This window comes from Microtus oregoni, unplaced genomic scaffold (assembly GCF_018167655.1).
Source record: "Microtus oregoni isolate MIOR12 unplaced genomic scaffold, Mior012 000027F_ref0000203, whole genome shotgun sequence".
Classification (NCBI taxonomy): Eukaryota; Metazoa; Chordata; class Mammalia; order Rodentia; family Cricetidae; genus Microtus; species Microtus oregoni.
This window is the reverse complement of record NW_024543086.1, coordinates 26,309,331-26,380,207: the sequence shown is the minus strand read 5'-3', so window position 1 is coordinate 26,380,207 and position 70,877 is coordinate 26,309,331. Positions and strand designations below refer to the sequence as shown.

At 45.0% G+C, this 70,877-nt stretch overlaps 1 protein-coding gene and 1 pseudogene across 2 annotated transcripts; one reads left to right on the top strand and one right to left on the bottom strand.

Moving 5' to 3' along the window:
• Window positions 1-14,767: 14,767 nt before the first annotated feature.
• Window positions 14,768-70,603, top strand: Usp7 (ubiquitin specific peptidase 7). Of its 2 annotated transcripts, XM_041675998.1 has the most exons (31): window positions 14,768-15,491; window positions 38,824-38,928; window positions 43,593-43,791; window positions 45,490-45,628; window positions 46,651-46,739; window positions 47,794-47,902; window positions 49,048-49,178; window positions 49,694-49,748; window positions 50,676-50,756; window positions 50,850-50,940; window positions 54,431-54,513; window positions 56,280-56,389; window positions 58,298-58,454; window positions 59,166-59,310; window positions 59,648-59,778; window positions 59,980-60,114; window positions 60,549-60,650; window positions 60,844-60,949; window positions 61,663-61,755; window positions 61,840-61,907; window positions 62,573-62,673; window positions 63,744-63,897; window positions 64,456-64,523; window positions 64,941-65,049; window positions 65,129-65,206; window positions 65,881-65,981; window positions 67,159-67,258; window positions 68,484-68,603; window positions 68,726-68,797; window positions 68,918-69,008; window positions 69,341-70,603. In XM_041675998.1, exons 1-31 carry the CDS (start codon window positions 15,416-15,418, stop codon window positions 69,445-69,447), a joined length of 3,306 nt encoding a protein of 1,101 aa, XP_041531932.1. In that variant the 5' UTR covers window positions 14,768-15,415; the 3' UTR covers window positions 69,448-70,603. The 2 variants fall into 2 exon arrangements, with proteins under 2 accessions (XP_041531932.1, XP_041531933.1); XM_041675999.1 differs by lacking the exons at window positions 14,768-15,491; window positions 38,824-38,928 and adding an exon at window positions 39,657-39,817.
• LOC121463669 lies at window positions 51,451-51,928 on the bottom strand (annotated as a pseudogene).
• Window positions 70,604-70,877: the final 274 nt, after the last annotated feature.

The following is a 70,877-nucleotide window of genomic DNA, read 5'->3' as shown; positions in this document are numbered from 1 at the left end:
AGCCACCTTGCACAAATAAGTGTATCTTGAATACAGGAGGATTTCCTGTGCTCTACTTTGGAAAAGGTGGGGACCGGGAAATCAATTTAGTCTAGCCTTTCTTTGGACCTTGCTTAGAGGAAGTCTTGAAGTTATGCAAATGAGTAGGGATTCCAGATCCAGCTTTTAAATCCACTGGGTGGGATTGATGGGTGGGGAATTGGGGACCAGGCGTAGCTCTGAGGCTGCTTTCTTCTCTTTGCTAGCACACACTGGCTGAGCAAGTCCAGGAACCAACCTGATGGGGACCTCCACTCCACAATCAAGATCATCGTGCAGAAGGAAGTCTGCTCGGGGAAGGGGCAGGATCCTTCATCCCCAACAAATAGTCAGCCCCCCGTTTCTCCTCAGGTGCCTGGGGTATATTCCCCCACATATCCCCAGCACCAGCTTAATAACCAGGTTTCTACTGGCCACCTGTCCCTGGAAAGAAGGCAGCAAACAACAAGGTAGGAAATTTTGTGTGTGTGTGGTGGGGGGGTGTCCCCTGATTTTTCCTACGTGGGTCTCGACGTTCTAGGTGTAAGCAGTTCACTTGCCTCAGTCTCCCAGATTTCTGAGACGACAGTGTCAGGATTAATGTATGTTCTTATAGAGACAGAGTTTCACTATGTAGCCCTAACTGTCATGGAACCTGACTGGCCTATAACTCACAGAGATCTGCTCTCTGTGTCTCCTGAGTGCTGGATTAAGAGGTGTGGTCTTTCTTTTTTGTTTGTTTGCTTTTTTTTTCTTTTTCTTTTTCTTTTTTTTTTTCTTGAGACAGGGTCTCTATAGCTTTGGAGCCTGTCCTGGAACTAGCTCTTGTAGACCAGGCTGGCCTCGAACTCACAGAGATCTGCCTGCCTCTGCCTCTTTGTTTTTCAAGACAGGGTTTCTCTGTAGATTTGGAGCATGTCATGAAACTAGCTATTGTAGACAAGGCTGGCCTCAGACTCATAGAAGTCTGCCTGCCTCTGTCTCCCGAGTGCTGAGATAAAAGGCACATGCTACCCCTGCCTGACTAAATGCTTCCTTTTTCTTCTTTCCTTCCTTCTTTCTTTTGTTCATTTTTTTGTTTTTTGTTTTTTTTTTCAATACAGGGTTTCTCTATATCCCTGGTTGTCTTGGACTTGGACTCACTCTGTAGACCAGGCTGGCCTTGAACTCATAGAGATTCACTTGTCCTGCTTCCCAAGTGCTTTTTATTGCTGGTTCCTAAAGCTTGCAAGTGTTACCGCTGGCTACTTTACGGAATTGTTTCTGAATTGTTTTTCTCTCCTGAGGGCTAACAAGCATGTCATCTGCAAATGACCATTTGAGCTGAAATTGTGTTGTCTTTGTATTGTTCGCTGAGCTGGACAGTGTTGGTTTGCCGTTAGTCGTTTCAGCTACTGAGAGTGGGGTCGGAATTTTGAGCAATCGTGGGCCGAGGGTAAGGTGGGTAGGCAGCAGTGCAGGGTGCCCTGTGGTCAATTCTAGTAAGAGGACATCAAGGCCTCAAGGTTGATGAATCCAAGTCAGAGGGGTTGTGTCTAATCTTGACATTTTCCCTAATCACTTAGAAGTCTTGTTGTCTTTGTTGTTCTTTGGAGATAGGATTTCCACTGTTACATGGTCTGAGCTGGCTAATCCTGACTGGCTTGGAACTCTGTGTGACTGAAACTGGCCTCAAGCCTCACTAGTTTACTCTGTAATCTTTGGTACAGATCTATTTATTCTGAGTACCGTTGAAGTAGCCGTTGTTTTTAGTAATGACCTCATAAATGGGCCCCAAATAAATGTCTTTTATATCCAAAGATGGGACCAAATAAAATGATTTAAATTAACATTAAAAACTGGACTCTGGCTGGGAGGTGGTGGCACACGCCTCTAATCCCAGTACTTGGGAGGCAGAGGCAGGCGGATCTCTGTGAGTTCTAGACTAGCCTGGTCTACAGAAGGAGTTTCAGGAATGGCTCCATAGTTACTGAGAAACCCTGCCTTAAAAAAAAAAAAAAAAAAAAAAAAAAAATGAAATCTGGACCAGGTATCAGTGGCAAAGTGAGTTTCAGGACAGCCAGGGCTACGCAGAGAAACCCTGTACTGAAAAACTTGAAACAAACAAGCCAAAAAATGAAAACAGAGCTGGTCCTGTAGCCAGGCCTGGTGTTATATTCGTCAGTAACTCTGATCCTGTAGCTAGGCTTGATGTTCTACCGGCCTCACACTTGAGTTGAGTTTGAACTGAAGTTCAAGGTTACTCAGTAAGTTCAGGCCAGGCTAGGCTCTGTGAAATCCAGTTTCAGAAAAGCGGGTGGGATAGCACACACCTTTAATCTCCGAGTTGTGCAAGGCCACACTCAGTCTCAAAGCAAAACAAGCAATAAACCCAACAACACACTTGCAACTGCCTCTGCAAGAGTTCCAAGATTTCTCGGTGCTTTTCCTCCTCAGCTTCATTTCAGCCCTCGAGCTATTAACTGACTTTAATCAAAATAGGCTGTACTGGTGGGCTACAGGTTTAGGCTTATTTGGTTTCCCACCTAAAAACCCTCGGGTTGAGATGCTTTTTTTGTTTGTTTGTTTCTTTTGTTTTTTGAGACAGTTTCTCTGTGTAGCTCTGGAGCCTGTCCTGGCACTAATTCTGTAGACCGGGCTGGTCTCAAACACACAGAGATATCTGCCTGCTTCTGTCTCCCAAGTGCTGGGATTAAAGGTGTGCACTACCACCTCCCCACAGGTTGAGGCGCCTTTACTGGTTTTGTTTTTATCCTTTGTTAACTATTGTGGCCTCAGAATGGTCTGTGGGGTTGGAGTACAGTATTGGAAAGAGGGCTGGACTAAGACTTAGGAGAAGTTACAAATGAATCTGCTGTCTCCCTTCAGGCAATGTTGTGTCTCTGCTGTGGGTACAGATGGGACAGTTCTGGCTGAGGAGCCATTCTTAGGAATCAACACTTGAGTCTGCGGAGTCCTCGAGCTTGCACATGTCAGGCTGAGGTACATTATTCAAATCTACTCCTTTATTTAGAAGTAAGGTCTCCACACTGAAGATCAGATTGGCCTGGAACGTACTATGTCACTCAGGCAGGTCTCTAACTCACAGTAATCCTCCTGCCTAGGCCTTCCTCAAACTGGGATTACAGGTATAAACTACAGTAACTGGCCAGACCTTTAATTTACATTTTAATCTGACAATACTCATGGCTGGGGCCTGAGAATTGCTGTGTTCTTGAAGGCAGCCTGAGCTACATATATAACCTCTAAGCCATCTCTCCAGTCCTCCTCCTTTTTTTTTTTTTAACTTGATTGCATAGTTCATAAGAATGAATTTTCTAGGTGACAACTTGGAAATCTCTGCAAGTCTAAAGGAAGCTGTAGAGAGCGTATCAGCCGTCCCACTTCTCTGTACTTTATCTGTTTTGTATCTCTCTCAGCTTGAGGCAAATGTTGACTATAGCTGGAGGCTGGCCTTCCCTTTAGAGTGGTTCTCCTGCCTCAGGCCCCTGAAAGCTGCGATTATGGGTGGAGCTGCAGGACACTTTCTCTGCTTTTCCTTTCCACCTTCCTCCAGGTCAGTCAGCAGCTGCAAGATCCTGCTTTCTGCCTCCAAGGCAAAACCTCTGTCCAACCAAAGAGCGTTTAAATGTCCTGGTGTAATGTCCTGGCGTCAACATCCACTAGGCTTGGAGAATCTCTTCCCTGAGGGTTTGTTTAGCATGAGAAAGGTTCTGTGTTCCAACCCCAGCTTCGCAAAGCAATTGCAGAGCAAAATACTAGGACAACCTAGAGTGTCTGGAGAAAGCCTAGGTTCCTTCCCCAGCATTTGAACTCAAAAAACCCCAAAAGCTAAATTTCCTTTGCTTTTTTGTTGCTCCAAAAATATTCAAGTTTTTTTTTCCGTGTTTTTGTTTGTTTGTTTGTCCCAAACATACACACATTTTAACTGTCAGGCCTAAAGGTTCCAAGCTGCCTGATGGACCTGGGTTTGATCCCTGGGACACCTACCCCCTCCCCAGTGAAAGGAGACAGACTTCTGCATATTTGTCCTCTGACCTCCACAGTGTATGCATGCCTAAGTCAATGTAATAGAGCGAAGATTTACATTAAGAAGACTTTTGAGGGGCTGGAGAGATGGCTCAGCGGTTAAGAGCATTGCCTGCTCTTTCAAAGGTCCTGAGTTCAATTCCCAGCAACCACATGGTGGCGCACATCCATCTAAAATGAGATCTGGTGCCTTCTTCTGGCCTGCAGGCAGACACACAGACAGAATATTGTAAACACAATAAATAATAAAATATAAAAAAAGACATTTGATTTTTAGTCAGAGACATAGACTGCATGTGATGCCAGCGTGTCCAGTGCATCTCCTCTTCTTGTAAGTGTTCTTTTTTACTCATCATAGAAAATTTAACAAGGGCCTAGAGCTTGGTGGGCAGGAAATCTACCTCTGACACATCTCCAGGTCCCTGTTGTTTTAAAAGATAATTGCAAACTGTGTGGTGGTGGTGGTGCAAGCCTTTAATCCCAGCAGAGGAGGATGGTCTCTGTGAGTTCAAGGCCAGCCTGGCTACTGAGCTAGTCAGGACAGCTAGGATTGTGACACAGAAACCTTTTGTATGTGTGTGTGTAGGGGGGTCTATTTGCTTTTATCTTATATATATATGGCTGTTTTCCTTGCATGCACTTCTGAACCACTTCCATGCAGTGCCCTTGGGGTTGGGGTACTACAGACAGTAGTCAGCCACCATGTGGTGCACTGGGAATTGAACCTGAGTCTTCTGGAAGAGCAGCTGGTGCTTCTCATCACCCATCTATCTCTCCAGCCCCATACTTGATTTATAACACTCTCCTCCTGCCATAGTTTTTCCTGGTGCTCGGTAATGGGTATGTCACCCACCTGTTTTGAAAGGGATATCTACTTTACAAGGTGTATAACTTAATGGTTGAATACTTGTCTAGGTCCTGGGTTCTAACCCTATCATGGCAAAAAAGCAAACCTCCCTAAAAATCAGCTATTTTCAGGCTAGAGGATTGAAGTTCCTAGCATCCACATCAGGTGGCTCACAACCCCCAGTAAAACCTGCTCCAAGAGATCAGACACTCTTTTGGCAGCCGTGTAAACAATTGACCACTGAACACATAACTTACGTGACAACTCACGGCTGACTGTAGCTGGAGTTCCAGGGTATCCAACGCTTGTCTTCTGGCCTGCGTGGGCATTGTAAGCATGTGGTGGGTATATACACACACATGTAGGCAAACACTTAATACACTTCATATTTAAATTTAAAAATCTTTTGGGGCCAGGGTTTCTCTGTAGCCATCTCTCTATGTATGTAGTCCTGGCAGTCCTGGAACTATACAGACCAGGATGGCCTTGAACAAGGTGCGTACCACCAGAAAGTTTTAGTGCTCTTCTTGTTTGGTGAGTCTTTCAAGTTAAATATAGAAGGATGAAATTTGTTAAACTACCAGGGAAGCTAGATGGCCCTAGTTTTGCTACTTTTCATAAAAGTAAAAGCCAACACCTATGATTCTGTCCGCCCAACCATAACAACCTTATAGCTTCCCAGAATAGGGACGTGATGGGGAGGGAGGAGGTAGAAGGTGAGGCTGGTCACACTCATTCTTACTACCCATTATTACTGGCATCCTTGTTCAAATTCAGTTCAGTGGGATATTGTCCTGAACCGTTTGTTTTGTGAGCTGCTTTTTTTTATTATTGATATTTATTGAGCTCTGCATTTTTCTCTGCTCCCCTCATCCCCCCCCCCTTCAATCCTCCCCCAAGATCCCCATGCTCCCAATTTACTCAGGAGATCTTGTCTTTTTCTACTTTCTACTTCCCATGTAGATTAGATCTATGTAAGTCTCTCTTAGTGTCTGCATTGTTGTCTAAATTCTCTGGGATTGTGGTTTGTAGGCTGGCTTTTTTTTTTTTTTCACTTTAGTTTAAATGTGAGCTGCTTTTTAAAAAAAAAAATGCAAAACTCTAAGGTTGAGGATGGCTTGTTTTTCATGGAACTCTTGTCCCTGGCATGGATAAGGCTTTGGCTTCCATCTGTAGCACTATGGAACATTTCAGAAAGAGTTAAATGGAAAAGGAAATGCATGACGACCTTGCCTCTCCACACACCTGGCTCGTCACCTGTCATTGGGTGTTGTGCATCCCCAAACAGCCTGAATGAATGTTAGTCACAGGTTTTCACTCATTTTTCCGCCTCTATGGGGTTGGCAGTCACAAGGGATCTGCCTGCCTCTGCCTCCTGAATGATGGGATGAAAGGTTCGTGCCACCTGGCTTTCCGATGTGGGCTTCATTTAGAGTCTGGTGCTGATGAACCCAGGAACTCGTGGGATAAACCTACATTCTACCGCTGCACTATATTCCCAGGCTGTCGTCCTATAGCCCGGGCTGTCGTCCTATAGGTTCTTCTTGTCTCCAGCTCCCAAGAGCTTGCCATTTTCCTTTGCTTCTAGGGCCTAGCTGGCATTAAGTCTACACAGAGGATTGAGTGAAAGCTTGAGCTGAGGAGCAAGGCTGCCTCTGACACCTGAACTTGGAAGTCTTTCAACTTTCACCATTTCAGATACAAACTGTCCTCCCTCCCCACTTCCCTGACCAGAACCTTGAGTCTGGGTCACCACCATTTAGGAAGCAGAGGCCAGCTTCCTACATAGTGATTTCCAGGCAAGGCAGGGCTTGGCAAGACCTAGGGGGGTGGGGATGGGGAACTTCCCTCCTCTACTTTTTCAGCAAACTCTGTGGAGTCCACATCAAAAGGCTTGACCTTGGCTATACCACTCCTGAAACAACCCTCATCCTTAATCTTGTGGGATTAGGTCTTGCCTCCTGTGGGTGCTGGAGAATTTAGTTATTTGGGGTTGGTAAAAGAAACAAGCCCTGGATAGTGATGGCACACGCCTTTGATGCCTCAGGCAAGTGGATCTCTGTGAGTTCGAGGTCAGGCTTGTACACAGAGTTCCAGGACAGCAAGGACTACACAAAGAAACCTTGTCTAGAAAAACAAAAACAAAAGGAGGGCTGGAGAGATGGCTCAGAGGTTAAGAGCATTGCCTGCTCTTCCAAAGGTCCTGAGTTCAATTCCCAGCAACCACATGGTGGCTCAGAACCATCTGTAATGGGGTCTGGTGCCCTCTTCTGGCCTTCAAGCATAGACACAGACAGAATATTGTATACATAATAAATAAATAAATAAATAAATAAATAAATAAAAAAAAAAAAAAAGAAAAACAAAAGGAAACCTTTTCTAGAAAAACAAAAACAGAGTAGAAAAGAAACAAGTCCTGTCAGTCCCAATTCTACTATGACACCTCTTATCAACATGGCTTCCAGGCAGGTGAATGTTTTGGTTCTGGAGAAGAAACCCCAACCCGGTGTTTATGCCGAGTCTGGAACCAGCCCAGGAAGAGCAAAATGTGTTTTGCCCACATCTTAATGATAGGGTCGCCCCTCCCTGCACTTAGTGGCTCTAATGACAAGTCAGCTTCTCTCGGTTCCTATCTCCCCGGCGTTCTGCCTCTTTACGCCACAGTTATCGAGCCAGGGTAAAGGTTATAAATTTTTTAAAAATTAACAGTGATCAAGGATGGTGCCCTAGTCCACACTTCAGAGCTTTCCCAGATCTTTGGAGACACCTTAGCATTAACGCTCCAAGGAAGACCATAGTTCTTTTACACAGCCCGTAGTGCTCAAATGGGCTCCGCACGTAATGCACTTAGAATTCTAGCTAACCAGCAGACCACCGGGCCAGAAGTGTGCTCCAGAGTCATTGAGTCTGGGCTTGGACTTTTAGGTCTCCAGTGGTATTGGTAGTTCCTTCTTTGGAACTCGCTCTGTAGACCAAGCTGGTCTCAAACTCACAGAGATCTGTCTACCTCTCCCTCATGAGTGCTGGGATTAAAGGCGTGCGCCACCACTACCCAGCCTTTTTTCCTTTTCATTGTTTTTTCTTCATTCTTTTTTTCTTTTTCAGACAGGGTCTCACTGTGAGGCTCAGGCTGGCCTTTGCCACCAAGTGAGGGCATCACAGACATGAGCTACCATGCCAGAACCACCTTCCAGGTTCTGTGCCACACCATACCAGAGCTGGGAAGTGAACTCATGACTTTGGCATGTGGCACAAGCAGTCCACTACCCTAAGTATATTCCCCGCTCATGTCAGGAGCTCTGAACGCACAGAGCTATATCCCTGCTCTTAGCACTGCTTTTCTAGAAGCTGGGGTGGCCTGGAAATAGAGCTGCACCTGCTGCCAACATCTGAGGGGAATGAGCGGCCCTGACAGGAAGAAGCAAGGAAGTGTTGTGGTATGAGAGGCCTGCCTGGGCTGCAGGCACCTGGGTTCTCACCCTCACCCTCGAATCTCTGGGAGCCCCTAGCTTCCAGCCAACGGTAAACATTAGCTGTAAGGAAATAATTGAGATCTTCATTGAGCCTTCTACTGTGTGCTGAGGCTAAGAACAGCTGTGATCAAGTTTCTTTCCACAAGGTACTCATGTGTATATGGGGTAGGAGTGAGATTGGAAATAGTTGTTAGTGTATGGATGTTTGCTTGCATGTTTATCTGTTTGCCACACGCATGTGCAGTCTCTGGGGAGGACAGAATAGGGAGCCATGTGGTTGTTGGGAATCAAATCTGGGTCACCTGAAGAGCAGCCAGTGCTCTATTTATTTCTTTATATTGCTTATTGAGACAGGGTTTCTTTATATAGTCTTAGCTGTCCCAAGTTCTGTAGACCAGGCTAGCCTTGAACTCACAGAGATCCTCTTGCCTCTGCCACCTAATGCTGGCTTGGCCACCTCACGTGATTTTTAAAAATTACTTTTTTCTTATAGTTTTTGGTATCATGTATGTGTATGTGCACATGTGTGCTACAGGGTGGGCATAGAGGCCAAAGGACAACTTGGGGGGGGGTCTGGTCTACCTTTCTACCATGTAGATAGGTCACCGAGTTCAAACTCAGATCATGAGACCGGGTAGCAGGTGCCATTACACCCTGAACCATTGCTCCAGCCCCAAACAATTCTATTGTATAATAAGTTATTATAAATTCAGCCTCTTAAAGGACCCACTATGCTCTAGTTCTGAAATCAGATTGTTAGGTAGGCTCCAGTGCTTTCTCCCTTTACAGGGTTTCACGAAACCGAAGCCCAGGACTGGATGCTCATGTGGAGGGCCTTCTCACTCGGGATTTTTGCAGGATTCAGGCCTGAAGGCTCTGTTTTCTCTTTCTTCTGCAGGGGGTGGGGATTCAAGATGCCGCTCAGTTCAACTGAGTTACACACCCAGTCCTAGGGATCTGCTTAAAGGCCAATACAATTAGGACAGACCTAACTAGATTAACCTTTTGTGTGTGTAGTTTATTTTTGGCAATGGTCTCACTGTAGAACTGCCCTTGAACTCATAGCAATCCACCTGCCTCTGGAGTGAAATTAAAGCATGTGTGTGTGTGATGCTTATTCTGGTTTAACCTGCCTTTTATTTCTTAAAAGTTATTATTCAGTATTTTTTGAGAATTTCACACACGCATAGAATGTGTTCTGTCTACCTCCCCATACCTTCTTATCACCTATGAACTTTCCCTCCCCAATTGCATACTTATTTATTTTAAACACAGTCCATTTAATGCTATCTGTATGTCTATATGTTCATGAGGTATGGGGCTATCTTGGCGCATAGGCAGCCTTTCTGGCTCACAGCTTTGAAGAAAACTGGCCCACACTCTCTCCCCAGATAGCAATCAAGTGCCAATAGCTACTCAGAGCTAGGCTAGAACTTCATGAGGCCCTTCCTTCCCATGTTGGACTTTTTTGGGGGGGACTAGATGGTGTGCATGCCGTTCCAGCTGCTGTGAGTTCCTGTGCGGGGTGAGCCCTGTCATATCACACAGATACTATATTACACAGGCACCTGCTGCTCTGGCTCTTCCCGTCTGTCTCCTCTTTAGCCTTGAGGGAAGGGTGCGCTATAGATGTGTCCTTTAGAACTGAACATTCAGGTTCTTGTTCTCTGCATGCTGACCAGTTGCAGATTTTTGTTATCAATCACCATCTACTGCTAAAATAAGCTTCTCCAGGCAGCATGCTAATCAATGAGTATAAAGATAAAATCCAGTTGGGGGCAGTTTTACTGTGTCCTTTAGCAGATTAAAGGTACTGCGTTCCCCTAGGCAGCAGCCACAGCTTAGGCAGGCTTGAGTTCTGTACTGTGACGCTTTACCACTGACCAGACCAGTCACTGACGCCCACCACCTTCTCACTCTTGCACCAGGGTGCGCTCTAGCAGACCATTGATGACACCCACCACCTTCCCTCACTCTTTCGCCGGGGTGCGTTCCAGCAGACCAGTCATTCTGTAGCTCACAGGGTTGTATACAGCTGGGTAAGACTGACTAACCCTCCTTGAAGTCAATTTATTAACTGTAATGACAGTAACCCAAATCCTTCTGCTATGTAATTTATAATTGCACTGCTGGGCTTGAACCCAGGGCCTCACCCAAGTCAAGCAAGTGCTCTACTATCGAGTTGCACCCTAGTCCTGCTATATAGGTTAAACCCAGAACTAACAGTCCCGCCCCCACCCCCAGTTCTATTGTATAATACCACACGGGGCCAAGGAGTATAATAGTACAATAGCAAACAGTGTAACTGTATGAAAGGTAACGCAGGGAGTGAGCAGATGGTCGGTGAGGGGTAAGAGAAGTTCTATGAAAATCTTCAGTAGCCCTTGGACCTGTGTCTACCGGCCATTGTGGCCTCCAGACCTATAGCTTTCAAGCTTACACACCCCTGGCATGTCTTCAGTCCAGATTCTCTTTTTACTTTTGTGTTTGTGCATGTGTAGTAGGGAGGCTTGGGGTGATTGGCAGGCCAATGGAGGTCAGAGGCCGACCTGTGGAGGTCAGAGGCCGACCTGTGGGAGTTGGTTGTCTCCTGAGTGGGTTGTAGGAATGGGACCTGGGTCAACAATGAGTGCCTTTCGTTTTTCGAGACAAGGTTTCTCTGTGCAACAGCCCTAGCTGTCCTGGAACTAGCTCTTGTAGACCAGGTTGACCTCAAACTCACTGAGATCCACCTGCCTCTGCCTCCCAAGTGCTGGGATTAAAAGCATGTGCCACCACTGCTGGCTTTTTATCCAGATTCTTGCTGAACTAATTGTTACTTCTAACTAGATGCCAGTTGGGTACCTCAGCATGGATCATCTCAGAGCGACAGTGTGTGATGATCCTGGTCATGAGCTCTGTACACTCAATGGTGCATTTGGGGTGCTTTCTTCACCCAAATGATCATATTCCCAGAAGGGCGCACAGGGCTTCTTGAAAGTGACATCTTTCTGATACTTGGTGGCCGCTCCACCATCATATTCCCAGAAGGGCGCACAGGGCTTCTTAAAAGTGACATCTTTCTGAAAGTGACATCTTTCTGAAAGTGACATCTTTCTGATACTTGGTGGCATTTCGGATAAGCATGCTCTTGATGGCTTGGGCAGTTTCCTGTGTGTTCATGAAATGGATAGAAGGATTTGATCCTCTTGATTTGTTTGATGTATGTTTTCTGGGTTAAGAGAGAGATGAACCATCTTCACAGTTCTCTAGGAATGTTACCATGTGGAGGAAGTATAGTAGGCTTGTTGATGTAATAATTCATGTGCCATACAGTTTCCCCGTTTCAAGTGCATAGCCTATGACCCAGCGCCGGGAAGGAGGAAAGGGAGCTCCAGAGCAAGCTGCCTAGTTGGGCTGGCTCCCTAGACTAACTGAACTGCTAAGCTCTGGGTTAAATGAAGAGAGTGGAACGTAAATGAGGAAGACTTCTGAAGTCAATCCAAGGCCACCATCTGCATGTACGTGTGCATTTGAACTTGCACATACATGCCCACACATGTGAACGGACACACACACAAACACACACAGTCACACTATCCATGAGAGAAAGAAAACACTGACTTATATAGAGGCCAACAAGACAAAAGGCTCTTAAAGGGTTAAATCATAGTCTTGAAGCAAATTTAAAAAAGGCTAAAATGTATATAGGTAAGGCTGGAGAGATGGCTCAGTGGTTAAGAGCACTTGCTGCTCTTATAGGGGACCTGAGTTCAGTGCCTTGCACCCACACTGGCTGGCTTCCAATGGCTCCACAGGCATTGATGCCCTCTCCTAACCTTCCCAGTGTGGCACACAGCATGCACAGGCACACACATGTACACATAGTAAGTACAAAGTATACAGTGAAATGGTTTCTGGTATAGACAGGTTTCTGGTATATGACAATGATTTAATTTGAGAGTGTTTTCATTTCACTGACCTTACACCATTCATCCTCTAATCCCCAATCTCTGGCCAACAAATAATCTGTTTGTTTTCTCTTTTCCTTGGGAGCGATTTGCCTTTGATCTGTCTCCTTGGCTCATGCATGAGTCATCCCTTTTATTGGTAGCATGTATTGGTATTTCATTCTTTTGCACTGCTGCACAGTATTTCACCATGTGTATTTATATACAGGTTAACTATCTTTAGTAAGAGAATCCTATGTCTAAAACGTTACAGAATCTAGAATTTTCTGAACACCAACATGATGCCAGAAGTGGAACTTAATTGTGCCCGCATGTTCGATGGCACATACTGTGAGTCAGAGAACAACTTTCTCGAGTCACTTATTTAGCTCCTGCCACCTGGGGCTTAAGGATCTGATTGGTCAGGCAATAGCCTTTATTCTCTGTGCCTTCTTCTTTTTTTTTTTTTTTTTTTTTTTTGGTTTTTCGAAACAAGATTTCTCTGTGGCTTTGGAGCCTGTCCTGGAACTAGCTCTTGTAGACCAGGCTGGCCTCGAACTCACAGAGATCCGCCTGCCTCTGCCTCCCGAGTGCTGGGATTAAAGGCGTGCGCCATCATCGCCCGGCTTCTCTGTGCCTTCTAAGAAGTGGGAAATTTTATACCTGATCTCATGTGGGGTTGCAGTCAAAATACAAAACACTGTATAAGATTATCTTCAAGCTGTGACTTTTATAAGGTGCATCAGAAATATAAATATATGAATTTTGTCTTGGCTTGGGTTCCATCTCAAAGATAGCTTACGTACAGTCAAAAATTCCCCAAACTGCCGGGCGGTGGTGGCGCATGCCTTTAATCCCAGCACTTGGGAGGCAGAGGCAGGCAGATCTCTGTGAGTTCGAGACCAGCCTGGTCTATAAGAGCAAGTTCCAGGACAGGCTCCAAAACCACAGAGAAACCCTGTCTCGAAAAACCAAAAAAAAAAAAAAATCTCCAAACTGAAATGAGAAACACTTCTGGTCCCAAGCACATTATTAGCTAAGGAGTATTCAACAGAACCACATCTTTTATTAACGACCTTGTTTTCTTTCTTTTTTTTCTTTTTTCAATTTACATCTTTGAGTGTGTGCTTTTGCAGGCACATCCACCTGTGTCATGGCAAGAGAGTAGAATTTAGAGGACAACATTCAGTTCTGTGAGTGCTGGGAATGGAATTCAGGTCATAGGACTTGGTGACAAGCACCTATGCTCACTCAGCCATTTTGCTGGCTTCTGCTTAGGTTTTGAATTCAGCAGAAGGGATCAGGGTTAGCCTGTGTCCTTGGGCAGGGTAGCAAGTTCTTGCACTTTTTTCCTGGATGGACTGGGCATTTTCTTGCAAGTCACAAACTTCCAGAAAAGTTTCTTTTCTCTCTCCCTCTCTCTCTCTCTCTCTCTCTCTCTCTCTCAATCTCTCTCTCTCTCTCTCTCTCTCTCTCTCTCTCCAGTGCAAGTTGATCAATAGTATTTGTGATAATTTGGAGTGATTAGTTCCCTCCACTTCTAACTCAGGGAGACCAGGGAAAGGGCTGATTCCTGGTGAGTCAGGTGCTACTTATGTGATCTTGCCATCGGAAGCCTTAATGGGAAACCTTCAAGCCTGTAAAATGTTTTTGTTTCAGACAGAGTCTTTATGTAGTCCTGACTGGCTTGGAACTGCCTTTGCCTCCAACTCACAGAGATTTTCCTGCCACTGCTTCTCAAGATCTGGAATTAAAGGCATACACCACCACACCTGGCAATCTTTTTCTTTTTAAAATCTATTTTTTTAAAAAGCCACCATACCTGAAGTCAGTTGGGAGTTCAGCCTTAAATCAAATTGTCTCTTCTTCAGATCTCTAGTACTTAAAAGGTCGTTTCGTAACATTTGACTCCTGAAGCCTTAGGGGTAGAAGCAGGATGATTAGGAGTTCAAGACCATTTTCAGGTACTAAATAGCAAGTTCCAGGCCAGCCGAGTACCCGAAACTCGGTTTCAAAACGACAAAAGGAGAGAGAAGTCTTTCTGAGTGGACGATCATGGCCAACCTGGGAGGCTAACAAGGAAATAAATGAACGATGGAGTAGGTGAGATCCGAAGAACTAGACTTCAACTTATTGGATTTGGGGTGCAAAAAAGTTAAGTTTTCCCACGTACTCGCCCGGGGAGAAACGAGGGACCGGCTAAGGGCGATAAAAAGGCGAAGAGCCTTAGGTTCTGGGTCGGGCCCGGTTCCCACGGGGACGCTACCATCGGGCCGTAGTCGGGAGACCCGGGGCGCCCGGATCCAGCGGGGCGGACCGGCCGCACGGCGCGCGTAGCGGCAGCGCAGCGGAGGGCGGGCGCTCCTCGGCGGCGGCGGGCGGGCCGCTCCCTGCTCCGCCTCCCGCTCCGCCTCCCGCTCCGCCCGCCGCCCGCCCTCGTCTCGCTCGCCCCGCTCTCGCCCCCCATGCGGATGTGACATTTCACGCCGCCGCCATTTTGAGAGCGAGCCGAGCCGAGCCGAGTCGCCGGGCGCCGCATCCGCTGCCGGAGCTCCGACGACGACGCCGAGGAGGCGGAGGCCACAGCGCCCCGAGCGCGGCCGGCCCGTCGCCCGCCCGCGCAGCCTCAGCAGCCGCCGCCGCAGCCGGCACCCGGGCCCGCAGGCTCGCCGCGGCCCGCCGGGCCTCCAGTCTTCCGCGCCCGGCCCGAGGCGGGGCTGACTCCGCGGCCCCCGCCCGGCCGCCCTCCGCCCCCGGCCGGCCCGCGGCCCCGCAGCCCCGGCCCCGGCGGCGGGAGGCGGGCCCTGCGGCGGCGGCGGCGGCGGCAGCGGCGGCCGCAGCGAGCGAGGAGGCCGCCCGGCCCGGCCCGCCGGCCGCACGCCCTCCTCGGCGCCGAGATTGGGCGAATCGCGAGCAAGTACGTGCGCGTCTCCCTGCCGCCGCCGCCGCCGCCGCCCGCCGCGGGCCGCCCCGGGGCCGCCGCCGACGACGCGCGGGAGGAGGAGGAGGAGGCCGCCCCGCCGCCGCCGCCGCCGCCGCCGCCTCGGCTCGCAGCCGCCCGCCTGCCGGGCCCGCAGCCCGGGCCTCCGGCCGCAGGCGAGGCCCAGGCCGCGGCCGACATGAACCACCAACAGCAGCAGCAGCAGAAAGCGGGCGAGCAGCAGCTGAGTGAGCCCGAGGACATGGAGATGGAAGGTGAGGTCCGCGGCTGGGCTGGCGCTTTCATCGTGGCCCTGGTGGCCGCGGGAGCCACGCGAGGGCCTCGCCATCTTTAACCAGGCCGGGCTCCCGCTCGGCCGGAGCCGGGCGGGCGCTCCTTGCCCGGCCGGGCTGCACAGTCATGCGGCCCGGCAGGGGGTGGCCCGGACCCCGAGTTAAGCGCATTGTGCAGCGCCCGGCCCGCTGGGCACAAAGCGCTAGGGTCGTAAATTAGGTCTGAGGTGTGCTGGCTCCGGGCACCCAGGTCGGGAGGCGGGCCCCGGGGACCGTCCCCTTTCCGGGGTGTGTGGCTCTGGCCTGGCTGGTTGGGCCAGCTCCCCGGCCTCTGAGCTCTGGGGTGGTGGTGGGGGCGGCGGATGCGCCAGGTTCACCTGCACCTGCTTCGGAGCGCGGCCCCGAAGAGCCTCCAAATAACCTGAACTGCGCTGCCCTGCGTTTCGCTTAATTGCGGAGACACCTGCAAGGCGCGCAGCTGGCCTCAGCCTTTGGACTCACTCGGAGTGCGCACTGAGGGCCGCCTAGTTTATAAGTTACCTCTGCTTGTGGAGGAGTTTGGGTACCTGGCTGTAGGTGGTGCCATGCACATCCTGCTAAGTGTGTGCTGGCAATTGTGAAAGTTCCGTCGCACATGGCTGCTTCCAACAGACTCTGGAGGTAACTAAGTCGTCTGTCTACCCGAGCGGCAGGAGTTTATCTTGGTACTGGATTGTAATACGGTTTGCAGATGAGAGGAGCTTGGTCATCAGGGTTTGGTGTAAAGCACAGTCAAGGCAAGGGTCTCAGTTGCCGACCCCACGCTGGGTTGTGGTCATTGGCTAGCATTTTTTTTTTTTTTTGAATTGGTACTTTGGACAAAGTCAACAGTTCGTTCCATACATGCCTTAAGGGGTCAGGCAGGCAGGAATCCCAGTGAGGTCCGAGTGGACCATTAAGTGGCTTGTTCTTTTTTATTTTGAGCAAGAGATGGTGGGTTTCTTAAATGGAGTTTCTAAGGAAGTTAGGGTGAAACAATATTCTGTGGGGTGCTGATGCTTCGTGATGTGAATACTGACCCATGACTCCTGATGCTGGTTAGTGGGTGTCTATTAAACAATTGTGTGACCGTGCTGAAGATGGAAAAGGCCCTTTTAGTGAGTCTTATCAATGGCTGATGGAACTCATTGCTGAGAAAATTGTATATTCCTTTTAAGCTATATTTCATAGACATCGAAAGTATTTACACTTGTTTCCATTTCAAATAGCGTCAGATGGAATAAAAATCTGGTATTGTGGGCATAACCGTTTTTGTAAATGTGATAATAAAATTGGACATTGCTGGACATGGGATTTCAGACACAGACTGTACGTGGAAAATATCTATGTGCAAAAGTTTCAGAAACTGCTAAGAGACCAGGGTGAAGGAAGATTGTCACAAGTTTTCACTCTACAGTCTGGACTTTGTGTTCTTTCATAATTTTTCTCATGAAGCTTTCTTTTCCTATCAAAGTTTGCATTTGTGAGTTAACACAATTTAGTGGTTAATGGATGCTGTGGCTTTTAATTCTCCCATTGAGGCTCTAATTCTCTAAAAATGCAGTCTTAGTAGGGCTGTGATCGGGTAAGCTAGTAGTGTCTTGTTGTGTGTGCGGTGCCCACAGGTTGTGTGTGTGTTTTAGGCAGTCTATTTTAGTGTTCTCTCTCCTTAAATAGAATGCTGTGCCAATTGTGGTCAGTTAGGATCGGAAGAGCAGAGTACTCCCAAAACCCCGACTAGTGCAGCTGAGTTACCAGTTCTAGTAGGTTTCACAAGCCAGGCTGTGGGAAGGATCTGGAGGGAGTTTAATGGCTTGCACCAGTCTTGGCCTGGAATCTGCAGAGCTAGAAGCAGGAGAGGGTATCAGGGTTCTGACCGGCTTGGGAAGGGAGGCTTTGTGAGGATCGTCCTGTCTGTCCGCCCTCTGGGTGCTTTTACTGGAAAGGGAGGCTGGGAGACTGGTTCTGTTGGTTGTTTTTTCCCTTCCTATCAGGTCAGGGCTGGTTTGCTGTCCTCCTGCCTTACCCTGTTGGAGTTAGGTTTGTTTTTCACTGACCTCTGTACAGTGCGTGCACATCCGCTAGAGAATTGGTTATTTTTAAAATGTCCTATTATGAGTGGTGAGGAAAGTATAGGGAAAGAGAATGAGGGACAGTTTACTTGTGTTGTAACTACAGGCCGGAAAAGCAGCTTGTCCTGCTTTGTGCTGGGAGGAGCTAGGCCCCCCTACCTAGTAGATCAGACTAGGGATGGATTTATTTGACAGTTTATTTACTATCTAGTTTGCAGTGGCTAATAAGGCCCATGATCTGAAGAGGTGCCTTACCTATAAGATTGGTGACAATTCTTCCTGTTGAGGGGACAAAAGCAATTCTGAGGCTTTGCCTGTGCCTCCTAGTAGCTAGCTATCGGGAGAATGTGTTGTTCCCTGGGGTGGCAGTTATGCCCCACTGGCACTGTTTTCAGAATGTAATATCTGAGTCAAGTAAGTGGTCAGTAGATTCTTGTTGGGAGCAAATCAATCTTGAGCTGACCCTGAGGGCTTTGGTAGTGGAGGGCCCCTTTCACATTTGGATGCATAGATGGAGCTTCAAGGCATCTTTTTTTTTTTTTTTTTTTTTTTTTTTGCCTTGACCATGCCTTTCATGTTTGTAAGAAGGTGAGTTCTTGCACAGTGCCCACCAGCATAGACAGGCTATGCGACTTTATACCTAAAGTAAGGTTCCTTGCAGAAGGGTATGCCAGTGGACTGACCCAGTGAGGTTAATATCTTCCTTATGCAGGTTTTAAAGTTTCTTTTTTTTTTAATTTTATGTACATGGTGTTTTGCCCGCATGTATGTTTGTGTGAGGGTGCCAGACCCTCTGGGACTGGAGTTAGGGACAGTTGTGAGTTGATTTGTGGGTGCTGGAATTTGAACCCAGGTCCTCTGGAAGAGCTGCCAGTGCAGCTCTTATCTGCTGAGCCATCTCCAGGTGGAGCTTACAGTAGAGGTGAAATTGGCAGCAGCCAGAGTCTGTCCCTTTGATGCCAGGTAGTCAGGTTTGCATGTCGAGCTGCCCGTCTTCTCAGCCTGCCTGCCTGTTGGTTAGTGTCTCCTCCCCAGTCCAAGGATAACAGCGTGGACAGGAAAGAACGTGAATCTTTCCCTTGCTGCTTTTACTTTCTTTCTTCTGAATTAGTTCTTCGGTCAGGGAAGTCATTAAGTTAGGTCACAGTTGGGAAGTACCATGGCAGAATTGACTAGGGTTTTATTGAGAATTTGTTCTTAAGCTATCGATGCCTCAAGTTTCTGAATCCTAGGAAAAAGGTCATATGTATCAAGGCTGTGCTGAAACCAGTCATGTCACGGACAGGCACAAGATAGAGGCACAGATGTGCACCGCGTGTTTAGCTGTGTGGGCAGACTTTTGCAGCGGGGGTGAGAACACCACAGGCAAAGTGTGCAGAAATGCCTGCTTGTGATTGTATCTTGGCAGAATGGGGGACGGTGATGACCCAATATCAGTTTAGTCAGATTTTGTTATCATGAACCCCTGAATGGATCAGTCCCATTCTTTGAGTGTGACTCCTTGACCAGTTAATTCCTGGTTTTGATATCCCATTATAGGGATATAGAGTTAATGGTAAAAAATTAGGAGAAAACTGAAAGAATGACAGGAGCTGAGCAGGTGTGGTGTCTGGGGACATTTGTTTTGTAGTTTTGAAGTTCCAGCAGCTTGATGGCCATTTATGTGTCTTTCATTGCTTGGAGTCAGGGTCTAATTGTAGCACAGGCTAGGTTTGAATATCCTGATCATTTGTGGCTGCCTCCTGGGATTACAGGTGTGCACGATTGACTTTTGTGTTATTCCTAGTGATTAAGCTTTGGGTGGTGGCAGTTGGCAGTACTCCAGGCTTAGGAGATAGGCTTAAGTGTTTTGTAGGTCCCACATACTGTTACCAGGTTTTTCAATCAGCTTTTTTTTTTCTTCCATTTTCAAGACAGGATTTTTTGTGTTATGGCCCTGGCTGTCCTGGAACTCACTCTGTAGACCAGGCTGGCCTCAAACTCACAGAGATCTGCCTGTCTCTGTCTCCCAAGTGCTGGGATTAAAGGCGTGCACCAACACCACCCAGCCCACTCAGCATCTTAAATTGGTCCTTGCTGGGACTTTTAGAGTAGCTCTCTTTCTGGTCTGTTATTGCAAAAACTGGCTACCTATGGGATTGTTTGCCCTGCTCTAAGAGAAGGAAGAAAGGATAGGTACTCCAGGAAAGTAGCCAATAATACAAATCAGCGCTGGGCAGGTGGCTCTTGTAATCCTACCTAGCACTTAGGAGGCAGAGGTAGAAGAACCACAAGTTCTAGGCAGCATGGGCTACATATTGAAATTTCCACTTGGTCTCCCATATGACACCAAGCAAGACCACAAGCCATTTAGGTGTCATTGTTCCTAAAAGTTTTGCAGGTCATCTTTGTCACATCCTTGGAAAGGAGCTACAGGGACCTTTTCTTCTACCTGACTTCATTAACCATTTGTGCACCACTGTGTTGTTTGCTTGTGTTATGGGATATGGACAGGAACTACAGTTATCAAGGAACTCAGGCTAGACAGTAGTGCCGAAAGTGGAGGGCTAGCCAGGTCTTGTGAAAGAGGGAGCTGGAGTTGTAAGCAATAATGCTGTGATAGCTAGCTGCTGATTCCACTTACTGCTTTTTATTAGAACCTACATACAGAAGAAACAGGCCTTTCCTGCCACTGTTAGTGGTCCACCAGGGCTTTTCTAGATCATCATAATGTCTACTGAAGGCTGCTGTTGAGTGTCTCCTAAGTTTACTTTAGTTACTGTTTCCAGTTCTTTTTAGAAGAGTAAAGAGTAATACGTACCTGGATATTGCTGCTAATTCTCCAAGCAGGGAAAGAGCCCATGGTTGTAATGGGGTATTTCTTTCCAGTGGCAAGTGTTGAATGTCACTGCTTCATAAAGTATTTGTTCTGAACTAATTTGTTGGACTTCAGAAAGTTGGCAGAACGTTTTCAAGTGTCAATGCAGGGGCTGGGCAGTCCTACCGTTTTTCTAGAAATGATGCATTTCTTGGCTAACCGAAGTCAGGGGAATTGAAATTGTTGGAAGATAAGCAGACCTGTGTGCAGAAGGTTGAGGCCTGAAGGTTTACTGGAAACTTACTACAGAGTTTCCAAGTTAAGACAGTACATTGCCCTGGGGCTGGAACAAGGTGATGGACACTTGGCGAGACTAGCAGCTACCCAAATGTGATGGGAAGAGGGATGGATGTCTCAGAGAAGCCCTGGCCTGAGAAATAAAAGTACGTGTACTAAAAGGCCAGTGGATAGCTGAAGCCAAGGTGAGCTCTTGCCAAAACAGCTTGGGTCTCAGCTGGGCCTTTTCTGAGTTTGTGACTAGATCCTTAGATCAGCGCACCAAGGGTGGAGATCACTGCTGAGTCACAGTTGTTGATAGACGCCCAGGTGTCTTGTCAACAGCTTGTGCTGTCTAATTAACAGGTGCTTCAAATTCACTGGTTTTTGAAACCTGGGAACTAGCCTGTGTGATGTTCTTGTCTCAATTCTTTTGGGTGATGAGAATGTAAAAGATCAAGGAGGATCCTTGTGGAAAGCAGGACAGTTCTGTGAGACACTTCTGCAGATAGTAAAACCTGGGCCTTGGTTTTGTTCTCATACCAGTGGCTGAGGTTCCCTGACATCCTGTGCTGGAAGACAGAGCCTTGTATTAGGTGTCAGCCCCAGAATATTCTACCTGGGACGGTTGGGAAGGTCTGTTTTTGATGAACTGGCACATTGCTTCATGAGTACTGAATGAATTCTATAGGGTGGCTTCCTTCTCCTATAATAATACATCCCAGATGTAGCCACAGGTGTTTGGATAGTGAGCTGACCCTTCTGTCAGAAACAGTTAAGGAGGCATCACTGAAAACAGTGATGGTACTGTATGCTGAGCAAACCTACAGTCCCCAGAAATTGGCTGTGGGCCACTGCCTGGGTTGCAAGTATGTTTCATCAGTATCACTTTGGGGAACATTTGAAGACTATTAATTGATCCCAGCAATTTCTGTTTTAAAACAACATGTAGCAGTTGGCATGTGTTTGCCAGCTTAGGCAAGCACCCCTCTAGAGTATGGGGGGTCTCATGAAAGTCCTTAAGTCTAATTGTTGGGTCACCAAAGTTCACAGTGGAATCTTGTTTCATAAAGCCAACCGAGGTAGGGGAAACAATTCCTAAGTCCATATTGCTGTGTACGCTCTCTGTCTCTCTGTCTCTGTCTCTGTCTCTCTCTCTCTCTCTCTCTGTGGGTGTGTGTAGCTGCTGCTATCAACCTATTTACCTATCTATCTAGGCATAGTTTCCTGTTTGGTTGGTTTTTTGAGACAGGTTTTTCAGTAGCTATGGGGTCAGTTCTGGAACTCACTCTGTAGACCAGGCTGGTCTCGAACGCACAGAGATCCGCCTACCTCTGCCTCCTGAGTGCTGGGTTAAAGGCGTGCACTACTACTGCCCACCTAGGCATAGTTTCACTGTAGCCTCTGACTGGCCTGAAACTTGCTGTGTGGACCAGATGGGCCTAGAGCGCGCACGCGCGCACACACACACACACACACACACACACACAGAGAGAGAGAGAGAGAGAGAGAGAGAGAGAGAGAGACAGACCTGCTTGTTTCTTTCTGCCTTATGGGATTAAAGCCACTATGCCTCTTCCTTCCTTCCTTCCTTCCTTCCTTCCTTCCTTCCTTCCTTCTTGAATTTCAAAAACTAATGTGTGTGTGCTTACTGTGGCACCCATATGATGTCAGGGAACAAATGTATGGAATTGGTTTTCTTCCCACGTTCACGTGGGTGGAACTTGGGATGCCAGGCTTGTATGTAGCACTTGCCTTTACCCATTGAGCTGCCTTGCTGGCCTTGATTTAATGTTTTAACATTTTTTATTTTGTGTGTGCATCATGTTGAGGGCAAGCATATTAGAGTGGCTGTAGAAGTAGCCTCCCACTTGAGCCTTCAGTGCTGAGATGACAGGGTTTACCACCACACCAGCCTCACCGCAGGTGCACAGCCTTCTTAGGTACGTGGAGTTTCTCCCTTGTTTCCTTGTGAAGGGAAATAAGTTTAGGCACTGACCTTGAAAATGCCCTTTTGTAGATAGTAAAGTGGGGATTGCAGTGGTTTTAGCTGGCTCTACACCTCTTGTTGCTGCTAATGATGAGAACAAACTCGGCTTCACATTTTAAATTTTGAAACCAGGTCTTGCTGTGTAGACCAGGCAGGCCTTGAACCCGTGGTACTTATCTGGGACAAACATTCACCACAGCGCCCAGTTTGCAATTTTATATGGTGACAAAGGGAATGTGACTTAAAGGCTAAAAAGACCGAGAATCTAACCACACTCCTGGCAGCTATACACAGTGTCCTTATGGTGATCAAAGTTAGAGATTTCCAACTGTTGGCAACCTGTGTCAGAGTAATGGAGAATGCAGATACAGAACACACTATTAACACAGCTTTATTGCTCAGGTTCAAAACAATCAACTTGGTGAGTTTGGTTTCTTGCTTAGATGTTTCTGATGACATTGAAGTCATACACAGTGAATGTTGGGAAAGATACATTGTATTCCAGAAAAACAAAATGAATGAAAGCAGTGGGATTTCATGGATAAATGGTTATCTCCCGAATCTTGTAGAACAGGGTGTATCAGAATGTGAAGGGTCAAGATTTGTTTATTTGCCATTGTTGTGGATAATACTGTCTAGAACATAATGCAGCCAGTAAATAAAATGGTCATAGACATAAAAGTTTCAGTTTATTAACAAGTTAAGCAAATTTAAGATTACACTTTAGCATTTATTCAGGGTGAGCAAATTGGGAAAAATATAGAAATGAGGTTGGGCATGGTGGTGCAGCCTTTAATCTCAGCACTTGGGAGGCAGATGCATGCAGATCTGTGAACCCGAGGCCTGCCTGGCCTTCATAGTGAGTTCCAGGATGTAGAGAGACACTGCCTCAAATAATTAACAAATACAGAAAGTACGTGTTTAGAGGGAATGATTATAGGTGGCAGGCACAGTGCTAGCTGCTGGTTGTGTCCCCTTCTCTCTTTGATAGCCTCAGAGGGAAGGACCCCCCACCCCCACCCCACCCAGGCATGTTTGGTGATGTCACAGATGACTCTGAAAGAAGGGCTAATGTAACTAAAGATGGGAGGCATTCATATTTCCCAGTCTCTCATTAGGGCTCAGAGTTCATAATAAGCAAGATGTTTCCATTCTCAAAGAAGTCCCAGTGCTCTTAACTGTTGTGCTATCTCTCTAGCCCCAAAGATGTTCCTGTTTTAGTCCACAGAGCCAGTGAGTGAGCTTGTCAATGTGGTAAAACTTCTGCAGATGTGATTAAATTCAGGGTCCACAGTGGACAGTGTGATTGTCAGGGTCCTTGGCATGCAAAAGGAGTGGGGGAACTGAGTTGACCTGGTGGAAGAAATGTGACCACCTCTGCTAGCTTTAGAGACATCCCTGTGTAGGAGGCTCCAGGAAGCTGGAAAAAGCAGGCACACATGTGGGAACATGGGCCGGCCACATAGTGACTGTAGGGAGATCCACTTCCTTCTGACCTAGGAGTTTGGGCAGTTAGTTCATCAGAAAGGAGACTGGCAAGTTCTTAGATGGCTCAGCAGCAGTACATGGATGTTGAGTGGATACTATTCCTGGAGACTACAATGCTTTCTGAATCTTACTGAGCGCAGTGTCGTGAACAGTCAGGATACTACCAGTGGTAGGTCAGAGGATGCGAAGTCACTCATACAGCTCTGAAAATTAGGTACTCTTTCCCCCATGTGAAGCATCACACAGAAATCGGGGCTGGACTCCATCACTTTTTGTCCCCAAAGCAGTGAGGATCTTGTGTTCACACCCACAGTACCCAATTGAAAAGCTCACTGCAGCTGTGTACACTTGTGATCCCAGTACAGGGGAGGTAGACATAGGCACTTCCAGGCCAATTAGTTCTGCTGAATTGCAAGCTCTGGGTTCAGCAAGAGATTCAAATCCTATTTCAAAAAATAAAAATAAAATAAAATAAAATTGGGACAGTGAGAATAGCCCAGAAGGCAAAAGGCACTTGCTTCCCAATTTTGTTGGCTTGGATTGATCACAAACTTTGTTAAGGTGGACGAAGTGAACAAACTCTATAAAGTTGCCCTCTTCATGTCTTCCCACAATATCATATGCACATACAGAATAAAAATACAAATAAAATGGATAATGATAAAGGAAAGTATTGACTTCTGGCCTCCACTTGTATGTGCATATCTGTATGTTCACCTGCATGGGCACATGCATGTACCAAACAAATAACAAAACCCAGGAATGAGCAAGTAAAAGAACGTCCCTCAGCTACCACAGGAGACAATGTGGGGTTGTTATTTAGACCATTTGCCATTCATGCTGGGCACAAGACACCATTGGCCATATATGTAGTCAGTATAGCCTTACATTTAAACACCCCTTTGGCTTTTGCTAGGGTTTCTTACCTCATTACCAAAATGGTAAACTGCAGTGAGACTTTCTTCTACTTACTGACTTTGTATGACTTACTTCATACCTTGAATATTTAGCTCATGCCAAAATTGGCCCCGGGCCATCCTTGTAATGAAGCAGGTGGAATTTGATCACTGATAACAAAATATACCAAGCACAGCGCAAAATTGTGATAGATCGCTTTTTATCATTATGGTCTGTGATGTGTGCGCCACGACACATGTGGTGGTCAAAGAACAAACTTTACAAGTCAGTTTTCCCTTGTGAATGCTTTACCCAGTGAGCCATTTCCATGGCCTGATCACTCTTTGGTAATCGGAAACGTGTTTGAATATGATTTTGATTGGAAATAAATCATCCCCAAAGGAAACCATTCTGAATCTATGTAGCTGTAGATGGAGATATTCTTTGAAGGACATATGTTGTGGTCAATATTTCAGAAAAACCAGCTTCTCTGTCCGTGTACATGTGCTTGTGGATGTGTGTTTAGAGGCAAGGCATCAGGTGTCTTCCGTCACACACTCTTCCCCCACCTCCATTTTTGGTGCAGAATCTTAAACTCGAGCCCAGGTCCAGCCAGACTGGCTGGCCAGGACCCCCAGGGGTTGTACTGTCTCTGTGTCTTCAATTTTAGGATTGTAGGCACATGCCACAATGCCCATTCGTGTAGTTGCTGAGGGTTGGAATTCATACCTACATAGCAAACAGTTTACTGAATGGGCCCCCCAACACCTCTCCCTTTTGGAACTGTTTCTCTTGTGTCACCTTGGCTGTCTTGGAACTCACAGAGATTTGATCCTCCTAGCTCTGCCTCCTGAGTGCTGGGATTAAGGACGTGCACCACCACTGCCCAACCTGGTATAGCAGCATAATTTTAGGGTGTCATTCATCTCCAGAAAACACTGTGCACTCAGCACTTGCTCGATGCACCTAGCCCTCAGTGTCCATCAGTTGGATTCTGACTTGCCTGTGCTGAACATTCTGTAAATGGGGCCGTGGAGTTTGACTTCTTGTGGGTTTTTCTTAGCATCGTGTCCGCACTGTGTTGGTGCTTACTTCTTTTGAGTAGAGAATAGATCTGTGGATTTGCACTGTGATTTAACCATGCATTCTCATTTCTCCGTCATATTCTTTCTTTGGAGACAATCCCACTTCATAGCCCTTTGCTAACCTGCAAATCACTATATAGTTCAGGCTGATCTGGAACTCGAAGAGATCTGAATATTTCTGTCTCCTGTGCTGTGAGATTTGGCCTACACTTCTGCCTGGGTTTGTGTGTGTGTGTGAGAGAGAGGGGGGGGGAGCGAGCAGAGGAAATGTGAGAAAGGACTCCTGAGAGTGAGCTCCATTGGAAAAATTCCTAGTTATATTTTTAAAAACTTATTGCTGGGGCTGGAGAGATCTGGCTAAGTGGTTAAGAACACTTGCTCTTCTAGAAGACCTGGGTTTGGGTCTAGCACCTATATGACAGCTCATAAACATCTGTGACTCCAGTTCCAGGGGATTTCTCCTTCGTTTCTGGCCTCCCTGGCCACCATGCACTCATGTGGTGCAATACATGTATTCAGGCAAAACACCTATACACATAAAAAAAAATAAATAAATCTTGAAAACCTCTGCTTTCAACGATAACTTGGTCTGTATAGCAAGTTCTTGACCAGGCTAGCCAATGTTATATAGCAAGATATTACCTCAAAAATTTTTATTTTATTTTAATATTTATTTATTATGTATACAATATTCTGTCTGTGTGTATGCCTGCAGGCCAGAAAAGGGCGCCAGACCCCATTACAGATGGTTGTGAGCCACCATTGGTTGCAGGGAATTGAACTCAGGACCTTTGGAAGAGCAAGCAGTGCTCTTAACCTCTGAGCCATCTCTCCAGCCCTCAAAAAATTTTTTAAAACGTTATGGGGCTGGCTTGATTTGATAACAGCCACCAAGGAAGATTCTGAGTTTGATCTTCAGGATCCACATGGAGAGAATAATTTTTTTTAAAAAAATTATTTATTGTGTATGCAGTGTTCTGTCTACATTTTGCCCTGCATACCAGAAGAGGGCATCAGATCTCATCATAGGTGGTTCTGAGTCACCATGTGGTTGCTGGGAATTGAACTCAGAACCTCTGGAAGAACAGTCAGTGCTCTCAACCTGAGCTAACTTACCTGCCCCCAGGAGAGAGTTATTTCTGCAGGTTTTCTCTGATCTCTACCCCCATGCCTTAACCACCTGTACCTGCACCCCAAACACAACAAATGAGTAAATGTTAGAACATTAACATTGTGTGGTCCAAAGAAAAAGTGTCTTTTACAGCACATGTGTGGAGTTGAGATGATAATAGGGAGTTGGTGTCCTGTTTCCACCCATATCCCATTTTACAGACAGGGTTTCCCTATGACCTTGGCTCTTCTGGAATCCACCACTACGACAACTCCCTAGTGCTGGGATTAAAGTGTGCAGCACCACACCCAGAAGTGGTCTCTATTCCAGCCACCTTGCTTACTTCAGGCAAGCTGACCTGGGAAGTCTAGGATATTACTTGTATCTTCTCATCTCTCTGGAGTACCATAATTACAGGTGGGCTCCTGAGCTTAGCTAACATCACACAGTTTTGGGGATCTGAACTGAGGTAGTTATACTTTGTGTACAAGGGCTTTGTCCACTGAGCCATCTTCTTTACCTACCTATACTTGTTCTGTATCATTCATTAAAGAGATTGTTCTTTTTTAGTTCTGTTTGCTGAGTGTCTCTGTCCATCTGTCCTACCATCCACCTATCTATCCCTTTTAGTTAATTGCAAACAGAATCTTACCTGTTAGGATCACAGGTATGCATCACTGTGCTTTGTTGGTGAGCCTTTGTCAGAGTCCAGTGGTCCCGACTGCATCTGGATTCCTTTCTGGTCTTCGTGTTCTCCAGGACCGAGGGTCCCCCTTTGTCAACAGTGCATCTTGCTTATTGCAGCTGCTCAGTTAACCTGGCAATGGGTGAAGGAGTTTTACTTATCTGTTTTTACTGCTTGCTGTATATGACTATTAGAATCAGCTTCTTGTAGCTGTAGAAATAGTCACCAACCAATTTGACAGGGTTTGTGTTGCAGAGTCATTTTTTTTTCTTTCAAGTGTACTTTTTAATTACTTTGTGGGTTTATGTGGTATTATATGGGCATATATAATCCTGTCTCTTCTGTTGAGGCATCATCTCCTTGAACCTGCTCTTGATGTTCTCATGGAGGCTGGACGCTATGAAGCACTAGTGAACTTTTTGTCTCCTCCCCCATGTGAAAACTGGGATTAGACTGCCTAGATTCTTAGATGTCTGGTGTCTGCATAGCAAGCACTTATCTGCTCAATGTTTTCTTTGGCTCGTTTTTTTTTCTGCCTCTCACATAGCATAGGTCAGCCTACAGCTTTGCTCTCCTGCCTCTGTCCCACATGCTGAGATTACAGGAGCCCCAACATTCATTGTTCACAAAATGTGTAGCCTCTGTTGTCCTTCACTGCTTAAATCTAATTTGGGAGACCATGTTTGCCATGTTGAGTCTTCCTGTTTGTGAGCACTTAAGCTTTCCTCAGTGATAGTGATTTGACCTCAAGAATGACCAGTGTTCAGGGTGGAGAGATGGGATGACTCAGTGATTAAGAGCACCGGCTGCTTTTCCAGAGGACCTGCGTTCAATTTCAAACACCCACAAGGCAGCTCAAAACTAACTTCAGTTCTACGGGACCCAATACACTCACACAGATATACATGTAGGCAAAATACCATTGCATATAAAATAAAAATAGTAAGCTATTAAAAAAATGTCCAATATTCATGTGTTCTGTGGCAGCCAGTGATGTGTTCACCATTGCTCTGTATGTTCAGTCATTGCTACCCAAAATAGCCTTCTTTGACTTTACAATAAAATCAGGTTTCTTTTGCTGTAAAATTTTCACAGTACCTCTGGGCACTAGGTTTTCAGCCCTTAAGTGAGAGACAGGATGCTGGGTGGGTCTCTAAGGAGAGTAACCTGGCATAGTGTTCTATTTGGGTGGCTAAAGATGGGACAGGCATCCTGTGCTGTGATGAAAGTGTTAAAAAAAAATGAATTTAGATTCCCTGTTAGAGTCTTAGCCAAATAGCTTGAAACATTTATTTATTTATTTATTTATTTTATTTGCTTTGGTTTTTTTGAGATGGGTTTATATAGGTAAAAGCTCTGGTGATTTATAGACCAGGCTGGCCTCGAATTCACAGAGACCTGCTTGACTGTCTATGGAGTGCTGGGGTTAAAGGAGTGTTCCACTATAGCAGGCTGAAAGCTTCTTCTGAAGACAGGGTTCTCTGTGTGGTTCATGATTGTCTGGAATCATTTACCCTTTTGCCTCAGCCTCATGAGTATCCACATTATAGGCCCCTTTGGGGGAGGTTTCATGTATATCTATTTTGCTCTGACCACCACTATCCTCACATGGGCCTATCTGTGAGGGACTTTGAAGGGAAATGCTACTGAAGGAAGGGATGTTTCTAAGGTGTCAATAGACCTAGGCTACAGGTAGCTCTGGATGTCAGCTGTGCCCCTGTCCCTCATACGGTTTTTAAAGGCTGCCCAAGCTGGGTCTTGCTTCAGCTAATATTTTAGTTGTGCTTTTAGTACTGCACTGTGAACTCACTGACAATGCCCAGAGCCGGGAGCCAAGAGTGAAATTTGGTCCTTCAGTCTATCCCCCGTCTTTGCAAGATCAGCTTATGTTTCTCTGCAAACTGTTCCTTTGACCACTGCTTGCCATGGGTAATGTCAAGCTCCTATGTCCCTGTTTGCTGTGCATGCTATGATTTTTTTCCCCATAGCATTGATTACATACCACAATTGAGCAGATTTTTTTTATTTTGGTTTTGTGGAAGCGAATACTTATGAATGAGAAAGCAGTGCATATGTAGTCACCAAGCAGCTCCTTAGTATTTTATACACCTCAGTTTTCATTGCAGCATTTAGACCAGAGTTTGGAAGATGCAGATTACAATGAGGATCTCCAGGGAACATATTTTTACATGATAAAGCTAAACTGAAAGCCCCAGTTTTATTTAAGGAATACAAATTGCATGTGTCTTTCCTTGGGGCTTCATTTTCATGTCACTAATGTAAATCAGGGTTCTTTTAGACCTTAGATCTGTTCTGTAAAATGGGGTCTATTTCTAGCTCTCAGGCTCCACTGCCTTTAAACCTGTGTGGGCACTGGTCCCTGAAGCGGGCTTCCTGCTTTATCAGACAGCTGTCTGGACCTACATACCCAGTGCAAAAAGCCCCAGGAGGACCAGTTTAGCTTCATGAGATCAGTAGAGACAGTCTCACTGCCAGTGAGATAGATGAGCAAAGGAATTCATATGACTGGGGTCTATATCAAATAGAGATTCACCTTGACAGAGGGAGAGGCAAGCTAGTCAATTTTCATCAAGATATTTTTAAAAATTTTTTTATGTATACAGTGTTCTGCCTGTGTGTATACTTGGATGCCAGAAGAAGGCTTCAAGTCTCCTATAATAATCTGTGAGCCACAGTTGAACTCAGGACCTAAAAAAAAAGCAGTTAGTGCTCTTAACTTCTGAGTCAACTCTCCAGCCCTTCATCAAGACTTTTGCAGAACTAGTAGCTTGGAAGGGATCCTCTTGTCTATGATGGCTAAGATAGACAACAGTCCAAACACTGGGCACTACTTCATTCTCGACTGTTGGTTCCTCTGTCAGGTCCACAGTGGTCTGCCCACCAGAGGACTGAGTTCATCTTGGTTGTCAAGGCTGCCATGGTTGTGGTCCTGTTTCCCTTCTGCCTTTTGCATCACCATGTTGTGATGCTTTTTTGCACAGCCCTTGTTCTTTTTTTTTAAATATTTATTTATTTACTTATTTATTATGTATACAATATTCTGTCTGTGTGTATGCCTGCAGGCCAGAGGAGGGCACCAGACCTCATTACAGATGGTTGTGAGCCACCATGTGGTTGCTGGGAATTGAACTCAGGACCTTTGCAAGAGCAGGCAATGCTCTTAACCTCTGAGCCATCTTTCCAGCCCCACAGCCCTTGTTCTTGTTCCTTTTGTAAACACTCCATCCACCTGTTGTGGAATATTCTCACCAGGGTTTGCACACCTCCACTGCTGTTTTGTGATCTCCCCATGATCTTTGCTTTGGATAGTATATGCTAAGTCCAGGTCCTATAACTTAAACCCAGAGTTCTTCATTGCCGTTTGTCACTTTTGTGCTGGAGGGGTGGTCCTGTGGTCAGTGTTCAAGCCATTTGGTTATAGCTCTGGTCCCTGGATATCAGTGTGGTCGGTTGTGCCACTGGAAAAAGGCTAGCTGATTCTGGAAGCCAGAAAGACTCGCTGGCATTGAAACCCTAGAGTGCTACAGGACTAAAGCACACGACCAGGCTGTGCGCTACGTCATTCCAAGTGGCCAAAAAACAAAACAGTTACTATAAACATACAACCCAGAAAAGCCAATACCCTTGTCCTCAGAGTGAGTCCTTGTCTGCATCTACGTCCGATAGCTGTGACTCACCTGTGTGGTGTGAGAATGTTAAGAAAAAGTACACACTGGGCAGTGGTGGCACACACCTTTCATCTCAGCACTCGGAAGCAGAGACAGGCGGATCTCTGAGTTTGAGGTCAGCCTGATCTATGTAGTGAGTTCCAGGACAGCCAGAGATACACAGAGAAAGAAACCCTGTCGCAAAAAACCAAAAACAATCAAACAAAGTGCTCATTTCACCAAACATTGAGAAAGCTTGGAGGGCACCTGGTCCAGCAGTAGCTATTGACCTTAGGATTGAACATCCCTTTTCAGATAGCATTGGTTGCCTTGCTATGAATTCATCTTTCAAAATCCCAAAATAAATAGTAGATCTCAAATGCTATCAGAAGCTTTATTTATAAAAACTCCCATAGATCTGATGAATGGGCACACAGTGCTCCCCATTTCACCTGGTGTGGCAGTAAAAAAAACATTGTTACATACTGTATGTAGCACTTATGCAATCTGTTGAAACGACAAAGAGAACTCTCACTATGTAGCTCTGGCTGTCCTGGAACTCACTAGGTACATCAGGCTGGCCTTGAACTCAGTCATCCTCCTGCCTCCTGAGTGCTGGGATTAAAGCTTTGCACTCCCTTGCCCGGCTTAAAATTGAAGAAGATTGTGGTTGCCAGGGATTGTGGTGCCGGGTTGTGATTGTAAAAGGACAACATATAGGATGGAGTTGATGGAGGTTTGCGCCTTCTCCAGAGGACCTGAATATGCCTGCTGTTTCTATTGTGTCCTTCAGCCACAGCCAGCTTCCTGTAGTTCCCAGGGTCTTCTGTCCTGACTGGGGGAAGGGAGTACATACATAAATACGTGTGTGTGTGTGTGTGTGTGTGTGTGTGTGTGTGTGTATTTATTTATTTATTTTTAAAGGACTCTGCTTTCTCGGGAGTAGACGCAAGTCCACATCATCTATAGTAGACGTAAATCCTGAGACTTGTGTGGGATTATTTCTGGACCAGATAGAACAGAACCTAGTTTTGCTGTTTGCAGTAAGAAGAGCCAGGAAGAGTACATAGTCTCTCTGTATTGTTTATTTTTGAGATGGAAATCTCATAGTCCAGGCTGGCCTAAGGTCCCTCATCTTCCTTTGTGCGTACCCCCCGCGCTGGTCACTACCCAACACCATGTTATGTGATTCCTGTTATGGAACCCAGGCCTCCATATATGCTTGGTAAGCACTCTACCAACTGAGCCCCAGTCCAGTACACAATTTTAAAAGCACTTATACCTGTTTAGAGCGCTTCATCAGCCTTTTCTGATTATCCTGTTGATCAGGACTGACATCGCCCCTCACTAGTCCAAGAGTGACTTTCATCAGCCCACAGTTTTGTCAGTAAACAAGGGCTTATTACTCTGGAGGTTGTGATTGTTACTCAGAACTTACATGCCTGAGACGTAATAGTTCAACCTTGCTCATACTAGGCTGGTGTTTGCCTTCTCAGTCACAGCCCGTCACAGTTGGAGTTTTGTTTGTTCTGCTCCCCAGTGCCATCCATGGCCCTTCACCGTGATCTTGATTAGTGAAATGCTTGTGAATTTTACTTCCCCTGCTCCAGTCCAGACACATGCTCTCCCACCACCAGGTATGGGGACATACCTGAATGGAGTGGTGAGGGAAGGAGGGAAAGATAATGCACGGACCCAGAAGCTCAGCAAGTCACATACTGTTTATTGTATGCAGAGAGGCAGGATATAGACAAGTATACACAAGCTGAATGCGTCAAGGAGGCTGGTTTAGCTAATCTTGGTAAGGGAGCAGTCTTCAGGCTGTAAGTGGGGTATTTTAGACATTTGTCTGCGTATACTATATATAACATCCACACATGGACCACACATTGCTATCTGAGCCTCACTACGTATGTGTGTGTGTGGCTTGCCATTTGTTCCCATGAGCCTGAAGCTTTGGTCGTCCTTGATGTGGCTCTCACGTCAACACACATTCACTTGGGACTTCACACACACAGAGATGTCCCCTGCTGTTCGTATCCCCACCCAGCTCCTGCTCCCTTGTTGTGTACTTGTTGCTTGGTGTGGGAAACTTTGTTTCGGGGATCCTCACACTGTGTCAGTGGGTGTAGGCCTTGCTACCAGATGTGACCTGCTTATATCCTGGAGTTCCACACAGTGTAAAGGAGAGAATCAACTCATTCAAGTTGTTCTCTGAACTGTAAATGTATTTGACATGGCTTGTGCCACCTACCCACACACAAGTAACTAATGAAAGTTATATATTAAAAACCCTTTTAACCCTTAATCTTTAGTTCTTTGAGATCTAAAGACATACCCTGTATAACAAACACATGGTGGTAAACTTTTCTATCAGTTCTTGCCTTGCTCCTTAGATTTGAGGACTTCTTGTCGTAAAAACAGGAATTTTGTGGGATGCTTTAAAAATAAAAAAAAAAAGGAATGTTGAGGTGTCCAGCTCCCGGAGATTCTATGCATTCACTTTGCTGTGGACAACAGAACCTTCCCTCTCCAGTTCCCCAGACTGCTGGGCCACAGAGCCATGAGACATGGCTGGGAACTACAGGCTTGGGCAAGAAGGTGATTCAAGACTTTCAGACCAGTACCTGCATAGCTCAGTTACTCCTCAAATGATTTGGGGTTGTTGATTTAAGTAGTATCAGTCTAAGATTATATATATACAGAATAGATCTATACCCTTCCTCCCTTCTTCCCTCTCTCCCTCTTTTCTGTCCCCCCCACCCATCTACCTTCCTTCTCCCCCCTTTTGTGGTACTGGAGATTGAACATAGGCCTCATGAATGTTCTAGGCAAGGGCTCTAACACTCAGCTCTGTCCCAACTCCTTTGTTAAATATAGTCTCTGTATTAAGTAATATTCTGAATTGACTTTAAAGTGGGTTGAGAGGAAGAAGGAACCATGTTGATAATACTCTTGGAGTTGGGGTTGGACCTGATTGGGGATGAAGATGCCCAGCTCTGAGGTGTTGTATGATATGCCCAGACCCCAAGAATTGGCCCCTGTATTCTGCTTTATACTATTGGGTGGTTGTTCGTAGGTTGTAAGCACAAGTTGAGTCCGTAGTGGGGTTACAGCAAGAGATGCTTTCTTCTCTCTTGTCCAGAGTTGAGACTGAGGTGATGAATTAGTGCTACCAATTTCCATAGCAGTTGGCAGGTGTTCTTGGGTAGTCCTGTTATGACATCACAAATGGAGGTCGATGGGAGGAAGCACAGGCCTCCTCAGTGAGGAGAAGTTTAGATCAAGCAGCTGTGATGGTTTTAAAGGTTTTTTTTTCCTTTTCATCCAAACACATAAAATCATACCTCTGATACTCATGATAATGAAAACTGATACCTTTATCTGAGTGACCCAAATATTAGAATGATGATTGCTTTATTTTCTACAGATGCTGAACATCTGAAGATTGGGTTTTTAGAGGTTGATGAGACAGCGTGCTCAGAGTTGAACTAGTCCTTCACTCATGCTAGGCTAGTGCTCGATCACTGAGCAACTCTTCCAGCCCCAGGGACATCTTTTTAACTAGCCACTGTAGCCATTGCATATTGTCATTATTGGCTAGATGAGTCTGTATTATTTGAGATAGCTATGCGTCAGAAAGTTAATACTGGGGTTTGTGTTTGGCCAAACTAAATTACTTACGGAATTCCCACCTGGGGCTGGGGAGAGAGCTCAGCAGGTAAATTGTTTGCTGAGCAAGCATGAGGATCTGCGTTTGGAGCCCACCTCTGTAACAGTGCTTAGGGCTGTGAATTCAGGCAGGTGGATCCTGCAGGCTCATTGGCCAGCTGTTCTAGTGGAATAGGGTGAGAGTCATGTCCCCGTCTCAGAAAATACAAAGTGGACAGTGGAAAGCCCAGGAGCGAAACCGCTTTTATGAAGCCATAAACCAGTTCTTCCAGTGTGCCTTTGACAATAAAGGGACGTCTTCTAGTGCAGTCCTTACTCTGGCCTAGGAATCTACTGCATCTTAAGGTTTAAATGCTTTGCAGATGAGCTTGTTTTTTTGAAGAACATTACAAACTTGGTATTCTGTCCTTTGGGAGACTTGAGCTGCCCAGGCAGTTGTTTGGGAGCTTCTCATGGTTGAATTTCTGGTACTAGTCCTTGTGACCTTGTGACATTTTTGCTTTTTTCGAGACAGGGTTTCTCTGTGGTTTTGGAGCCTGTCCTGGAACTAGCTCTTGTAGACCAGGCTGGTCTCGAACTCACAGAGATCTGCCTGCCTCTGCCTCCCGAGTGCTGGGATTAAAGGCGTGCGCCACCACCGCCCGGCTGACCTTGTGACATTTTATAGCAGCGCATCAGCTCTGTACCTATGTGGTGGCTTAATTTGGGTGTGAGAGTTTGGCTGTTAACTCTGGAGAATGTTTCAACTGAAGGGTTCTACTCGTTTTTCCTCTTAGAGCTGTCAGCTGTAGATCACTCGCTTTCATTATTGGGGGAACAAATGCCTCTCCTCAGTTAGACCATTGCAGTTAACCTCTCCTGTTGAAAAGCTGGGCGGCACGGGTTTACTTCTATTCCGACAATGTAGAAGATGTGTGAGTGCGGGGCTGTAGCTCTCTTGAACTCAATTCTTTTTTTCGTTTTGTTTTTTTTGAAACAAGATTTCTTTGTAACTTTGGAGCCTATCCTGTAACTAACTCTGTAGACCAGGCTGGCCTCGAACTCAGAGATTTGCCTGTCTTTGATTCCTGAGTGTGGGATTAAAGGCATGCACATGCACCACCATCGCCTTGTGAACTCAGTTTTTATAATCAACATAACTTTTGCTGGAAAAGCACTCTTTCTAGTACAACTTATAAACAAACATCAACCTTGATCCCAGCAAACACAAAACGGAAACTTGTTTTTTCAGTTGCAGTCTGAATTTACTTGATTCTTACTTGGATTTCAGTGGAACTAATAAAGGCAGAACCTTTGCCATTCTCAGTTACTAATGTTGAGAGAATGATTGCTTAGAAGGATGTTTTGAGAGTGATTTGGCATTTCAACACAAAACATGTTCAAAGGCATTTGTGATAGCGCCAGGCATACTGCCGGGTGTAATTGAAGAGAATTTCTTTAGGATCTGATACCTCCAAACGTGTGTGTGCAACAGACTGGCCACTGTTCTAAACCCTCTGAGGCTCCAGATGAACAGAATCAATAGGAATAGGTCCTCTCACACTCGAGAATTTGTGAAAGTGAATGACACACTCTGCCCAGTCTAGCACACAACTCTTCCAGCATTTATAGCTGATGTTCATTTCTGAGGCAGGATCTCACTACATATAGCTCTGGCTGACCTCAGATCCACTTGCTGAGATTAAAATCATATACCATCACGCCAAATTTCCATTTTGTTTTGTGGGGGGTTGAGGGGACAGGTGGAGTGGAGACCTTGAGTGGGTGTGCCGGTGTGTATCTGGAGCTCAGAACTCAGACTGTGAGGCTCATGTGGCAAACACTTTAACCGGTGCTGAGCGATCATACTTGCCGCAGCTTAGTTACAGAGAGATTTGCATGGAAAGCAGATGATTTTGGCTTTTTGATAAACTGTATATGCAGAAAAGTTATGGTGTTAAACCTTATAGGCCTTGGTCATGGTTTACCCCATAAAACTTTGAAGGTTGGGTTGTTGTCATATGAAGGGAATAAATGTAGGTGAAAAATTCTGAATTACCCAGAATTGCTTTTGCCTTCAGTTGAAAATCAGAAAAAGAATCTTACCACCTTCCCTGTATCTCATGCACAGCCTTTGTTAGCCTTTGTTTGTCATGCAGAACCTCATTGCTTTGTAATCTGTCAGTTGGGTCAAGGCAGGAGTGATTGTGAGCTCCAGGCTAGCCAAAAGACCTCCTTTACTCCCAGTGTTCCACACCCCAGATAAACCCATGTCCAAGGGATTGTGGATTTTAGAGATTAAAGGGCTGGTTTTAAGTGCTTGTTTTTAGAACTGGCTTTCTGGAGGTGATCTTTAAATTGTCCAAATGTAGACGGGAATGTTTGTCTCTTTTGTTTTTTTCTATTTTGAGTTTTTGTTTTTGAGTTCTGAGATGCAGAGACAGGGAGTTATCATTTAATTCAGGAGTTGGAGAATTTTCATGCTCCAAATGGAGAATTGCAGTTTGAGAGCCAAATTGGGGGAAAACAAACAAAACCTACTTCAGCTCTGTCCGTGGTCCTGAACCAGTGGTGTGGGGGCGCCCATCCCAGTGACATTAAGACTCGGAATCATGAAGGTCCAGCACACAGCTACCTAGGTGTTCAGAAAAGCATGCCTCCTGCATGTAGTAAGGTACATTTCTTGCTGGGGTATTTCCTGTTTTAGGGAAAAATCCAAGCTCCTGGATAACCTGGGCAGCCTTTGTGGACCCGAGCTGCTTCTGCAATCTGTTTTGGGATGGTGTACACGGGCTGCTTTAACCCTGCGGATAGCCAGCAGTGGTGGTGGCAGCTGTAGTATTAACATGTACGAGGTAGGGTGACGACAAACCTGAAAGCAGCTCATCGTTTTCCTGCTCCTTAGTGAACCCAAGAAAGTAGTCTCTGTAGGGTTTAAGGTTTTTATTCAAAAATGTGTTTTATTGTGTGTGTATAGACAGGGTTATATGTGTACATGTGGATACAGGTACCTACAAAGTTAGAAGACATTGTATCCCCAGGAACTAAGAGTTACAGGCCGTTGTGAGCTACCATGTTAGTTTTGGGAACTGAACTCAGGTCCTCTGCAAAAATAGCGAATACTCTGGACCTCTGAGCCATCTCCACATTCCTGGGTAAAGTTTTGTTTTATTTTATTTATTTTTTTGTGTTAAGTATGGGATCCAAGAAGCATGCAAGGAAAGAATTCTAAAGAACTACAGTCCTACCCTAGAGGATTAAGTTTTAATTAGTAGGAAGCTTACTGCAAAATGACTTGATATCAGTTATGTAAAGGTTCTTAAATCTAAGCCATTAGTCATTACAGAATCAGAGTAAATAAGAAACACTGCAAATAAGCATTTTATGTGTACAGAATAGTCCTTTCATTCATCACAGATGGAGCAGAGTATCCAGTGACGTGGCTAGTCTTTACACTTTGAAAATTTACATTATAATTAGAATTTTTTGATTATAAATTATCAAATGTAAATATATTCTTGTACATCTAGTCCTACTATGTAGATCAACTCATGAGATTTTTTATTTTTCTTAAAGCTGGAGATACAGATGACCCACCAAGAATCACTCAGAACCCGGTCATCAATGGGAATGTAGCCCTGAGTGATGGGCACAGCAATGCGGAGGAAGACATGGAGGATGGTAAGTACTGCTCACTCACTCACAGCCGTGGAGCGCTACCAGAAACACAAGCCATCTGTATTTTTTTTCTTGAGTACTTTAGTCTTCAGAGTAGTTAGTTTTCAGGAAGTTACATCTGAGGGCAATTAGGATCTTTTTTTATTTTGAGTTTCAAGATTGTGTAAAATTTCAAGGTAAGTTGCTTCTCAGCCTAGACAAGGGGGTTCAAATCCAAAGGATCATAGTGAATGGGTGTCTGCTCATCCCCACAGGTTTCCAGCCACTGTTAGCATCCAGGGTGCCAGGTAGACTGTATTTTCCTTTCCCTTTGTTTGCAGCAAGATACTTTTCAGCATTGGGATTTGGTTTTCTACTGCATCCCCACCTTAGTGTCTTATCATTCGACTACAATTGAGAACACCTCCAACTCCTGTTAGGCGAAGTGAGAGCCAAGCGTTGGGCCCTATACTTCTTCCACTCACTTTTCTCTGTAGCTTCCCTGTGGAAAAGCATATGCGTATGTATATGCATGGGCATTTTGTGTCAGGGAATTGCTTTTTTTCTTTGAGAATTCTTTATATCATCTTAAGAGATGTAACATTTGCAAGTCAAAGTCCTGAGAAGGGAGCAGCCAGTAATTGCTTTATGCAGCCCCTGGAATCTTGCAGTGTAATTTGAAACCATGTTCTGTACAAGCATGTCCATCAATCCTCATGAGGGTTGTGTCCTTCCCAGGGGAGTAACGGGGCAGTTGAAAGAAACCATCAGGCACGGGCTGCACCACCAGAAGGACTGCTGTTCAGACCTCCTGCCAAAAGTTCAGCCTCCATGCGAAACTGCAGCCGCAGTTGAGAGTTCTCTCACAGTGCGGTTTACCCCTGGCAGCTGGCTGAGGCAATTTCTGAGGAAGGTAAAGAGGCGTGGGCTACACCCCGCTGCTTTGTTCCCCGTGGAGTGCGCTTTCCACTGTAGATGAAGGGCAACGGTGTGGGTGTGGTCTCATTGGTTATTGGGCGTTTGGTGATTTCACTTTGGACACCATAGATGCCAGGAGTGGTTCAGAGAGTGCATTTGGGAAGGTGGCCAGGCAGAGGCGCCAGGTGTGCATTTGGGGTCAATTTGAGTTGTATGTAGACAGTAGCAAGCCCTCTCCATCAGCTCCATCCCAGTGCAATTTGTTTTAAGCAATTCCTCTCTTACTCAGTGTCTGGGAGACACAGATGCAGCTATGGGGTTATCCTGTGTAGTAGAAGAGGACAGTTACCCTCTGAACCCTACCTTCCTCCTACCTGCAGTCAAAACAGACAACCAAGTGTCTCCTGGGGGCCGGGGTGGCCTAGATTGAAAATCATGGTTAAGAAGTTATGAGGCAGAGTTCTCTTACTTTGGGGCAAATAGTACTGGATTCTTAGTACTAAATACCCAGGCTGTTTCACAAAGACCAGAAATTAGAAGCCCCAAGTCTGGGGTCTCAAATGGAAAAAGCAGAGCGGCCCTCTTGGCTTGGAGTTGAAATTGTCTTCAGGGATGGCTCAGGGCCTAAACCTGTTCACAGCATGGCAAAGGCATAGGAGGGTTGGGCTCTGCATCTGGTGACCTTTTCTGGAGGTAAAGTGATACTGATGAGTTGTACATGTCATGTGGCAAGGGTCAGAACCTTGAGGAGCTCTGCATTATGCATGCCTCAGCCACCCAGGCCTAAGCTGGCTTCTACAGGGGGGTTTCTTAGTGCAGACTCTGGCTTTGAACCCCTTCACTTAAATCTTTTACAAGCACATCAAACTAGGATATATGATTTAGAGATACTGGGTTTAATTAGGCCACTTTGTAACCAAATGATGAGTGATTCCCTGTGCTGAGGGTCCTTAGTAAGAGACATCTCTGTGTAAGAACTTTGGCAACTTGGGCATTCAGACATATATGGAGAGAACAGGTTTAGGTGAGGAAGAGAACATTTTAAAGTCCTGCTAACAGACTAATGAGATGGTCAAGTCCTTTTTCATCTTACCTATTCTTACTTCCTCAAGTATGGTTTTCCTTAAATGACTAAGACGTTCTAGAGCAAATGTGTGGGCTCTGAAGATTTCTGTGGAGCTTAGATTAAATTGTAGGTATCTGGAAACAGCTCATTTCATCAGATGAACTAATGTACATCATTTTATGAGACTGACTGATATATGTAAGAGGTTTGCGAAAACATCACTTTAGAGCCACCTTTTGGAGAAATTAGTCCCTTTAAAAACTTGAAATGTCCTGTGTTGCTTTCTCTGCAGAATTGAAGCCCAGTCTAATCCATTGACATTTGCTCTGGGCAGATAAGATAGATAGTTGTGAGCATGGAGCTTTGGGACAGGCAGTAGAGCCGGCACTCCCCAGTTTCTGGGGCAGAGTTTGATGCTAGTGGGTTGTCAAGGAGTCTAGTGTGCTCAAGAGAAAAGGGAAGCTGTAGCTTGTGCTCAAAGGGACACAGTGGGCTCAGGCCAGCTGTCTCTGTTCGAATGATCATATAGGATCCAATATTATGTCCTTTATGTTGATTATCCCTTGTGTTAAAACAACAATGAAAAGCAAAAAAACTTTGAAATGCTTAAACTCACACAGACTTGGTTTTTGTTTTTAAATGATCTGGAATCAGCATACTGCTTCCATTGTTGGGTAAAGACCTTTGTTGATCAGTCTCATATAATTCCCTATAGATGGGTAGTCGGACTTTTATTGTCATAGATAGGTTTCTTATTTCTTTTAGGCTTTTCATTTGGCATTTGTATAAATTCTCATTTGTGTGTTGGTGTGAATACTGAGGGGCTTGCCCGTGTCAGCTGTATGCTCTACAATTGGACTGTACCCCAGCCTTCAAGTTATTCATAAGAAGTTTCAACTTCCTTAGCCTGTTCTAAGAATGTGCCTTCAGTATAATGCAGAAATCCGGTGTGGCTTGTAATGAAGCAGACTAGTGAAGTGGGGGCCATGGATAATACCAGGTTCTGCCTTGTCAAAAGAATTAACATGTCAGTGAAAATTTCACCACTGTTTAAATTTTACTTAAATGTGTGGGATGGAAGAACAAAATGCAAATCACAGTATGTTTCAGTTTTTCTGGCTATAGAGTGTAACCCTATACGTCTAAATTGTAGAAATAGGCTAGCTTTATTGTAGAGTGCACCGTCATGGTCCTTGGTGTTGCCATAGGTGGTGGACATTATTGAGGACTCACTGCCACTTCATGTCACTATGCCTCAGTGTCCTTACCCATAAAGTGGAAATTAATGCAGCTCAGGTACACCTTGTATGTCCACTAAAGCATGTGGCAAACTTTCTGCTGAGTTTTTTTAGGCATTGTCATGGGCAGAATTCTTTCCCCTTCAAGGAGGTGTAGGAATACCTGACTCAGTAGTCTTAGGCCAGTCATCAGCACCCTGTTGCAGCTTCCTGTAGCCACCCTTCTTGCTTTAGTGCTCCTGCCCTGACTGAGGGAGCCGGGATGTGCATAGTGCAAATGGGTGGGGAAAAGCAGAGTGTGGACTCTTGACAGCCTTTGTAAAGAATACCCTCTGTGAGGACTGATGGACATGTTTTCTTAAGAACAGACCCAGGTAGTTGCAAACTTCTAGCAACTGTAGTCTATCTAGAAGAAGTAGATGATTCCACAAACTCATTTTGTGTGCAGTTTGGAGATGGAAGGGTTGTGGGACTTTGTTATGATGGTCTTCAGCAATCTGGGATATAAGGGGACAGGGTGTCCCTGTTGATTAACATGCTCCTCATGAGTCTAGTGTGGTCATGCTCCGGGACCCAGCAGTCAGGGATATCAATACCTGATTCTATTGGTTGGAGGGGGGAGCTGTTCCCGCTCCACAGAGAGGCAAGCACAGAAAGTGATGCCTTCAGACACTTCTGCAGTCCCTTGGTCTTCTGTGGCTTTTGTTTTGCTTCACTGATGCTTGTCAGTAGCAACTGGCAGAGGGGCTGTGAAAGACTGCTCCCTCGCTGTAGCCCGGGAAGCAGTCAGACATTGCTGGGGCTGCATCAACTTTCTGGCCAGTGATGGGTCAATGATGCCATTATTTTAGTTGATACATTTTTGATTGACACACTGAACCCCTGACCAGAGGTACTGTAGGGCAGAAACCTTTATTCCTTTTCTAATGCTGGGAAGAACTTTACTTTATAAATAAATTGCTACCATAAGGGATCCAGCATGTTCACAAAAGTCAAAGCTGAGGGACAGTATTAGCTGTCTCCATGTGCTGTGTGCTTCTAGCACAGTGGCTGGTCTTTTCCACTGCCCTCCTCCCGGATCTTAGTCCAAGGCTCATATCTTCCCTGTTTTTCTTGAGTATTGCTTATATACAGAAATACAAGGCTGCTCGCCCTCCCTCCCTCCCTCCTTTCCTTTCTGTCCCCTCAATGCCCAGATTTGGGAGTGAACACTGAAGTAGATGTTCAACCCCCTAAACTTTGGTTCTCCAAGGGAAGGCAGATGTGTGTGAGTGAGCTCCTGTTAGGAGTCCAGCCATGCAGAAACTGTCCTTATTAGCCTTTTCATAAATTGGAAACGACACTATCATTTCCCCCAGAGGCTTCAGAAGTACTTGGACTGAGATATTGTAGAGCAGTTTACTACAGTGTTCGTGCGCTTATGGTTAATGCCCTGGCTCTGTGATTGATGGCGTGTTTTCTTGCAGACACCAGTTGGCGCTCCGAGGCAACTTTTCAGTTCACTGTCGAGCGCTTCAGCAGACTGAGTGAGTCGGTCCTTAGCCCTCCGTGTTTTGTGCGAAATCTGCCATGGAAGATTATGGTGATGCCACGCTTTTATCCAGACAGACCTCACCAAAAAAGCGTAGGATTCTTTCTCCAGTGCAATGCTGAATCTGACTCCACGTAAGAGTTTAAATGATGCAACTACAAATGCACAGATTTATGGAAGCCAAATTCCATCATCTTACTCGATTTTATTTTCAGCTTCTTTGTAACTCTATGCAGTCCCTTTTCCTTTTGCTCTGGTGATGAAACCTAGGGCCTTGTTACATAATCACCTATTATTGGGTTAAAGCCAGCCCTGATTCTATAACATAAAACTAGGCTTTGTGCTAGAGCCCAGCGGCCTGGATAGGCTGGGGCCACTTGGACCCTGCCGGCCACTGAGTAATCATTCCATTCTCCCTGTAAGCAGATAGACGCCTTAAGTGTGTCTCACCCTGACAGCTGTCTGCTCCTGATAGCCTGTGCCTATTTGGAAAGTACAAGTCACAGCAATTAGTTAGCGCTTTAGATGGATTGGGCCTTTTTAGGGGGAAAGTTTTGGTCATAACTTTTTAAAAGGAGGTTTATTTTTATTGTAAAATTGTTTTAATACCTGTATTTGGGAAGTGGAGGCAGGAGGTTCAGGTCAAGGCCAGCCTGGATTGCAGGAAACCCTGTTCCAGTAACTAAGAAACAAAGAAAAATCTTGGAGGTCCTTCAATTGATATGAAAGAGAGAGAGAGGTATCATATTCTATGAGTTTTTCAAACTTGACCTCTTTGTTTTGTTCTCAGAGATTTGTAGCTCTCCCTTCAACCCATATTCTGCATTGTCAGTGTTAAACTCATGCACACCAGGACAGTCTGGACAGGGTTAGCAGGGAGTATGGAGTACATTGTCCCTTTGTTTACACCAGGAGCCTAATTGATGAGGGAGTATGGAGTACATTCTCCCTTCAACTGAGCTTGTCTCCGGCAGTAAATTGGTGCTCAGGTTGGACTGCATAACTGCAAGTTATGGTGTTACCCTCTTGCGTGCCCATTGGCCTGATTTCTCCTGATCCATAGGGCAAGTGTGCAGGAACCCCAAGGTACAGGCACAGGCTCTACTGAACAAAAGTGCATTGTGGGGTAGAACCCAGAGGTGTATCTACTTTTGTTGGCTTTGTTGTCCAGGCTAGCTTTGAATTCGTAATAATCCTCTTGCCTCAGCTTCCTGTGCTAGAGATTATGTGTGTGTGCTATCATATTGTGCTCATCAACTCTTTTTTTTATTCTTGTGTCCCCGTCACAGGGCTTTTGTATATGCCATGAAACCACTACTGCTGAGTTACCCCCTCGCCCAGCCACAGTTTTATAAAATATACTTAAAAGTTCAGGAACTTGTTTGTGTTTTGATTTTTGGTTTTTTGAGACAGGTTCCCCATAGCTTTGGAACGTGTCCTGGGACCTGCTTTGTAGACCAGGCCAAATTCAAACTGAGATCTGCCTGCCCCTGCCTTTCAAGTGCTGGGATTAAAGGCATGCACCACCTCTGCCCAGCTAGGAACTTGTGTTTTATACTTAGTTATAACATTTTACGGGTTAAAAGATAAAATCACAAGCCAGGCGTCATGGTGCAGAATCCCTGAGTTCTAGTCCAGCTAGAGTCACATGGTGAGGCACTGTCACCAAATAATAAAATCTTGAGTTAGCCGCTGCAGCTGTGTCCTCAGATCCCTCTTCTCTATCCAAGGTAGATTTTCGTTTGCTGATTTTGATGTTTTAAAAATGTGTGACTCTCAGTTAAATGTGTCAACTAAGGCTTGGGTGAATTTTTTCCCTCCCCTTCCAATAGGTCGTGGTCCTGTCATGCACAAGCAGTGTTGAAGATAATAAATTACAGGGACGATGACAAATCATTCAGTCGTCGAATCAGTCACTTGTTCTTCCACAAGGAGAATGACTGGGGATTCTCTAATTTTATGGCATGGAGTGTAAGTAACAGTATTTAGTCTCAGCGTCCCAACTGTTATTGCTAGTCTTGTTCTTTCATTTCTCAGAAATCTTGCTTTCGAGTTGAGCAGGTATCTGGAAGTTGTGACTTTCTGGCATTCGGCATTCAAGTTGCAACCTTTAAATTTTTACTTACTGTTTTGTATGTGTTTGATATGCAAACTTAATTATCTGTGTGTGCAAATACTGAGTGGGCATACACATACCATGGTGTGGCAAATTTCTGTGTGTTCTGTGGATTGAACTCAGGTCCACGAGTTCAAAGTTTAGATGACAAGTACCTCTACTCACTGTGTCATGTCACTGGCCACTTGAGCATTAGATGGTTTTGTTTTTTCTTTTTTTTTGGGGGGGGGGTCATTGTGTGTGGGGGGCACAGCTATGGCTGTCCTGGAACTCACTTGGTAGGCCCAGGCTGGCTTCAACTCTCATCCGCGTTCTGAGATTAAAGGTGTGTGCCACCACCACCTGGCAGCATCAAGTATTAACTTTTAAGATATCTTTAAAAAACTGTTTATGTCTCTGTGTGAGTATGTGGGCATGTGTGTGTGAGGGTGCCCACAGAGGCCTGGCTAGGCTGTCAGAGTGATGAGAATTTGTAAGTTGTGGGTACTAGGCTCCAAACTCTGGTTCTCGTGATAAGAGTAAGCAGACCTGTTGAACACTACACTGTTTGTCCAGTCCAGTAAAGTGTGAACTTGTAATTGCACATTGAAGTTTTTCCTGACCTTCCTAGGGAAGACCTTCTTTGGTAGGGCCCCTTTCTGCAGTGGTGGTGGCCAGTGGGTGGTATTTTACCCAGGCCCAGGTGGCACTTAACCCTGAACACCTCTGCAGAGCTCTCTGGGTTCATGCTTAACACAAAATGGACCACTTCCACACAGGCGCACAACTGTGCGGGAACTTTAAAGAAGTACTCCATTCAGTTCTGAAGTAGTGCTTTATTGAGTGCAGAGTACGCAATGTATATGTTCTGATGTAAGTGGATATTTTTATTTTATAGGAAGTGACTGATCCTGAGAAAGGATTTATAGACGATGATAAAGTCACCTTTGAAGTTTTTGTACAGGCGGATGCTCCCCATGGAGTTGCGTAAGTTTTGTTCAGTTGGGTACTGCTGTACTGTATTGAGTGAGAATTTATATTGGTATATATATATGTTGAAGAGATGTGCTCAGCCAGTAAGCCCCAACACATCATAGCTGCCTGCTTCACACCCTCTCTTAACGGATTGGTTGGCAGTTCCTTTGTGCTCACCAATGAGTTTTCTGAATTTAACCAGCCAGCAGACTAGATGGTTTTGCAATCTTAGGAAGGGCACAGTCTTAACAAGCAGAGAAGCCCTAGGTCCTTACATCCATGGCCACTGCAGTGGGGATTTGCTTTTATTTTGAAGAGTGTACAGATGTCTAAACTTTTCGCGGGGAATCAGGGAACGTGAGAGCTTCTAACTTGGGCCATTGACCGGGCTCTTGAACTGCACTGTAGCTGTCATCCCGACAGTGTTGGTTCACGTTCCTCGTTAGTATGGAAGAGGGAGATTAGATTGGCTAGAGGAAGTTGTACGGTAGATTTTTCTCTGGCTCCATTACCGCATGGGTCCAGGATACCTGGGGCATAACTCAGACCAGTTTCTCCAAGTAGCCACCAAAATAGCTTATTAAAAATGAAAAGTCCTTGGTGCTTAGAGTGTATTCTAAAACTTCAGAATATATATTCCTGTCTTCCTCCTGCATATGTGTTTCTACAGAATTGGCAGCAGGGATGGGGTGGGGTGTTCAGCTCTTAACATATCCTGCTGATGATCATATATGAATTCCTAATGTGTGTGTGTGATAAGCTAGCTCTGAAATCACATTCGATATAATTGTAAAAGGGTACCCCCAGTGTCTTGTCAGTGCTCATCTTTATCAATGGCAGGTGTGCTCTGTCCTGTTAGCAGACAGGCGAATGCTGAAATAGCCATGTCAGTGAACAGACATGTGTGACATCAAGTCAGGCCTCAGTTTTACAGTGTAGTGCTGGAGGAATGCTGTGTGGAGCGTGCTCCTTCGCCAGGATGCTAGAAACAGATGATGGCATGGCACAGTGACTAAAAACCAACTGTCCTGTGCAGCGGACCTTCAAGCTTGGACTTATCTTTCAGGTGGGACTCAAAGAAGCATACGGGCTATGTCGGCTTAAAGAATCAGGGAGCTACGTGTTACATGAACAGCCTGCTGCAGACTTTGTTTTTCACAAATCAACTAAGAAAGGTAAGTGAATCTATTCCTCTCTAGCTTTCTGCCTTCTGTTCTGTAAGGTATGTCAGAGGCCCCGTAGAATAATCAGCAGAAGTTCTCCCCCTCCCTGGACTGCAGACCTTTCTCCACAGGGAGGGGAGGAGGCCCCGCCAGGCTACCTTGATAGTCTCTAGTCAAGGGACACCTGCTGTTGAAGCCGACTAGTGCCGTCAGCTTTAAAAATACAAACACCATAATGATAATAGTGAAGATCTACTATTTCTACATCTAAATTGTATTCCCAGGCCCCCTCATACCCTCTCTTATCCATTTATTTGGAAGCGAGACTGCTATATATAGTACTAGCTGTTCTGGAACCGATTTGCTTGCCAGAGCTTCGCCTGCCTGGGCTGGGATTAAAGATTGTGACACCACTCCCGGCCTCACCCGGGGAGGGGGAGGGTCTTACTCAAGTTGCTTAGACTGACTTTAGATCCTCCTGCCTCCAGGAGTAAGTAGGTCTGCACCTTATGCTTACATGGACTAATGAGCAGTCTGAATCTAAGGATGGGGGTGGTGCTTTCTGATGGGGAGAGTTTGTGCAGACAGCATGGAGTAGTACAGGGAGAAGGCTCTTCTGGATGGGACTTCCTGGATCTCATTTGCACTCTGCCAGACAGGTGACTGAGATGGGTTTGTGTGTGTAGTAGCTTGGATGTCATCTACATTTCATCTCTTTGTTGTTGTTGTTCATAAATAATTGAAAATTTAAATTTGTACTGTCGGGGGGGGGCTAAAATGAACGAGTTTTTTTGCCTGGTTGGTGAGCTATAGGTGACTTTTTCATTTTCCTTTGTATTTTCTAAATTATCTCTACAGACAGTTGAATGGTTTTCAAAGTTCGACATAGCTAAGAGCCCCTAACACATTGCTTTTCTCTTTATCATAATAGAGCTGACAGCTGTTTTCTTTGTTTGTTTTTTTTGTTTTGTTTGTTTTTTGGTTGTTTTGTTTTTTTTGAGACAGGGTTTCTCTGTAGCTTTGAAGTCTGTCCTGGAACTAGCTCTTGTAGACCAGGTTGGCCTCGAACTTACAGAGATCCACCTGCCTTTGCTTCCTGAGTGCTGGGATTAAAGGCGTACACCACCACCGCTTGGCTGACAGCTGTTTTCTTGCAGGCTGTGTACATGATGCCGACGGAGGGTGACGACTCCTCCAAAAGCGTCCCCTTGGCTCTGCAGAGAGTGTTCTATGAGCTGCAGCACAGCGACAAGCCCGTTGGAACAAAGAAGCTCACCAAGTCATTCGGGTGTGTACCAGCCATCCACCTCCCTTCTGCTTTCGGTGTAAGGGACAAGAGTGGAAGCTTGTGACGCGTGTCAAGTACGAGTCAGCTCAGGCAGGCTTACAGTTGTCTCGGCATTTGTGCACTGTCTCCCCTTTTAGGAAATAGGCTTTGTTTCCGATTTTTCTTTGCTTTTCAGCAAAGGGTGTGTGTAGCTTTGAAGTATATGTACATTTATCTTGTATACCACCTCTTCTAGGTAAGATTTTAGAAAATGTTAGCTTTTTTTTTTTGCTGAATGCTGGTAAAATTCTTTGAATTATGACAATCACCAAGATAATCTTTACACGCAAAAAAAAGCACCAAAGGCGGGAGGGGAAAGGCAGGGTGGAGAGCAGAGAAAAATACAGAGCTCAATAAAAATCAATTTTAAAAAAAGCACCAAACTTGAGGCTAGTGGCTGATTCAATTTAGTTTATAATCTAGATTGCTTCTTAATTGGCTCCCTTGATATATAGAAACTCATTTTCTCTTGAAAGGTGGGAAACGTTAGATAGCTTCATGCAACACGACGTTCAAGAGCTTTGTCGAGTGGTAAGTTTCAAGCAGTAACTGTTGGGTCTTAGAGTGAATGTTTGAGGCAGTGCTAGAGTTCTTCATGAGTAAAAGCCTCACAGCTAATCAGACCACTGACATTGGCTTAGGACTGATGTTTTAGGCCAGAGCAGAGAGTGCTGGGATTCCAGATGTATACCATGTGCCTGGTAAATTCAGGGCCCATCTAGTTCTAACAGTGGGAAGGACTGTGCTACTCAGCAGAAGACGACTTGTTGGGAAAGACCGGACAGATAGAGCTGTGAGTGGGCTTCTTGCTAGTGAACTGAGCAGATGAGTGGTACAGGAGTCACAAAGCAAGGGACAAGCACACTGGCCGAGGCAGCTGCATTTACTGTCAGAAATCCTCCGCACCCACCCCCCTCAAGCTCATTAGTCACTGGTACATTCTCCTTCCTGGATTGAGGAAAGACAGATTCGCGTAACGGAGAGACGTGGAATGGCTGTTCAAGGTGATTGGCTGGGCAAGGTGTGTTTTCTTTTTTGCAGCACTAGCTGGATTGAATCAGTTCATTAAATATCCATGGACAAACCAGTCAATCCTGTTGACAGGCTCAACCTCATTAACCTTTGGTGTGGACCAATACGAGTTAAGTTTAGTGATCAGTTTACATGCTTTTCCACAGAGGTAAAATAAATATAAAAAATGCTTCTAAAGGCACTACAGACTACTAATTCATTCCAGAGACTGTATAAGAGGTTAACCTCAACTGTTGCATGTAGATATTTTTTTATAAAAGCCACAAAATCCAGCCAAGAAAGATTTATATGTTTTGAATAACTGCATGCCAAAGGTATTATTTTTATAGTTTAGAAATTCTTTGACTCTTGGTACTTCCAAGTAAATTGTCAAGTATAATGGTGTTTTGTTGTTTTGTTTTTTAATGCCCAAACCTTCTCTTTCAGTTGCTTGATAATGTGGAAAATAAGATGAAAGGCACATGTGTAGAAGGCACCATTCCAAAGTTATTCAGAGGCAAAATGGTGGTATGTGAGCATTAGTTTTAAAGAATGGCTTTGAAAGATTTATAAATGGAGATTTGACGGCCAATGCTGAAGCTGCCTTCTGTTTATTTACAGTCTTACATTCAGTGCAAAGAAGTAGACTACCGTTCTGATAGGAGAGAAGATTATTATGATATCCAGCTAAGTATAAAAGGAAAGAAAAATAGTAAGTCTTGTCTCTACATACTTCATAAGCTTTGTGTTTTTGGTTTGTTGTTGGGTTTTTTTTTTGTTTCCTTTTTTTATTGATATTTATTGATATTTATCTACATTTTTCTCTGCTCCCCTCCCTGTCCCTCCCCTTCCCCCTTCAAACCTCCCCCAAGGTCCCCATTTTTGCAATTTACTCAGGAGATATCTTGTCTTTTTCTATTTCCCATGTAGATTAGATCTATGTAAGTCTCTCTTAGTGTCCTCATTGTTGTAAATTCTCTGGGATTGTATTTGTAGGCTGGTTTTCTTTGCTCTATGAGTGAGTACATGTGATAATTGTCTTTCTGTGTCTGGGTTACCTCACTCAAAATAATTTGTTTTTTTGGTTTTTCGAAACAGGGTTTCTCTGTAGTTTTGGAGCCTGTCTTGGAACTAGCTCTTGTAGACCAGGCTGGACTCCCAAAATAATGTTTTCTAGTTCCATCCATTTTCCTGCAAAATTCAAGCTGTCGTTATTTTTTTTCTGCTGTGTGGTACTACATTGTGTAAATGCACCACATCTTTTTTTTTTTTTTTTTTGAAGGCTGTTCTCCAACTTTATTTGAGATTCAGTAGGTTAGTTCTCATCCACATTGACTGACTGTAGATTTTTGAATGTGGTAACAGGCACGTAAGTTACCAATGTGTAGAGTTTGTTTGAGTCCTCATCCTCATTACGTTTTCCGGACAAACGTACCCGGATACGATATGGAACATTCCTTATTCCTTTGGCCTAGACGGCTTTATTGAGCCTGGTATCAATCCGCACATCTGGAGTCCCCGTCTCCTTCATGGCAAATTTTCGGATTTCTTTGAGTGCCCTAGGAGCACGCTTCTTAAAGCCCATGCCATGGATGCGCTTGTGAATGTTGATGGTGTATTCTCGGGTCACCACCATCGTTGATGGCAGAACGGCCCTTCTTCTTCTCGCCACCCTTCTTTGCGGGAGCCATTCTCCCGGGCCCAAGCTGGAAAGGCTGCACCACATCTTTATCCATTGTTCGATCAAGGAGCATTTAGGTTGTTTCCAGGTTCTGGCTATGACAAACAAAGCTGCTATGAACATAGTTGAGCACATGTCCTTGTGGCACGATTGAGCATCCTTTGGATATATACCCAAAAGTGGTGTTACTGGGTCTTGAGGAAGGTTGTTTACTAATTTTCTGAGAAATTACCACACTGACATCCAAAGAGGTTGTACCAGCTTACATTCCCACCAACAATGCAGAAGTGTTCCCTTTTCCCCACATCCTCTCCAGCATAAGTTGTCATCGTGTTTTTGATCTTGGCCATTCTTACGGGTGTAATATGGAATCTCAGAGTTGTTTTGTTTTGCATTTCTCTGATGACTAAGGATGTTGAACATTTCCTTAAGTGTCTTTCAGCCATTTTAGATTCCTCTGTTGAGAGTTCTCTGTTTAGGTCTCTACTCCATTTTTTTTATTGGATTATGTGATCTTTTGGTGTCCAGTTTCTTGAGTTCTTTGTATATTTTGGAGATCAGACCTCTGTCTGATGTGGGATTAGTGAAGATCTTTTCCTGTTCTGTAGGCTCTTGTTTTGTCTTGTTGACCATGTCCTTTATTTTATAGAAGGTTTTCAGTTTCAGGAGGTCCCATTTATTAATTGTTTCTCTCAGTGTCTGTGCTGCTGGGGTTATATTTAGGAAGTGGTTCCCTGTGCCAATGCATTCAAGTGTACTTTCCACTTTCTCTTCTATAAGGTTCAGTGTGGCTGGCTTTATGTTGAGGTCTTTGATCCATTTGGACTTGAGTTTTGTGCATGGTGATAGATATGGGTCTGTTTTCATTCTTCTACATGTTGATATCCAGTTATGTCAGCACCACTTGTTTAATATGCTTTTTTTTTTCATTTGATTTTTTTTTTTAACTTCTTTATCAAAGATCAGGTGTGGATTGATAACCGGGTCTTCTATTTGGTTCCATTGGTCCTCCTGTCTGTTCCTATGCCAATACTAGGCTGTTTTCAGTACTGTAGCTCTGTAGTTGAATTTGAAGTCAGGGATTGTGATGCCTCTAGAAGTTCTTTTATTGTATAGGATTGTTTTGGCTATCCTGGGTTTTTTTTTTTTGCTTTTCCATATGAAGTTGAATACCGTTCTTTCAAGGTCTTTGAAGGATTTTGATGGGCATAAACCTTTAATCATTGTTGCTCTACCTCAGTGATTGTTTTATAATAAAGGATAGATGGAGGGAGTGACTTAAGTATGCGGAATACTCGGTGAATATCTGCTTCTACTTTGTCCAACTCAGAACACTATGTCAGGCTGTCCAGAACCTCCCATCCCGCCCAGCACGGCCTGCCCAGTTCCTGACTCCCCTTCACTACTCAGGAAACCATTCTGAGCTTTCAGCAACTCGAGCCACGCTTGATGTGTGTTTATGGAGCTATGTAGGCTAGTGCAGTCTGATGACTTTTGTTCAGCATCACGATCATGTCTCACAGGAGCAGCGGTTCCCAGTTCTGTTTTAGTGACCATTCTCTTCTAGATAGTTTTCTTATCTACAGGTTCAGGCCATTGTTTCTTGTTTTTTTTTGTTTGTTTGTTTTTTTCCCTTGGATTTATGACAAGGCTCAAACTCAGTTATTATTTATTAAAGTTTTTAAGATCAGTGATCAGTGTCCATGCTTTTTCACAGAACCAAAACCAATATAAAAAGTAATTCTATGTATTTCATTTTAAAGCCGTGGAAAGTTAGCCTATGCTGTTGTTGCAGGTGTGCTGCTTCCGTGGTGCCAATGTGGAATTACTGTAGGCTCAGTTCCTGTTTGTGTTTCCATCTCCTTTTTAGATCCTTATTGACACTTGGATATTCTCTTAAGCATTGCACCTAGGTTTAGTGTGGGGTGGTGGTGAGGGTGGGACCCAGAGCCTTACTGTTGTCCAGTTGTGTTACTTCATCCTGACTGAACTTACTCCTCATGCTACTATTTGTTTAGTGGCACACAATAATTTTAATGAGATAATTGAATTAATATTTGCTCTTCTATTTTTGTCACTTTTGTAGTTGTGTCTAATCCAACCAGAACAGGTGCTTGTCAGAGCACCAGGGCTGACCTCACCCTGACCCATGCAGATCCATTGTGCCCTCAGTCTCCTGGCTTGGTGTCTTCATCCTCTTCAGTTTTATATCCCGTTTCTATGCCCATTGCTTGCCCATGCTGTCTTAAGCTTTATAATAAATATCTCAGCAAGACTGAAATGAAGGACTTGAGTTTCCCTTTCATGCTGCCATTTTAATGCCCTGAAGAACATCAGTGAAGGTGCAGTGGCCTGTGTCTGCATTCAGTGGATGGTGAAGTTGCGGTTCATAGCTGCAGTCATGTGCTCTACTGGGTGCCCTAAACACATTAATATCCCTAATTTACACTCAGCTTGACCCTCTTATGTATTTGAGCTTTATTGATATGAAAGCTGACCTATCTTTTATTTCTTTTTAAAGTATTTGAATCGTTTGTGGATTATGTGGCCGTAGAACAACTAGACGGTGACAACAAATACGACGCTGGGGAACATGGCCTGCAGGTAACCCCTCCTGTGCTCAGTCAGTCCTCCCCAAGACTGCTGTGTTCTTCTGCTTTTGAGATTTGTAGCCTAAAGGCTCTGTCTTGAGTGGTCTGCTCAGGTGGGAGGATTTGATTGAGGAGGTGCAGTGTTTTACAGGCAGAAGCAGCAAAGTGATAGGAATGTGTTGTGGGGCTTGACATTTCCTCCTTTTGTTCCTCATTAAAGCATACCCTGATCTTACCAGAATGAGTTTCTTGCTCATTTGAATTCTTTTAGCACCCACCCCCATTTTTTCTAGATAAGTTTCTTCTGTACAGCCCTGACTCTCCTTGCACTCACTTGGTAGACCAGGCTGGCCTCCCCTCCCTGGTGGATTGGTTGAAACAAAAGGCGTGCACCACCATACCCAGCTTTTATATTTGTGGATGCCTAGTTTGTCTCCTCCCATTGTTTTACTTCTCTGAACTTTAGGAGTACAATTCTTAGGGTGTGGCCCCAAGGGACTCTGAGCATAGAACAAGTGACCTGTCCATGATGCAGTGAGAGATGGGCTTTGCTGGTCAGAGTGGCCAGCTGCATGCGATAATCTTGGGTCTTGTTTTCGGGCTTATTGCTGGGCTCTCACTGGCTCAATGACTTTATCATAGCCTATCACAATGCTTACCAGGCCTGCCAGTTTGTAACTCAGGGTCCCACGACTCTGCTTTGCTGTGTCAGACACAGGGTCAGAGGCTTTGCTGCACACAAGAGTAAGGGTTGTGTTGAGAAGTGCTTAAGAAGCATGGTGGTTGATATTTTGCCACTTGGAGGAGGAGTTAATATCTGGTTGTGCGGCATATCGTGCAGAGTGCCCCCTTGATTGGGAAGGGGTGGAGACGCAGTATTTTGTTTTTCTTCGTTTTTGGTTGGTATGGACTAGGTGCCTGGGCTTTTCTTTGTCTTTCTTAAGAGAGCCCTCGTTAGTCACTCCATATTACAAAGAGTGTTGCCAAATAGGGTTTCCAGGTTTCTAGCTGTGAACTGGAGAGGGGTTGGAAGTGAAGACCGGTAGTGGAGTTGAGGTGTGCTGCTGAGAAGCAGGGCTGAGCATTGTCAGCACCAACCTGTGCCCCAGCACTCAGGGAAGAAGGCCGTCTGGCTGGAGTCCTTCCTGCTGCAGACTTGCGCTGGTTCTGTATTTTCCACATTGTTTGGGTGCTAATATTGTAGGTAGCAGTGGATTTTAAAACAACCCCTGCTGGTCATCTAGGTTAGGGTGTAACCTTCCACACATTACAGAAGATCTTAAGGATCTCTAAACAAGCATGCAGATATCCTCACTTTTACCACCAGACGTTACCCAGTGTGCTCCCTTAGTGCTCAGACTGTTTATTATAATTTAATGTGTGTATATGCATGATGTGTATGTGTAGGCATGTGTATGGGGACATGTTTAGAGGTCAGAGGGCAATTTTGTGGACTCATTGATGTGGGTTTGTGGGACTATGAGCTATGTCTCTGGCCAGAAACAGGTAAAGTTGGATGTGGTGAGGTGTACCGTTAGTCCCAGTATTTGATAGGCAGAGACATGTGAATCTCTGAGATCCATGCCCACCTGATCTACATAGTGAGTTGTAGGCCAGCTAGAGCAACCTAGTGAAACTTTGTCACACCCACACATAAAACACAAAAGATGGATAAAGCCTGGTGTGGTAACTGAGGAGGCAGAGGTCGGAGGTCACTGGAAGTTTGAAGTTTACAAAGTGAGACTCTGCCTAAAATCACCATTTCTTCCCAACTTCCAGGAAGCAGAGAAAGGTGTGAAATTCCTAACTTTGCCACCAGTGTTACACCTGCAACTGATGAGGTTTATGTATGACCCTCAGACGGACCAAAACATCAAAATCAACGATAGGTAACGAACGGAGGGTGGGAGGACTTGGCTGTATGTATGGGGCCTTGGAGGCGTCATCTAATGGGTGCTCATTTTCAGTTGATTGTCCTGTCAGTGATCCTACCCTGACCCCAGCCTCCACTGTGCCACATTGAAAGCAAAGGGCAGGGTTTTCTGAATTAGTCACAGAGTTTGTATTTAGCTTTTCTAATGCTTAGATTTTGACCAAATGTAGATTTTTTTTTTATATTTTTTGTTTTGATTTTGACTGAATGTGTGTGTATGTTTGTTTATGTTTCAATATTTTCAAGGCAGGTTTTCTCTGTAGCCCTGGTTGTCCTGGAATTGGCTCTGTAGACCAGGCTGCCCTCAAACTCACATTTATTATTTGTCTGCCTTGCCTCTGCCTCTCAAGTGCTGGGATTAAAGCCATGTGCCACCTGGCTAAATTAGTGGTTTTGTTTTAGCTTCCAGAATGTGCTTGAATTTAAAGATAATGACGTATGTCTACCCCAATTCAGTTTCCTTTCCATATTTTTAAGACAACAGATTTAAGGATGTCAGAATGTGGTTCCATTGGTACAGTGCTTGCCTAGCATACACAAGGCCCCGGGTTTCGTCCAGGCATGGTGTTGCATGTCTATAATCCAGCATAGGGCAGGTGGAGACAGCAACATTAGAAATTCAGGATCCTTAGATGCATAGTGAGTTTGAGGTCAGCCTGGCCTTTGTCGACGAACCTTTGTAAAAGTGATGTTGCATACTTTATTTGAGTTGGTCTGCAGTTTTATCCTGATTAGTTTGAACATCGACATAGAACAGGACAGGTGATGGTCATTCATGTTTGAGGGGAGAGTGTAGCTGAATTATTTCCGCAAACTCACTATGTGCTTACCTGCCTGTGTTCCAGCACCTCATTTTTTTGTTTTGTTTTTTGTTTTTCGAGACAGGGTTTCTCTGTGGTTTTGGAGCCTGTCCTGGAACTAGCTCTTGTAGACGAGGCTGGTCTCGAACTCCCAGAGATCCACCTGCCTCTGCCTCCCGAGTGCTGGGATTAAAGGTGTGCGCCACCACCGCCCGGCTTCATTTTTGTTTTTTAATGGAATTCTTGCCATTGTTTTAAAGTGTGAGATTTTTCTTGAATTTCCAGATCACACATTTTAGCAGAAAGGGCCATAGTCCCAAGGTAGTGGGCCTGGATCCAAACAGCCTTTGGCCACTAGACACACACTCTTTGGGGCTCTGTTCCACCTTGCATTGCTTTCCTTCCTGTCTCTGAAGGCTGTATTTAATTTTGAGACATTTAAAATTCAGGCTGGCCATCAACTCACCAATACTATAAACTTTTGATCATCTTGCCTTCACCCCCGTGAGCTCAGCCAACATACGTTATCTATACCATGCTGGTGATAGAACCCAATGCCTTATGCATGCTAGGCAGGCACTACCAACTGAATTGCCATTCCAGACTTGAGTACAGGTTAATTTATCATCAGTAAGATTTAGCAAATCACAAATTAGGAAGCCAATAAATAATTTAGAGCTGTGTCAAATACAGTATGTTCATATAATAGAAGGGTAAGGTTCTTTTTACACACATTTGGCCAGCTTGTTCTCTGGTTACCCTAGGCTTACATACACCCTAGAACTGACTTCAGTGTCAGTTTGCTATAAGACAGTTGGGTGAAGCTTTTGAACATGAGCCTGTTAGTTACCCAGATTTTCTCTGAGAATTTTCCCTCAACTTTAAAGTGACAAATAATTTATCTAGTAAGAGCTCTTTCAGAAGTTAACTTCAAGATCCTTCAGAATCATTGTAATTCATGATTAAAGATGGACAGTTAATTGTAAGAATTTACAATAAAGTTCTAGTGGATCTCATGCTTTGCATATAAATCAATAGCTTCTTTTTAAAATATTTTTGAATAGGTTTGAGTTTCCAGAACAATTACCACTTGATGAATTTTTGCAAAAAACAGACCCTAAGGACCCTGCAAATTATATTCTCCATGCAGTCCTGGTTCACAGCGGAGATAATCATGGTGGACATTACGTGGTTTACCTAAACCCCAAAGGGGATGGCAAAGTAAGTGTTAGCCTTGGATGTTGATGTTCAAAAAACATGCCTCTTCTATTCATGCTTCATGAAATTACTGGATTCCTTCCCAGCCTTCGAATGTTTGTATGCTTTTTTTTTTTTTTGACTGAAGTTCTGTTTTCTTGTGTAATTTTCAACAATGCAAAGGTGAATGGTATATTCTGTGTTAAGAATTGTAGCTCACAGAGCTTTGTCTCATGGAACTGGCAAATACTGAAAACAGCGGTTCTCGTTGGCTGGTTAGGAGGCTTCATTGAGTCAGGCCTGTTTACACTTCCTCCAGGATCCCTGGTGTGATGCCATTTGGCAAAGGTTTTCAGAATAGTTTTTTTTTTTTTTAAAGGTACTTCAGCATTTAAAGTGACGAATTGGAGATTAAGTAATTTTAAATCAGAAGCCTATTACGTCATTATGGAGTTGATTAAGTAATTTTAAATCAGAAGCCTATTACATCATTATGGAGTTAATTTATTAAAATGTATCATTTAATTGTACTCTGTGCCTTTAATTCTTCAAAGGATTAGCACTGTGCTAACGATTGGTCCAGAGTCAGAAACAGGCTATTTGAATAGTTATCAAAACAGTACCAGTGAGCACATAGTGCCTCTTTCAAATTCTGAACAAGAAAGACAGAAGCATTCTGGGTGTTGTAGGAAAGTGTGTGTTTCTACTCTTAAATCTTTCTGCTTTTCCTTCTAGTGGTGTAAATTTGATGATGACGTCGTATCCAGGTGTACTAAAGAAGAAGCTATTGAGCACAATTATGGGGGTCACGATGATGACCTATCTGTTCGACACTGCACAAATGCCTATATGTTAGTGTACATCAGGGAATCAAAGCTAAGTGAGTACCAGTGGCTTGTGTTAATCCTTGTACTATGGCAAACTTGTATAGTTCTATGAAGAACCCCTCACTCACTGCCTCGGTGTCCTATTTGTACAATACAGTACTATAAAGTGCAGTGCACCTAGCCACGTTGTCTGGCCAAACACCCCTCCCCCTTATTCTTTCTATCTCCATCATTCTATCCGCAAAAGCAAACTACTTTGAGATTGTGGCATCAAAGTGGACATGGTCCCAAGACCTTCCACATTCCTAGATTATTTTATTAATGAAGACATGAGATTCTTATAAGGCGGGAAAACAGAATCAGCCAGGTGAAGGATTGTTTGTCCTGCAGGTGAAGTGTTACAAGCTGTCACCGACCATGATATCCCTCAGCAGTTGGTGGAACGGTTGCAAGAAGAGAAAAGGATCGAGGCCCAGAAGCGGAAGGAACGGCAGGAAGCCCATCTCTACATGCAAGTGCAGGTCAGCCTCAGGCTTGGAGACTGCTGTGTGGGCACTGCATGCCGCAGGTCTCTGCTGTCCCTGCTGAGCATTCTGTGCATATGGTCTATCTGCAGGGCTCACTGTGGGCAGTGAGGCAAGTGGTTGATGAGGCCTTTGGAGATTTGAGTGTGCTCAGGGTAATGTCTCACAGGTTGTAAGCTTGGCTCTGTGTGCCTTCAGATAGTCGCAGAGGACCAGTTTTGTGGCCACCAAGGAAATGACATGTACGATGAGGAGAAAGTAAAGTACACCGTGTTCAAGGTTTTGAAGAACTCCTCCCTCGCAGAGTTTGTTCAGAGCCTCTCACAGACCATGGTGGGTATAGTTCCTCTGCTCACATCCAGGCTACTGATATACCATGAGAGACTGCTTGCTCCCTTGGGTGCTCAGTGTGTCTAGGCCCTGCATGAAAACGAAGGCGATGTTGAGCTGAGCTCCTCTGACCTGGCCCACAGAGGCTGAATCTCAGAATCTGCTTCTCTCAGTCCCCAAAGCTAGCCTTGTAACATCTCAGAGAAGGGGGTTGTAGAGACTGTTCTTCCACTACCACCACCCCGGGGTTGGTAAAATAGGCTCCTGAGCTGAACCCTCGTGTGGTCCTGGTGAGGTCAGAGGCACAAATTGTCCAAGCCATGGGTCAAAAGTTTAAGTTTGGGTCAAACACCCTTACCCTTTACGCACAAAAGCATTAAATTGATAAAGATGGAAATGTATGCTTATTTTTAATAAACTTTTGAATTTTTTTTCAGGGGTTTCCACAAGATCAGATTCGATTATGGCCTATGCAAGCAAGGAGTAATGGAACAAAGCGACCAGCAATGTTAGATAATGAAGCTGACGGCAATAAAACAGTAAATATTGTTGGTAGATCCTCGGGTATCTCGTGGAACTCTGCGGGAGGCTCTTGTCCTGCAGTTAACAGCCATGTGTCCCTGTGGGTTGCATTCAGTAGAGCTGGACATGTTCTGCACTGCTCAAGTGTAGTTGTCGCCCTGTCACCTAGGCATTGCCACCTTCTAAAATCACCGTCTCTTTTGGAAATAGATGATTGAACTGAGTGATAATGAAAACCCTTGGACAATATTCCTGGAAACAGTTGATCCTGAGCTGGCTGCTAGTGGAGCAACATTGCCCAAGTTTGATAAAGATCGTAAGTGCCCATGAGGTGCCTGCTACTCTTAGAGCAGTTGCTAGGCTTGGAGTCCTCAATTGATCTCAGCAGAGGTCTGAGCCTTGTTCCCTTGAAGAAAAATCTCCTGGTGCTTCTTCCACGTTAACTCATTCAGTCCCTTCTGTGTTGAGGGCTCCTAGGGAAGCCGCAGGAGACTGGCTCAACTTGATCCTCCTGTGAGAGGGGGCAGACGGCAGTGATGCTGTGGTGTCCTGGCTGCTGGCTTGTGCTCCTCACTCTAGTCTGAGGGTAGGGTAGGGTTGCAGGCATGTGTTGGGTCACTTATCAAATGCCTACCCCTTAGGACCACACAGCCTGTGTGAAGGAGTTCTAAGTAATTAGTCAGGACTGTGCCACTAAATAATGTGGCTGCCTCGCACACTAGGGACACTCAGCTGCTAGATATAGCGGCTCTCCCCACCCCCCAGGAATACTGGTCCAGCTAGTCAGCACTGGGTCTCAGTTTACTGCATTGGGTATCCTCTTCACTGTCTCCTGTAGTGGTTTACCCAGATGTGATTTGTGGGACACACCTTTGTTATCACTGGATCAGCCTCCTGAAGCCTCCTGTCATTGTTACTTCTAGGGGACTTCTCATTGTCATTGGGTAGTCTCTTACCCTAAGGTTACTTGTTAGCATTCTCAGACATACTAAGGGTTAAGATCCTAACAGCCTCTCCATCAACTTGTAGATGATGTAATGTTATTTTTGAAGATGTATGATCCTAAAACACGGAGCTTGAATTACTGTGGACATATCTACACACCCATATCCTGTAAAATACGTAAGTCCTGCCTGCACTTCTTTCTGACTAGGGTTTGCTAGTTGCTTTACAGCTGTATATATAACAGATTTTTTTCCACCCTAGGTGACTTACTCCCAGTTATGTGTGACAGAGCAGGATTTATCCAGGATACTAGCCTTATCCTCTATGAGGTTTGCCCTTCTTTTCCCCCTTCATTTCTCTACAATCACTGTATTGTTTCTGCCTGGGGTGAGGTTGTTCTGCTTGCCTTGAAAATTTATTATTACTTAGTCTGTAGTTTATTTAGGTCCTGTGCTCTGTGTGTGGGGGTGGGGTGGGAGGAGGTCGAGACAGGGTTTCTCTGCAGCCCTGACTGTCCTAGAACTTGCTCATTAGTTGGAAATTAGTTTTTGTTTTTGTGGTTTATTGAGGCAGGGTCTCATGTAAGCCAGGCTGGATTCAGACTTGTTAATATATAACTTCTTTGGCCTCCTAATCTTACTGCCTCTACTTCCCCAAAGTGCTGTTATTACAAGTATATCCCACCATGCCTGTTGCACATTTAAGAATAGGTCGCTTTTACCTGATTAGGATTGGTGCTCATTAGATACTTTTAGGTCTATTTTTCCCAGTTGTATTTTAATAAGAATGTGTGGTCAGGAGCTTGGAGTCTGGCTGTTTGGAGGGTTGCATGGGCACAGAATCCAGGGCCAACCTAAAGAAATAAGGAGACCCTGTCTCAAATTAAAACACATAACATATAGACGAATAGATTTGAATACAGAGAAAGCATAAATAACCAAAAAATTTGCTCATAACATTCTTAAATGTAACCATTTGCTGTCTCTTCCTGTAGGAAGTTAAGCCGAACTTAACAGAGAGAATTCAGGACTACGATGTATCTCTTGATAAAGCCCTTGATGAGCTGATGGATGGTGACATTATAGTGTTTCAGAAGTATGTATCTTTGATATTTTCCATCTCTTTTGTATGCATATCAAGTTTTGTAACCTTGTGTACTGTGCTCTGAGCTGCCGTTGAGGTTTTGATATTAGGGGCAGTGAAAATTAGCCTTATTTAAAGTTCTCTTGGTGATACGGTGGTGAGCACTGTAATCCTAGAACGTGAGAAGTAGAGGCAGGAGGCTCTAGGAGCTGCATAGCAAGTTTGAGATTATCCAGGGCTCTGTGAGAGCCTGTCTCCCAAACCTAAGTTCTCTGATGTCCTACAGATGTCTGTAGGGACCAAAGTGGAATGTCTCCCCCCCACAGGGTTTCTCTGTAGCTTTGGTGCCTGTCCCGGAACTAGCTCTGTAGACCAGGCTGGCCTCGAACTCCCAGAGATCCGCCTGCCTCTGCGCCCCCCTCCCCCCCAGTGCTGGGATTAAAGGTGTGCGCCCCCCCCCCCCCCCCCCCCCCCCCCCCCCCCGCAAAAGTGGAATACTTGAGGTTGGCCTTATCAGATTCTCCCTCTGGCAGTTTACTTCACTGCCTACATCCATACCTGCAGGTGTTTGCCTGGGGCTCTAATGTCCAGCAACCTGATAATGGACAAGAGCTGCAGGTGTGGACTGCTAGCCAGAGCCCAGGCTGAACACAGTGAGCTGCAAAGGAGCCCATTTGTAGGGCGGGTTTGGTCATGCAGTCACTGGGGAAGCAGCCAGGACTGAGTGCCTACTATAGAGCTCCATAAGTACATGCCTTTCTGGATTTTTGTGTGTGTGTGTGAATGTATGTCTGCTGCCAGTGGAAGCCAGTAGTGGGGATTAAGATCCCGTGGGACTGGAATTACAGATTGTTATAAACCACATATGGGTGTTGTGGGTGGAGCCCAGGTCCTCTGGAAGTGCTTTTAATGGCTGAGCCACTTCTCCAAACACAGGCTTGTTTTTGTTGTGCCGTGTTCCAGCTTTCAGTGAGAGCATCTGTCTTCCATCATACTGCTTTCCATCTGTGTCGCTGGTGTCTGGATGACGGTCGCTACCTTTTGCTACCCCCGATTCAGTCCAAACATTTTTTTCTCCCCAGGGATGACCCTGAAAACGATAACAGTGAATTACCCACTGCAAAAGAATATTTCAGAGATCTCTACCACCGTGTCGATGTCATCTTCTGTGATAAAACAATCCCCAATGACCCTGGGTTTGTGGTTACGTTATCAAATAGGATGAATTATTTTCAGGTATTGAACATTCCTAGAAGACACACTATATATTTGTGAAAGAAACTGTATGATGCTCTCAATAAGAAGGAAGACAGTGCCTTGCTTGGTATGGACTTGGCTCAGACAGAGGTTTCAAGTTCCCCGCTTCCCTGGGCTCCACAGCAGATTTAATACTAGCCTGGGCCACACAGCATAAAGCCTCAAAGTGCTGAAAAGTTAAAATTGGTTGAGTTAGAAGATATATTAAAGATTAATATATCTAAAGAGATAAATACTAATTTTGATATAACCTATCTCATTATATTTACTTTTTAGCAGTCGGCATTGTACTGTATAACTATATACAGTTAGTTAAGCAGGAAAGACAAGTAGGTTACTTCCATGAGGACACCATTAGGAATGCTGTTTTGTTATGGGCAATAGTAAAATAAATTTCTGGGGAATTTTATTTAATTCAGGCTAACCATGTAGATCACATTCTGTGGAAATGTAAATAATTAGCCCCAAATTTAATAAACACATGTCCAACCTTTCCCCAGAGTGCCAACCTCTTTCTGGTCCTTCTCTACCTCCTAGGTTGCAAAGACAGTTGCACAGAGGCTCAACACAGATCCCATGCTGCTGCAGTTTTTCAAGTCTCAAGGGTAAGTGAGGCTCACTCTGCTGCTCACTGATATTCTTCCTTGTGTGCTGTCTGAGTTCCTCAAGGCATCATGGGAACACTTGACTATATAGTGGGGGTCACCTGCATCTATTTCTTTCTTAGTTTGAAATACATGTGAAATACATGCCACATGACTTTGAGGTGATAAAGGTTTACCTCCTCTACTGTTGTATTTGATAATGTTTGGCCCGCCCTGCTTCTTTGGGTCCTGTGCAGTTGTATGCTATCCCCACGCAAGCTGAGAGATTCAGGTCTGGGCAACAAAAGTGGGCTAGGTAGGTGCAAGCAAGGTTTCAGACAGTACACAACCAGCTGTTTTTGTTTATTCTCACTTGGTGTGTATCGTAGACCAGTAAACAATTTGCTTATTGTTTTCTTGTGTGCTGTTTTCTTGTAGTTACAGAGATGGCCCTGGTAACCCTCTTAGACATAATTATGAAGGTACTCTAAGAGATCTTCTACAATTCTTCAAGCCAAGACAACCTAAGAAACTTTATTATCAGCAGGTATGAATCCAAGTCAGTGTGACTAGGTGATAAAGGGAAGCTTTGAGTTCTCTAAACAAGCGTCTCTTTTTCCCAATAGCTGAAGATGAAAATCACAGACTTTGAGAACAGGAGAAGTTTTAAGTGTATATGGTTAAACAGCCAGTTTAGGGAAGAGGTGAGTGTTTCTTCTGATTGTCACTGTGGTACTTTTTGGAGCTTTAGCACTGATGCGCATGAGAGCACTCTCTCCTTCAGTGCAGGCATGGAGTGAGGCCTTTAAAGGCTGGACGTGATAGAGCATGGCTGAGCTAGCAGAGCTGAAATGAGAGCTTGGAGTGGCCCCCTGGCCTAGAGCCAGGCCACCACACGCTGCTGCAGCCTTGGCCTAGCTTAGCTCATCAGGATGTGTTCACAACCAGGCTGTGCCCCTATGCTATATCCATCAAAGAAGAGCATACTTGCTTGGTTACCAGGCCATTTTACCTCCCAACTCCACCATAATTCAGAGACTTGAGACCTAAATACTGTGTTTTCTGTATTGTTGGTGAGGCTCTAACCCCTGAGTTACTGGTACCTTTCCTGAGGACCAGCTCTCTGTATTCTTGTGCTGAGAACAGGAATGCTCTTAGGGTGACCCAGGGATGCTTTCTCAGATACTGTTCTGATCTACAGTCCTTCCCAGTTTGGAGGAGGTGGTCCTACTACCATGAATGAGTCCATAATTGGGGCTGCTAGAGAGGGACTTTGATAGCTCACCTCTCTTCCCAGCTTGAACTAGGGAGTTCTTGGGTTTGTTGTAGCAGAAATCTGTTTCCTTTAAAGCACTTGTAACACTCTGTCATCACCTAGGAAATAACACTATACCCAGACAAGCATGGCTGTGTCCGGGACCTGTTAGAAGAATGTAAAAAGGCCGTGGAGCTTGGTGATAAAGCATCAGGGAGACTTAGGCAAGTATCTCTGGAGCTGCAGGAGGTTGGGGCAGCCAGCCTCTTCCGAAACTGAATGGAAATCGAATAGCCTTTCTTCTGCGGTTGCTGTTTTGGAGAGGCCAAGCCTCTCTCCCCTTCTGCTGTCAACTGTAGTAAATGTCTGTGATGCCAGTAGCAAAGGAACAGTGTGTTCCAAGGTGCTTGGGGAGTGTGTGTGTGTGTGGGGGGGGGTGGTGTTCATACATCTTCAGTGGGTAAGAAGTTTCTGGTTTAGCCTCTGTGCAGATATAAAGTGAGGTCCCAAATTCTGCTCTTCTGAGTCTGAGCATGAGTCTGGGTTTTTGGTTTTTTGTTTGTTTGTTTTTGTTTTTGTTTTTTTGCCTTATGGATGCCTTTGGGGCTGTTTGGTTTCCTAAAATGCTATCTTTAGTCTTTCTTTCTTTCTTTTTTTCTTTCTTTCTTCTCATTTATTTTTCTTCCCTCTTTCTTATTTTTCCCTCCCTCCCTCCCTCCCTTCTTTATTTTACTCTCCAAAGTCTTTATTGAACCAATTACATTAAATCACAAAACATTTCACTTGTTGTTTTCAAGACAGGGTTTCTCTGTGTAGCCTTTGTTGTCAGTCCTAGAATTAGACCAGTGTGCGCCCTCACTCCTGGCAGAGCCTGGCTAAATCAGAAAGTATTAGCAAAAGCTTCTGCATGCTTCCAGGATGGTCCTCTTGTCACCCCCCCCCCTCCCCCAAACAAACTGTAGATCAGATCTTAAATGATGGCCCCTTCACTCATCACATGGCTTTAAAAAATAAATCACTAAAGAAACCCAAGTACGGTGCCACAACTGCTCAGAGGCATCTGTAATTCTCATATTATTCCATTTATAAGAACTCGGGCATGAATAAATCTGATCCAGTGCTCTATAGCACACTACATCGCCATGCTCTTCCTCCTTTACGACCAAGATCCGATAGGAAACCTATCTTTGTACTCTGCTCAGCCTGCTGGCCTCTTGTATTATACTCAATGACTAGTCTTCCTATAAAAAATTAATAAAAGTACAATACACAAAGCATAATTAAGCCAAGCATATGGTCATACTCAGAGTTCCTTCTCCTGAGCATACATACATGTCATCATGCCCCTTTCTTGTGTCTTTCCGTGAGTGCCAATATGTCATTGCCCCGTTTTTCTTTCAGGCTGCTAGAAATTGTGAGCTACAAAATTATTGGTGTGCATCAGGAAGATGAGCTATTAGAGTGTCTGTCCCCTGCGACGAGTCGGACGTTTCGAATAGAGGTAGCTGTTGCCTGCTGGCCTCAGAACCAGTGCCACTGTGGTGGGCTGTATAGAGTTTCATTCCCAGCTTTTAAAATGCTGCACTATGAAAAAAATACACACAGCATAAGATAATGCAGCCACTATTCAGTGTGTACTTGATGGTGTTGAACACAGTTGCCTTGTAAGCATCCTCTATCCAGAGCTGTTCATCCCAAAGTACTGCTGTCTGCTTTTGTGCCCTTGTGAGGGAAGTCTTTATAAGTTTGGGCCAGGTATGGTGAAACACACTTTTTTCCTTTGGTATTATTGCCTGCATGTACATATCTGTACCTCATGAATGCAGAGTCCAGAAAAGGTGGTGTTAAATCTGCTGGAGCTGGAATTACAGGCGGTTGTGAACCACTGTGGGTTCTGGTAATGAAACCCAGCTCCTTTGGAAGAGCTATCAGTGCCCTTAACTACTAAGTCATCTCTCCAGCTCCACTGTTGGCTCGGAGCTTTGATTCCAGTACTCAGGAGGCAAAGACAGGCCAGACTTATATATATTCCAAGTTCTGGGCCAATCAGAGCTACATAGTTAGGCCAAACATACAAGTAAAAAAATTAGTTTGGGCGCAGACAGAATGACTCAGCTGGTGAAGGCGCACCCCTCACCCCAGCTTGGTAGCCCAAATTTGATCTCCTAGACTCACATGGTAGATGAAGACAACTGGCTCCTGTGGGTTGTCCTTTGAGCCCGACGTGCCTATCGTGGCAGGCATGTGTGCATGCACACACAAATCAACTGATAATGTGTAATTTGATATGTGGGTGCAAAGCACGCCCAGGCAGAAACCCTGGGTCAGTAATGGAAATAGAGCTACTGCTATTTATTTCTACAGTAACTGGTTATAAATGTTTTGGTTTCTTCCAAGAAACCTGAACTGTCTTGACTGAGTTAGCTGTGAGTGTGGCCTTTTGGTAGAAATGTCTGCCAGCAGCATACATTACAAACTGCCCGAGGCTTATGAGCTTAAATAGAAGAACAGTTTGCAGTGCTCACAGTGGCCTTGTTTGCCAGTACATTCTCTAACAGGAGCCCCTTTCACTCTGCCCCCCCCCCCCCCACATCCACTCACCTGTTAACACCACCTGAGGTCTGGGTTCATCTGCATCTAAATGCGAGTTTACCCGTCGAGTCAGGTTAGAGTTTAAATAATAACCACACTTAGAGGAAGTCTTTGTGTTTAAAATGTGTCTCCAGGAAATACCTTTGGACCAGGTAGACATAGATAAGGAGAATGAGATGCTAATCACAGTGGCGCATTTCCACAAAGAGGTGTTTGGGACTTTTGGAATTCCATTTTTGCTGAGGATACACCAGGTAAGACTCCTGTCTGAACTCTGGGCCTTTGAAGTACTTGTTGATCTCAGCTGATGGGGCAGGCAACATGGCAGTACACTGGGATAGCATGTTCTGCCTGAGCATACCTGTTTGTCTTCCAGGGCGAGCATTTCAGAGAAGTGATGAAGCGAATTCAGAGCCTGCTGGATATCCAGGAAAAGGAGTTTGAGAAGGTGTGTGCTCTTTGGAACCTGGCTAGGCTTTAGTGGCTAGCACTTGAAGCTGAGTGAGGCTGCTGAGCCTCTTGGGCAAAACAGCAGGGATAATGGAGAAGTTTATTTTTTGTTTTCCAGTTTAAATTTGCAATTGTCATGATGGGCCGGCACCAGTACATCAATGAAGATGAATATGAAGTGAATTTGAAGGACTTTGAGCCACAACCTGGTAAGAGGCTCTCAACAGAGGCCTTCATTTGGCCTGTAGGTCTTGGAACCATGTGCAGCCATTGAGAGTCAGCAGCACCCTTGGCATTGAGTGAGTTTCCCACAGCTCAGGCCTCTGCATTTCCAAGGATGAGAGCTTTTGCTGTGCATTAATGGGCTGAGGTGTGGGTGATTCTGCTTCAAGTTCCCCCTGGGGCTGTGTTTTAGCATTTGATTTGCATCAGCTTGTGTTGTGAGCAGCCCCTGACTCCAGCTGAATGAGTAGCCATCTGAGGTGAAGACTGGATCTGGTGGTTGCCAAGGGTCTTAATGGTTTGTTCTCTGTCCCTGCAGGTAATATGTCTCATCCTCGGCCTTGGCTAGGGCTCGACCACTTCAACAAAGCCCCAAAGAGGAGTCGCTACACTTATCTTGAAAAGGCAATTAAAATCCACAACTGACTTCCTTCCCGTGCCCAAGGCGAGGGACAGCTCGTGGGTGTGTGCCCTTTTTAACAGCCGTAGACCTTTGGTACACGTGCATTCTAGCCCAAGTCTCCAGCAAGAGGATTTGCTGCTGATGTTAATTTTATTTTGTTGAGGCTGTTCAGTTTGGCTTCTCTGTATCTATTGACTGCCCTTTTTGAGCAAAATGAAGGTGTTTTTATAAAGCTTGGATGCCAATGAGAGTTATTTTATGGTAACCACAATGCAAGGCAACCATCAGCATCACGGGAGAAGAGATTCCTAGGATGCGAGTCCCTGGCAGAGGCGTCCGGTTGGTGCAGACAGCCTGGCCCCCTGCCCGGGTCCTACACAGCTCTGCAGTTAGAGCTAGTCAGGCCGATGTGTAGGCTCGTCCGACTCTTCCTTCAGTTAGACTTTGAGTGACCTGTGCACATCTGTAAAGGCAAACCAGAGAAACCACCCTGCGCAAAGCACTCTGCTTCACTGTGTGTGTGCTGCTGGCCCTCTCCGGGGTTCCTCTCCTCAGCTGCCTGGGGTGTTTTTAATAAACATCTCACTTCGTCAGCCATTGGCAAAGTGGATACACTGAGTTCAGTCCTGACAGCTAGGGGTCTTTTTATACATGGAGAACATTGTCAGATACAATTAAGGTTTACTCTGTTGCCTCTTGGCAAACAATGATCTGAGCAGGTGAAAGAATCACTCTAGGTTTCTGTGAGGACGGAGTGGATGAGCAGCAAAGGAGAGCGCCTTTTAGCAAGAGCGCATGCTCGCTAGTGGTTAGTAAGCTGTTGACTTTGTAAAAAAGATAAAAGAAAAACAGGAAAAAAAAGGAAAATTAAATTGTATATTTAATGAATGAAACCTGTACAATTTGCCCCTGGGAGGAGGTCTTTTCTGTTGGGTGAGTGCAAGTGAACTTGGCCGACTTGGACACTCTGTGTGTAGCTTTATTTGAGTCCTCTTTGTCCTTTTGTTGGAGCTAATGCCAGCTGCGTGTCTAGTTTGAGTGCAAATAGAATCAGCAAGCCACACTTCTTTTCCCTCCCTCCCCAGTCCTTCCGTTTGTTTCTGTAGCAGCAGTGTACACCAACTCTCCTGTATATTGCCTTTTTGCTGGAAAATGTTGTATGTTGAATAAAATTTTCTATAAAAATTATAATCCAGTGAGTGCTGTGGAAGCCGAGGACGAGTATCCTCTCCCTGGAAACAGGCCTGGGAGCCTTGCCTTGAGTCAGGGGTTCAACCACTATGTATTTTTCTCAGATATTGGATTTTTCCTTTGGGTGGCAGTTTTTTGTCTTGCACTGCAGGCCTAGAACATGCTATGTAGACCAGACTGGTTTTGAACTCAGAGATCCACCTGCCTCTGCCTCCCAAGTGCTGGGCTCAAAGGTGTGAACCACCACCCTTGGCTTCAGTTT

Bases quoted from the DNA above. Each gene is read 5' to 3' on its own strand.
- Usp7 (XM_041675998.1), top strand. From the start codon at position 15,416: ATGAACCACCAACAGCAGCAGCAGCAGAAAGCGGGCGAGCAGCAGCTG. The intron at 50,941-54,430 runs GTAAGTCTTGTC...TTCTTTTTAAAG, and splicing joins TATAAAAGGAAAGAAAAATA to TATTTGAATCGTTTGTGGAT. The intron at 68,798-68,917 runs GTGTGTGCTCTT...TTTGTTTTCCAG, and splicing joins AGGAAAAGGAGTTTGAGAAG to TTTAAATTTGCAATTGTCAT.